The sequence below is a fragment of the Pleurodeles waltl genome, chromosome 9, assembly GCF_031143425.1.
Source record: "Pleurodeles waltl isolate 20211129_DDA chromosome 9, aPleWal1.hap1.20221129, whole genome shotgun sequence".
Lineage (NCBI taxonomy): Eukaryota > Metazoa > Chordata > Amphibia > Caudata > Salamandridae > Pleurodeles > Pleurodeles waltl.
In genome coordinates, this window is record NC_090448.1 from 517076116 (window position 1) to 517148204 (window position 72089).

The following is a 72089-nucleotide window of genomic DNA, read 5'->3' on the forward strand; positions in this document are numbered from 1 at the left end:
TTGAAAATTCTTCATAAAAATATCCTTTCAGAGAAACGTGATGTGAGAGCACGAATCAAATTTCATTTTGACTCTAACATCCCCCACCAAAACCCACTCAGAGGGATGTTCCACCTCACTCTCACTAACTTGAAAACTGACTTCCTTTATTTCTGATCTAGAATCTCTCCTATTCCTCATCCTACAATTTTTTCCAAAATGTCCTCTTTTTCCGCAAACATTACAAGTAATCCTATTAGCAGGACACTCACTTGCATTAGCCATGTGTCCAAATCTTCCACATCTGTAGCAATTTCCTTGAAAAGGTGTTGCAAACCTCCTATTCCCCTGTGTCTTTCCTGCGCTATTTTCTATTACAACACCTTTCTCACGGACACCCTCATACTTTTTTTCCTTCTCATCTTTTTGTATGACTTGACACTCCACTTCTTGTGCTTTTACACTGACCTTGTCTTCTTTATGTGCTTTACTTAGTTCTCCAACACACTTTAACATATGCTCTACCCTTTTTGCAATACTAACAACCTCATCCAACGGTGGCTCGTCCTTTAGCCAGAGTTCTTCCCTCACTTTATCACTGCAACACCTCAGCACAAACTGATCTCTAATCCTTTCTTCTACCAACGCCCCAAATTTACAACTTGAAGCCAACTTCCGTAAAGCCGTAATATATTCTTCAACACTCTCCTCTTTCCCTTGCTACCTCAAACCAAAATGGTACCTTTCCATAATAGTACTAATCTTTGGCAAGTAATGTAAATCTAGTTGTCTTGCACATATTTCATATTCATTCAACCCCCTCTGATCAGCTTGCGACAATGGAGGTAGATTTTCCAACACCTCCTGTCCTTCACCCCCTAAACAATGTAACAAAAGTGCCTGCTTCCTTTCACTACTCAAATTCGTACCACACACCCTGGCATAATTCTCAAAAATCTTTTTCCATTTCTTCCACTTAATAACCGGTTCTCCTGGATCTGACAAGAAAAACGGCGGCGCCGTAACATTCTGCATACTCACAAGAGGTGTAAAACACTTCTTCCCCACAATATATTCCAAACCCTACTAGTTGCTAAAAGTACTTAAAGTCCAAAAGGTGTGCCAGTCACTGTATGTCCCAGCACGATGCCGCTATATCAAACACGGGTCTTCAGGTGTGTTTGTCACCGCAGAGACGACCTTTTCAGTTTAATTCATTTTACAACGCCCAATACTTGTATTCCACAAGTGCAATAAAGTTTCCAAAGAAATGTATATTCCCGTGACCACAAACCAATATAGTGATCCTTATCCAGTCTCCGTCTAAGTTTCAACTTCCAATAGACCGTCGATGTTCTTCTTCGATGTCCTCCAACAATTGCGCTGTAAAAAAAAAAAAATTTTTTAAATAAAAAAATTCCTTCTTCCTCATCTAAGATGGCCTCCACAAAACATTTGGTCCGTTTTCTTCAGGCAGTTGGGCTTGCTTTCTCGTTGAGCAATCTCGGATCGTTTACCTCACGCAAAATGGCCGCAACCAAACATCCAGTCTATTTTCTTCAGTCAATCTGGCTTGTTTTTCTCCTTTCACCACACTCAAGATGGCCGCCAACAATTCCCACAGCTTTCAGTCCTTTTCCAATTGCTCACTGACCTTCTGACGTCGTGAAGCATACAGAGACCACTTTGATCCTCAGTAAATGCTCAAACAGCTTTCCACAAAGCCCCTACAACCGCAATTTCACACTTTTCTCCGCTAGAACATTCTGCAAGACGCTCGATCCTCTCCCAGCACGTCTCTGTAAGTTATCTCAGTTTTTCTCTTAAATAATCCAAGCTCTTCCTTCTTTGTTGTTGTTGAGGCTGTCCCTTCCTCTGTGTTCCTTTCTCCGCCCAAGCGTCGCCAGTGTAATATGGTGAATCCACACCAGATGAAGATATGTGGTAGAAGGTATTTATTACAGCCTCAACCAAGAGCCAGCATATCAACCGTCATGCAGAGAACCCTGCATGACAGAACCTCAGAACAAGCTGGTTCCATGCCCAGTGTTCTGGCATGGAGCCATGTTACATCATTACAGGTATCATATGCATTATTAGTGTAGGGTGGGGGTGGCTGTGGTGTCAGCCTGTTGTTGTCTCTGTTGGCCCTTACCCCTTTGTCCTCTTGTTAAAAGGACGCAATCTGCCTTCCAGTGTCCTTGCTGATTACAGTGGAAACAGGTGGAACCCGGCAGGGCGTAAAAGGTACCCGTTTACCCTGTCCCCTGCCCCTGCCCCTTCTTCTTCCCCTGACTTGGTTATTGCTGTAAAATCGTTCCTGGGCCACCATTAGCTTAACCTTGTCTTTTTTTAATTTTTCTTCGTCTGCCCTTTGGATATTCATTTGATAGTCCATGCAATATCTTGCCGCTGCTAGCACTTTGTCAATGGGTTCTTGTTGCCAGCACACAAATGACGTCTGTAAGTGCGTTTGTATGAGGTGTTGTAATCCATATACAAAGTTCGTCACAAACACAGGCATCGCCTCACCCAGTGGGTTCTTCATCCCGCTACTCTGCTGGAAGACCTGGAGAAGGCGGTCATAATTACTTATTACGCTCTCATTCTTTTCCTGTTTTGTATGTATTATTTTGGACCAATCTACCTTGTCCTCGGGTACCTTCTCCCGTATGTATTTTATCACCTTTTCTCTTGCTATCTCTACCTCGCCTCCTGGTGCTCCCCCTTTCCCCTCTCTAGCTCCTCTGTTGGCCATCCTATTCAACATGTACAAGTAATTTGTCACTCTCTTTGCTAGTTTTTCGCGCAATGTGGGCAGCTTCCTCTTTTATCTCCTGCAGTACTTGGTAATCTTTTATTTTGTTGAGGTCTATTTTTACTAGATCCTCATTTGCCAAACCCAGCGCCAGTCCACGGGTTGCAGCCTTCTGAGTCGTGGATAGCTCCGAAGGGTGTATCCCTGATCTGAGTGCTCACTTCGCTCTTTTCTCTCCGACCCCACTTCTTTCTTTTCCTGTCCTAACCTTCCCATCAGTATATCTTCAATAAGTGGGTCCTCTGTTTCTTCTTCTTGTGTTCCCTGCGTATTGTGTTCCTGTGATGGTGCACCTACCACAGGAAGACATGGGAATGTTCCTACTACTTCCAGTGTTTTATCTCTTCACTCCTCCCTCTTGTCTCTCCTATGTTTCTCCGAATAAAATCCATCCTTCAACTCTACTAATTCCTTGTGCACTTTATTTTTGACATCATTTGTTATTCTGAGCTCCGGTAAACAAAAGTCCCAGGAATAGAAGGCGTCCCATTCTATGTTCCTAATTTTCCGTTCTTTTAGAATCGACATCTGTCTCAAATATGACAATTTATTCATGCCATACGTACCATTTTTTGGAAACTGTAAGTCAGGTCTTTTGGTTGTCAGTCTATGCCATTTGTCAAGGAATAGTAATGCAGGAAGTCCCTGTTTAATAGCTACTTGTTGTGCAGGGCTATCCTTTGGGGGTGTAGGTTGGTGTGCCTCCGAATGGTCCTTGCTAAGGGGGTTCCCCATAGCTAGCTTACCCCTGTCCCTTACAAGTGTTGCACAATTATTCAGTCACACCAGAAAACATGAGGGTGTTGGCAAGTTATCCTTACCGCTCATGCCCAGTGACACATAAGGGAAACAACAGTGGGTGTCTTCACGCACTCAGATCCTCACTGTCAACCGCAATTGATATTAGTGAAGCAGAGAGCTTGTTCTCAGTCATACGACAGTACACTCTGTCATGTTCACCACAAGCATACACAAGTCAGAAAGAAGAGAGTGCCAAAGGTGCTAGTGACGGCGTCCACCGGCGTCCTTTCGGCTGATAAAAGATGACAGAGAAGCCAGGAGAGAAAGTAAAGATCCCACACCCTTGCTTTCCTGCCCTAAGACAGGGTGTGGTTGTATGGGATTAGAACCCGCACCAAATCCATGGTGGGTAACACACAGGTAAGGCAGAGTCGGTGAACAGTGCACGCAATCACATATAAGACAATATGACACAGAACAGGTACTTGCCCTGAGTGATGATAATTCCTCCCCATACTTTGTGCCAGTGCGTGGTGACCAAAGCGTATGGTCTACAGAAGGGCCCTATAGCAGTTGTGGGCGTAAGTCACTGCAATGGTGTTGCCAAGTATTCCCTCGGAGTCCTGGTAGAAAAAGCAGCTTAAATCGGTCAGTTTATACATATGTCAGTATACCCCTTTTTATTTTGTGTCAGTATGTCCACCAGAAGTCCACCCTTCTACTTCAGTTATAATTGCTCCTCCAGTCCTATGTTATTTCTACATACAATTATACATATGTCAATCTATTTGTTCATTCATCCCCAACCCTTTTCCTTTATATTCTCCCTACCTCATACAAACGTTGTGTAACAGACACTAAAACCCCTAATACCTTATAGAACACCTCTTGATCCCCAAACCACACTGTGACAGAAAACATGCAAGAGCCCAGCACTGCCTGCCTGCTCCACAGAAGTGGACAAACTACCACTCGACAAATTCTGGGCACCACCTGCCCTTAATACTGAGGCGGACAACTACCACCCTCTCTGGCCAGAGTATACCTCCCCAGTCCCTCCGGCTGGAGATGCCACTGCCCTGCGCACCAACCCTGTCCTGTTGGAAGCAGTGGCCACACAGCGCCTCCCGCTGTATACCGAGACAACAACACCAGCCGTCTAACACAGGGAACCCTTTTGTGGCAAAATAAACCCCAGCTGCATGTGTAGTAAATACTGAAACATGAACAATTTATGCACTTAGAACAAAAGAGGGAAGGAAGTGGTATAATGATGCAGAAACGATAACATTAACACAAAACTCCAGTATGCGGCGAATATAGGCCACCATCGGAAAGTCCGAACGAGGTACTGTAGCGGGGCCAGGAAGGTGAGGAGAAGAAACATCAGCATGCCACCGCAAACAAAGAACGAACATAACCACAAAGAAGAGCAGGCTAATGGGAGCAGCATGTATTATAATTAGCCACACTTCCATTTAGAAGGGAAGACCGAATCCCCTTCACCACTTCCCCCTGTTATGTAAAACCCCCAAAGACTGAACAAAAGACGAAACAGGGAATAGACCAACCGACCGAGCGGGACCATAGAAGTGACTGATACTCACGACCACACCAGCTCCCCATCCAGGAGGGGCCCCTTCCAGCTCACAGAGAGTGCTGTTGCCCCTCCACACAGAGGCAGGAGCTGGGCCAGCGGAGATCACCAATCAGGATACCGCATTCCTCCAACAAGATGTTGAAGCTCAGTTCTGACCACGGGGAACTAGGATGCAAAACCACAAACCAGCCTGCTCTTTTAGAAGGTTAGATAGGATTTTAATGATACGTGTACACGGAGACTGAACAGCCTAAGCCAAGCATGGACAGTCTGCCAAGAGAAGTAATACACGTTCTTTTCTACAATTAAACCGCAAACACAGTAATACATTTAATTGGTTCTTGATATTGACGTATGATCAATTTTGCAAAACAGCATACGTGATTTATCATTTATTCTTCTTAGCGCTCCATATAAGGGTTAGAATCATAAACCAGGAACTTGCACAATGCATCCTATGAATCTAATAGCGCATAATAAATCTATATTAAGAGAAATAGGAACAATAAGTGCATACGTTAGTACTTTTGAAAGTGAGGATTGCTCACACTAGCATGCAGTGATGTCTCGTGATGACTGTAGCGTTAGCAAGCCTTGCAGTATAATGCCTTCCAGGAGAGATAAACACAACTCAAATGCCTAGATAATCTAGCGTTATATGGTGTTCAACAGAAACATGCCCAATTGTCATTGTGTATCACAGGCCCCCCTAGGCCCAAGTTGGCACCAAGGAGAAATGTGATTCCACAATATAAGGGAAAGTCAAGGGATACTGGAGCCTGGAAAAATGGCTCAAGACCCTAGTAATAAGAGGAAGGACAGGATGAGTGGAAAGACCACTTCCCAGATTTCACAGGCCCAGAAGGAACCTAACCCTAAGGTGCCTGAAGAGACGGCTGATTCTCAGAGAGATTTGTCTAACATGGCAGAACTCCACCGACCCGGACAACCCTCCAGAGAGAAGTTGAGCCAGAGACAAAAGACTTGTCTTACTCTTGGGGGCCTGAGATAGCTGGCTGTCAGACAGGAGGGAGGAGATGTCACTGGAACCCATATAGTGTACTGTGAGGAGGGAATCGTGTACAGTGAGGAAAGGGACCCCAAATCAGGGGCAATCAGAAGAGTGGTGGTCCTACAACAGTACAGAGTATTCCAACTTAACCTAGCCCATGACATCCACTTAGCTGGAAATCTGGGAAAGACGAAAACATAGCAAAGATTAATCACTCACTTCTACTGCCTTTAGATCTCTAAAAAGGTGAAGGAGTTGTGTCACTTGTGAATTGCCTTTCAAGTCAGTGCAATCCATGAAGCAAGTCAAGGACTCCCCTCATAGCCCTTCCTTTGGTGGTAACCCCCTTTAAGAAGTGGGGGGATGAATATTGGTGGTCCCCTAGACCCACCTACTACCTCTGCCAATAGATTCATCTTGGTGGTAGTGGACCATGCCACCAGTTATCTAGAAGCCATACCCCTTTGAATAGTTACTGCCCCTGCAGTTGCCAGTGCCCTGCTTGGCAAATTCACTAAGTTGGGGTTCCCTAAGGAGATCACCTTCGATAGGGGCACAAATTTCATGTCTGCCTATCTGAAAGCTATTTGGATGACTGTGGCGTGACTTGCAAATTCACTATCCCTACTATCCCCAAGGTAATAGTCTTGTGGAGAGATTCACTAAGACCATAAAAGGTATGATTACGCGTTTACCAGAGAAACTCAGAAGGAGATAGGGTATTCTCCTGCCATGCCTACTGTTTGTATTCCGGGAAGTTCCTCAAAAGGAAGTAGGCTTCAGTCCCCTTGAGTTACTTTTGTGATACCATGTAAAATGTCCCTTGAGCTAAGTGAAAGAAGGTTCTGAGCAACCTCTCAAGGAACCCAAACAAGGCGTAGTGGACTATGTACTAGGCTTTAGCTCCAGGATGGATGCATGCCTGAAGAAGGCCAACAGGAGACTGGTCCCCAAAGACCAACACTAGCTCTAACCAAAGGAAACCTGCTATGACCAGAGCCCAGTAGCGTAGTCAACACTGGGCTTATGCTGAACCAAAGAGGACTTCTAGGGACATCGACCCCTGTGCCTAAAGGCATCCGAACTAAACAGTGGACTGAGGAACAACCCAAGGAAGACCCTTGTAGACCATACAGCACCCAGTGCATTTTACAGCATCCTCAGCAGAAGGACCACTCCATTAAAGTCCATAGTGGTCTGTGCATAGAGTGTGGAACAGCACTTGAGACTGCTTTGGTGACAAGGTAACTGTCCTAATACTCCTTATTGGCCCCGTTGGCCGTTCCCTGTTGGACACGCAGTCTGGGCTGGAATGGGTAAATACAACTCTTCACATTTTTTAGAAAATGTTGAAACTTTATGGTTACCATTGCTTGTTTGCGCTTTGGACTAAAATGTTGAGATTTACGTTTTACTTAAAAGTCTATATCTCTGGAACCCTCTGGTGGACGTGCATATCTTCTTAATTCGAAAAAATATAATCTATTTTTATAAATTGGTTTCTCATTTCTTATGTGCTGTGTCTTTTGTCTTGTTCTACTTTTTGTAATTTTTGGTGTTCCTAAATGCTTTACACTAGTCCCTTTGTTTCAAACTCGTTGCTAAAAGCTACAGCTACCCAGGGTGGAGCAAGAGATTTTATAACAAGTCTGATAGGACCCAAGATGTTTTGTAAGTGTGTTACACAGTGAGGCTGCTCAACCACACAATATAATACACTACAATTTTCACAATAAACTGTTGTTGCGCTCATCTCTAAAGAAGTCATATGTGCCAGTGTTGATAATTAAGTGCCTGTGCCAAGCACAGGAAAACACCTGCTCAAATTAACCACTGATGAGAAGGAAAACAATGTATGTTGTGAAAAAAAACAATTCCGGTCTGGTAATCAGATCAGCTACATTTGTATCAAAAGGGAACCGCAGTTTACATATGCCATGCCCCTTAAAAAGCACTTTTGGTAATTTCCTTTGGGCCACACCCCTTTTAAAGACCCTCCCAGCTTTATTTTATCCCACTTGCTGACTCTGAAAGGTGTGTTGTAGGTGCCCCTTCCAAATACTTAGTCAATAGCATATGTATCAATGTTTTGCGACCGAAATCTGGCTGCAAATCATTGCTGTTTTCTTGACCTCCAAGTTGGTGTGGTAACCCATTCACAAAAGGGAAGGGAACCCCCCTAGTACTTTTCCCATTTGTGAATGTGCAAAAAAAAGTTTACTTAAGAGGTGACAGTGGTCCACAAGACCAGTGCCCCCTCTTAAATAAAAAAAAGAGAAAAAAGACCCCACCAGGCCACCATGTCTGTGATGGCTCTGAAGCCCAGTGGATCGCAATTTACAACCTACTCCATTAATATTAATGAGGTAGGTCGAAATGCAACACACTACGATTCAGTGTTATTAGTACATAGGTTGGTTCGCAAAATACTGCACTGTTTGCAAAAATACTGGTCACATTTCGCGATCAGTATTTTACGGAGAGTATTTTGCACATCTGGTCATTAGTTATTAAAAAAGAAGAAATACCTCATGGCTTTATACATTTTTTACCTATGAATTCAGGCTTTTTATTAATATGTAATATATAACTAGTTAAAATATAAAACGTGTTGTCTTAGTTGTCAGGTATTACAAATGTGTTAGATAAATGTGCTCCTAGTTAAATGAGCTTTACAAGTTGATTGCTATTTTTCTACTGAGTGGTGCTGTGTTTGATGCTGGTGGGCAATTTAAATCAACAATTTGCAGGTCAACATCCAGGATAAACACAAAGCTGTCACTGTATAGAAATAAAAGATGTTTAAATGCAACTTCACATGAGGCTTAGAGTGTAAACTGTGATTAAAATGTTGTTCACTGAATTTAGAAATGCTTGCTTTCATTCCCGCAGTGAAAAATAAAATGAGTCCCCCTGTCAACAGCTCTATGTATAGTATAATCCTGAAATGAACGCATCCCTGAAACGTCTCTCTCTCTTTTAGCAAAACAAGTCTACAATCCAGTTTTGCACCTGCTTAAGTCAGTCACCCGTTCTTCCGCCTGCCACTCAGCATCCCTGAAATGTAACGCATCTACTTGGCATCAACAGCCTCCTGGCAGAAGATCAGGTATTCTACTCAGCATACCACTTTTGTCACCCTCTGTGACAATGCCAGAGCTCTTTTCCCTCGCTGTCTGGCCTTTCATTCACTCTCCACCAAGGAGTTGTTTGAGTGAGGCTTCAAAAAGAGTGTACATTTGTTGTTAATCCCTTTGGATTATTAGGCTTCAAGATTTTGAACAACACCAATCCGAACTGAACCTTTTCCAGTCAATGACATTTGTCCATCTTAAATAATTAGTAACATTTTTTTCCTAAATTGAAATTGTTATGAAGTTCACTTGAGAGATGGGGTTCGTTGGCAATCTAAAGTGTGTTTTCCACTCAAATATCAAAAAGCAAAAGCCGTTCAATGGAACATCACTTCAATCTGCATTTAGTAAGAGCTAACTGACATATGTGCGTCTGTTGTGAAATTGTGAAATCCCCAAGAAAATCAAGGGTTCTGATGAAAAGGTGGGGGAAGACGATTTTGATTTTTCAGAAAGATTTTGATGGATTGTGTTACCTCACATGGACATAGCTTCACTTCACTGCATCACTCTTTCATAAGGTTGCCCAACACGGTGTATGCCACAGAAAGGAGGTCTTGGAAAAGTCTCTTCCCAAAGGTGTAAAAGCAGGTCCACAAATATGTGCCCCATCAGAATCCATATTGGTAGGTCCTGTGGTGAGGGAGTCCGATCAGGAGAAAAGAAAGAAAATGTTGTACAGAGCAACCCTCCTGCCCCTGCCGTGTATGTGATACACTATCCCACGGTGGCTGAAGGTAACCCATTGGGTCTCATGAGGAACCAAAGACAGCAATGCAGGGAGGTATGAAACAATGCAGTTATTTTTCACAATTCAGGCTTCATTCTGGGTGCCCCAGACCCAGATTTGTACCTGGTAATTCAACCACCCTCCAAGCCAATACTAGTGGTACCAGTTGATCTACGAGGATTAAAGTAGGAGTGGGTGGAAAACGTCACTCCTTCAGTGGATTTGACTGAGTTTTGTCTACTTCGCACTCCTCTTGGAGCACAGAGTTTGGGAAACACTCTGCCAACCGTCATGTGGTGGAGTTTATTCTCACTTGTGACTCATGAGCGTTAAATTTGTGAGCAAGACAATCGTGTGCTAAACTGTCTCCTGGCAACATTTCTCAGGGTGGCGGTCATGGTAAGTCAGCTCTGCAGTGATAAAACTGTCCCTTGCATTGAGAAAACTGCCAGTTGAGTAGAAAATCTACTGAGTTGCAGAAAGAAGTTGCGCCTTCTGGTGTGCTGCAGTTCGCGCTGATTGTATAGCGCGGTACAAGCTCCTGGTACTAAAAATCAGTACGAGCAGTACAATATACCAAATTCCGTTGCTCGCAATCCATCGAATCTCACAGAGTTTCTACATAGCTCTTTGGAATTTCGTGAAGTGAAACTCCGTGAATTCAGCCCACCCCTAGTTTTAAGTTAATCAAGACCCATCTGATTTACAATGGACTTCGTAATAGAAACCTTAGACAGCTCACTAAACCACCAAAGGAAATATCAAGCTGACTGCAGACTTTATTTGTTAACTGTGAACCTGATGATGCTTTTCACCTTCACAATCCTACACAGTGCAAAGAATCACAAGTTATGAGGGTGGAAAACTAAATTGCTTTGCACTGAAATTACTTTGCCCATCCCAAACGTCTTTATGACTTACAATGTCTCTTTTCAAAGACACTCTAAGGCAAACAAGTAATATTTTTCTCTTTCTATTTACATGTTGACCTTGCCTTCTCCACTGCATTTTCTAGTTACGTAAAACAACTCCTTATATTTTTCTGTGACCTCTCCATTTTAACAATCCTTTGTAATTTAATTTTTGCCATGGCTACATCTCAAAATACCATACATCCATTCCCAGTTGTATAGAAACCTGGCAAACCGGAAATAAAGAGGAAACAATGGCTGGACATTCAAAAAAATTATTTAGCAGCTATGGATGTTCTAGTCTATGAACCACCAAGAAAAATAGCTTAATTATTTAATCACCTGGAAGTAGCTGCAAGAATATGTTTGACAATCTTTCTCAAATACCTATTCCCAGTAGTGATAGTGTGTGGAATATCTACATTGAATCCATAGAAAGACTAAGAAAGCAGTTCCCTGAAGAGACTAGTGTTCTTTTAGAATGACACAGTTTTTTAAACGTAAACAAGCCAGTGATGAATTGGTGGAAGAATATGTTATGCTTTAAGAGTCCTGGCTGCACAGTGCAAATTTTAAAACTCTGTTTACATAAGGGACCAGTTCGTTTTCAACTGTTTCTCAAACAAATGCAAGAAAGATTAATTACTTGCAGGAATCCATCTCTTTCAGAAGTTATAGGCATTGGTAAAAGTATTAAAATATCTATTGTTTCCACACAAGCATTGAGTCATGAAGGGCACTTTCCAGTGTCGTATACTTCAGATGAAAAAAAAACATATTCAGCAATTAGAGTTGGAAAAGAAAGAAAGAAACAAAACTTTTGTTATTGCTGTGGTTCCAGGAATCTCATAGGCAACTGTCTGTCATTTCCTGCCATTGGCAAGAAATGTATGAGATGCAACAAATGGTCACTTCCAAGCTGTTTGCAGGTCTTAAAACTCAGGAACAAATGTTAGAATACACAATGTTGACGTCAAAGGGTACCCTAGTAATACTAATACTTATGATTCTCAAGTTCAGGATTGTTCTATTAGATTCACTAATGTGGTTCTTACAATTAATAATGACCTGAAAGATGTTAAAGTAAAAGGTCCCATTTGTTAAATTGTGGTAAGTGGTAAATCTCTCCAAGTCATGGCGGATTCTAGGGCACCTATCACAGTTTTGGCTGGCAGCACATTCTTCTCCCTATGGCTTACTACCTTCAAACTTGAAAATCCCATGTACTTGGCGAGATACTGGTATTGTCTATTGAAACTGATGCTGCTGTATTGCCTACAATGAATTCTAAATTTCCAAATATTTTCAAATGTGAAATAGGTACTGTTCTAGGATTTGAACCCAAGATCAGGCAGAAATCTAAGGCAAACCAATTATTCACAAGGTAAGATCAGTACCTATCAGTGTCGGAGAAGATTTAAGAAAAAAGTTAGAGAATTTAGAACAAGAAGGAATTATATCTCCCATTGCTAAATAGCCAAGTACATTCAACAGGTACTAAATCGAAACTGCCGGTTGAAGGGAAGAGTGTGGTTTCTAAAAGTGTAGGCAACTTCATTATGGAGGATATTTGCACAAAATTTGTGGCTATTATGGAAAGACACCTACAACTAATAATGGATTGTTTAAGTATTATAGAAAATCATCTATAATCCTTGACCCCACTTCATACTACTTTGGATAGGCCTGTGGGTAATATTGCTGCCTTAGCCGAACCTGTATTCATTCAAAGGCTAGGACTGCACAGCTCAGATCAATCCAGCTTAGATCAATCTAGGGGGAAGCAATCAGCAACCCAGAATTTAAAATCTGCAGAGGCTGGGAATGGTTTAACACACAACGTTGTAATCACTGAGGCTGGAATAAAATGTCAAAATTCGGGAATCCTAGATAGTGGGTGAACCCTTAGCAGAGGTATTTTAGGGACTACAAATGAAACAAATGGAGCCCTAGTAACACAGCCCTGCTTTGTCCCAAACTCCATGGTGCATCACCTCCCGCCGGGTGCATATCCTTATGTCTTGGTGTTAGCAGGGGGTGCCTCCCTCAAAGGGAGACCAAATTGATTCATGGAACCATACTCATAGCACAGTGCTACATTGGTTGTGTAGGTATAAGAATCTCAACATTGTGAGAATAAATGACATTTTTGTGATCAGTCGAGTCAGTTGGGTTGTCTTTGAAGAAAGACACAGGGGAGATTGTCTAGTTGTGAACTTAAACCCCCCCAGTTTATTGGCGAAATTGTTGCACAATGATTGTACCATGAGGGAAAAAGGTTCAGACATAGTTACTTTGCTGTTGGGTTATTTTTACAAGTCTCCTAGAAGGGTGCAATACCCGATTGTGCGACATCCTTCACACCCTCAATTTCCCCAACAGTGTCAAAGCATACCCTGTGATTATAGATTTGCGGTGTTGGCAGACTGTATTAATACTGACTGACTCAGGAATTCCAGCTCCTCACAAAATCCTCCCTCCCCGTATGGTTTTGGGGACAAAAGTGTCCCTTCTAGTGCCCCCCTACAGAATATTATTCAGAGGGACTTTGGGCCAGATGTATGAAACTTTTTTGCACTCGCAAACGGTGCGAATCGCAAAATTGGGCCGTTTGCAAGTGCAAAAAAGTGGTCTGCTATGCATGAAAGGCATTCGCCGACCAAAAATAAGAAATTGCAAAAATTTCGATTTTTTTTGCGTTGCGACCTGGTTTTGCGAGTCGCATTTTGCGATTCAGTATTTCCAGTAGGAATTTGCGAGGTGCAAATTGCGAGTCGCAAAATCCAAGTCGCAAATCGATGCATCAAAAAATCGCAAATTGTGATTTTTCACAGAATGGCATTTTGCACATGCTAAATACCACCAAGTGAAACCAGGTGGTAACCAGGTGCAACCTATATAAAGAGGCCCAGAATGGATCAGACTCTTTTCCACAATGGCTGCACTCTACGTAATGGCAAGGAGGATGAGGATCTTGGCAGGTTTGAGGAGAGGGAGGAGGAGACAGGAGCGCATTTTCAGAGTGCGCATTACACTTTTTAACCTGACAGAGGAGGAAATATATGAGGTATAGGTTGAACACAGCCATGATACTTGATCTGATAGCTAAGCTACAACCCATACTGCAGCACAGAACACTAAGGACCCACAGCATACCTACCCATGTGCAGGTATTATGCTCCCTCCACCTATTCGCCTCAGGGAGCTATCAAGGGGTCATAGCAGCAGCTGGGGGGTCTCACAGAGTACCCTCTCCAGATTTTTCAATGCATTTATCAACGCCATGCTGAGCAAACTAAACCAGTACATCAGATTCCCCCACACCCCACAGGAAATACAGCAGGCAAAATTTGAATGTTACCAGATAGCACAGTTCCCCCACGTCCTAGGTGCCATAGATGAGACACATGTGGCAATCTGTCCACCATCAGCCACAGAGTATGTGTACCGCAACCGGAAATACCAACATTCTATGAATATACAGGTGATATGCAATGCCTCCTACATCATAACTGATCTCGTGGCCAGGTACCCAGGGAGCACACATGATTCGTACATCTTTCGCCACATTGGCATACACACAAGACTGCTAGCTGGGTAGTTTGGTGAGGATATCTACTAGGTATTGTCCCTCTATCCAATGGCGCTTTGATGGCATGCTGATGTCAGATGGCCCACTTCTTCTCATACACTCTGTCCCTTCCAGGAGACAGTGCCTATGCAGTGCGCACCTACATGATGACGTCCTACCTCAATCCTGCAACACCTGCTGAACAGAGATACAATGCAGCACACAGGGCAACCCGCAATGTGGTGGAGCGCACATTTGGACTGCTGAAGAGTCGCTTCCGGTGCCTCCACAAAAGTGCAGGGGCACTACAGTACAGTCCAGAGACGACATGTAGAATAGTGGCTACTTGTGCTATCTTGCACAATATAGCCACCACCAGGGGCATACCTGTAGAAATATGTGATACTGAATCTGATGAGGATGATGATCCCATACCACCCCTACAGCCAGCAGACAGGACCAGTGCAGCAGAGGGAAGGCAAAGGCGTGCTGACATCACACACAACCATTTCGATTTGATGACTAATCACGCTAAATCCTACACTATGTTGTGTAGACATAAGTGCATCAAACCGATGAACATCCGTGTTGTATTGGCACCTTTTCTTATCTTGGTGTGTCTTTTAGTGCAACAAATTTGTGGGGATCGCATGTTTCAATAGGCAGAGCGAAATTGGCTAGAGCTATGGGTTCTCTTCTCAATTTACCTTGTCCAATAGAAGGGCTCTTGCACCAATGGTACATATTTACACAGCGCAGTGTGTCCCTATAGCAACATATGGGGCAGAGGTTTGGGGTATAAAGGAATATGAGACACTACAAAGTGAAGAAACCTGATTTTTTAAGAAAATACTAGCTGCTCTGCCCTCAAGTTTCTATTACACTTGCCATACGGAGTTGGGGGTTAATTATTTAACTTATTATATTTGTAATAAATCCCCCCCTTACTGTGGATTTCCGTTTGGAAAAAAATAGGGAGGCATCTCTTACTAGGGATATTGTAATGGACTGTTTGGAATGTGACAAGGGATCCTTGATTCTGTGGTTGGGGTACGTTAAAAGATCCTTCGCAGTGATTGGTATGACTCATACCTATAGAGACAGGGCATCTTGTACCAAGGTGGGCAGTAAGCTGGTGCGAGCTTTATTATTAGTGCAGCGTCAAAAGGTAAGAGAAAATATAAAATGCAGGAAACCATCTGTTGCTGGTTATTTGGATCTAGACCCCGAAATATCTCTGATTAGCTATTTGTCTTTAAAGGCCAATGGACATGCTCCTTACTATTTAGATTTATGGTGGAATGAGTATGTTTTCGCTCTGCTTTCCCCTTGGATTCCAAAAATACCTAGAAAGCCTATTTTAACATTTTGTTATTTATGTGTATATCCGTCATTATGTGTTTGTGAATGTATGTATATATGTATGTATCTATATCTGTAGGTTCTATCTATCTATCTATCTATCTATCTATCTATCTATCTATCTATCTATCTATCTATCTATCTATCAATCTATCCCTCCCACTAAATCCTCTGAATGGGTTTCACCCATGGTACTTGGTAGAAAAAAACAGGGGAAGTGTGAAGTGTGAAGGCCTTATATTGCTTAATAATAACATATTAGTTGACTGCCATCCCTTCCCTCACATACAGGAAATGCTGGCCAACATAGGAGAGGCCAAATATTTTTCAGCAATTGACTTACACGCTGCATACCATCAGGCAGTCTTGAATACTGAGTCCCAAGAACTCACTACATTTATTACAGCTTTTGGATCTTACAAGTATTTAAGACTACCTTTCGATCTTACTTCTGCAACAAGCATATTTCAGAGGGTCATGGGTATTCAGTTTAAAGATTTAAAAAATGTGCAAGCCTTCCAAGATGATATCCTTGTCTCCATGAAAACTAAGAATGCACATCTTATTGTCTTAGAAAAGTGTTTAATATTTAAACGATAGAGGAATCTCTATCAAACCTGAAAAATGCAAAGTTTTAGTATAACAAATTGATTACATTGATCATACTATTTCTGCAATGTTGAAGCAATACTTAAAGCCCCTGCACCCACTGATAAAGTTGCTTTAAACTTTTTGGGCTTATGTGAGTACTATGCTTGCTTTGTACCTAACTATGCCTGTACAGTTCAACCTTTGAGAACGTTTCTCACAAAAGGTGCTAAATTTACTTGGTCCACAGATGTTGATCTCTAGGGTACTTACTTCAAAGTGAATGTTTAGGTAAGACTTCTGCATGCCTTGTTCGGCTACTTTCTAAGCTACAAGAGTATGTTTTCACCATTCACTACATTCAAGGTGGCAAAAACTTCAAAGCCGATTGTCTTTCACGTTTACCATTACCGGCATGTCATGATATTATTGAAGATTATGAGTGTGTCGTCAAAACCATTGATGCTGTGTCCGAACTCAAAGGATTCATTTCCAAAAAAGAGTAGCTGTAAGCTACAGGCCAAGATGATATCTTCTTAAAGAGTTGTAGAATTTGTCCAAAAAAAAGTTGGCCACCCATTTGGAATTTAGAGAATTACCTTAACCGTTTGCTCAAATTTCTTCAGAACTTTCTTGCGAAAATGGTATTTGTATCAGGGATGGATGTTTTACACCCCCTTGCGGTTAAAGAGAACATTTGATTGCACTAGCACACGAGCACCATCTAGGTATTACTGTCACTTGTAAGAAACTTAAAAAAACTATTGGTGGCCTGCCATGAACAGCCAACTCACTTCATTTATTAATTCATGCTCTCAGTGCATAGTTTCTAACAAGCACTGGAAAACAGTAGAAAAGCTGCTTCATTCTGTTCCATTACCTGATTAACCATGGCACAAGATTGCCTTGGATTTTATGGGTTAGTTTTAGTTACTACCATCTAACAACAGATTTTTTATTGTGCTGATTGATTATTATTCCAAATAGATTTATTATTCATTTGTTGCAACTGCCAACACTCAGTCATTTATTTTCTTGAAGACATTTTTTCTTCAAAGGGAATCCCCAAAGAAAGAGCAATGTCACTCATTTCATTTCCAAAGAAATTAAAACATTCCTCACCAAACATGATGTTAAACATCTTCAAGTAGCCTTGCACAGGCTTTCTGCCAATGGATTGGCAGAGCGAGCGAATAATTTTCTTGAACAAGGCATTCAGTCTGCTCTTTCCTCTGGCATTGATGTAATGACATTTTTTGAAGACAAAATAAAAGCTTATCACTCTACTCCACATTTTATAACAGGCACTTCTCCTTTTGAATTGTTTAGGTGGGGAATTCAGGATCAGAGTTTTGTCAAATTGGCTAGATTCCATGTGCAACTAAAGTCCTGAACAGTTTGATCTGTGATCTTTGGTACAAGAAAGAGTACAAACAAAGCAACTTAAACAAAAACAGTGTTATGATTTTAGTAAACATACTAATGAAAGGCATTTTGATGTGTATTTATAAAAAAATATACATTCAAAGTTAAGAAAGGGGAATCTCAATACACTTCTCCTTTAAAGATTCAACGTGTTTCCAATAATGCTGTTTTTCTTGGTGGAAAAGGTTGGTGGAATAAAGGTAGGCTACTGCCTATATCTGATGCACAGGTAAAAATATACAACAGAATACATGTAGCACTTGATGATGATTCCATTGTTTATGAAGTTGACAGCTCCAAAACTATGAGAATCCTGCTCCTTCAGCTTCTAATATTAATGCTCCTTGTACCAGTGTCCCTAAAGTACTGGATTCTCAAGTATATCAGACATTGGAAATCAATGTTCCAGACAAGGAGGTAAATGGTAATGATCCTACTTCTTTTCCTTCACAGGAACTTATTGTAGCTAAGAGAGTTTCCAAATTTCATGTAAAACTTCTAGTTTATGATCTAAGTTAACTTTGTTTATGGGCGGGAAGTGATGTAGTGTGTTGTCTTATACACATGATCTTTTGTCACTCTTCATTGAGAAGGATTGCATCATGACATTTAGAATGTCATGAAGCAAGCCTTTTCTACCTCACACAGAATGCTCGCCTCTAGTTGCTAGGTGAGAATCAGTTTCATACTGTCTTCTGAAGGTTGTGGGTAATATGAAATAAATAACATTCCATGTGAAGACTTCTTCTTTTTGGTAAACCAACTACTACATAGGGGAGAGTAAGACTGGAAAGCACTAAAAGGTTACAGACTTCCTTTGTCAGTCAAAGCAGCCATACTCGCACCACAGGTGCAGCTGTGGGCATCAGCGGAGCAGTTGTAACTCCCATATTCCTCTGCAGGCTCCTGCAATATCCTTTTTGTAAAGTGTCACCATTTTATGGCATTGCAGCTCAGGGTCAGTGAGGTTTGGGGGTGAATCTCAACTTTCCCATCTAAAACAGCAGTGGGCAAAAGGGTGAATGGATGAGATGACCAAGATTCTGGATGGACCATTCCCTTGTGGAGGAGGGTCTGTACTGATTTGCATTAACTAGACCTCTGTGGTTGGTTGAGAGTTTGTCTGACAGGTTATTCTGTTGCAATGGCAACAGAGTATCCTGTCAGCTAAAATCAAGGTAGGCCCACCCACCTTTGAGTAAAGTGGAGAGCCAATTTTATGCTGATGGCGTAAAACTTAAATAGCCCAACCGAGTTGGGGATATCGGAGGTAAGACATATGACCATCGCTCTGTTTAGAGTGGATGGTCAAATTGTTTTTTACTGTCTCTTACCACCAGGTATACCCTGGAGGTGAAGGAAAGTCAAACATAAAAAAATACATTTCATCATGGCAGAAATTCCATGGGAGTCATTCGTTTTTTATTTTTCAAAACCAAACTTCTGCTTGGAGAGTGTGTCTTAAAAACAAAAACATTTCTGAAAGGTTTGGCGGATGGTCATCATATTTGACAAAGCGACCTGTTAAACTTTTTCTACATGTCAATTTGTAGAGATGTCTGTAGGCTTGCAAACATCTCTAAGTTTGGCAGGAGGAATAAAGGCAAGGTGCCTGACATAAAGACCTCTGCCACACTGTTGTTCTTTACTCCATCCACCAAACCCAAAATCATGCCATTTGTCTAAGCTGGCACAGTGGGTGAAAAACGATGGGCTGAAATGCCACCCTAAGTGATTTCCAGCAGTCATACTATTTGTAAGCTTTCTGCTCACCTTTTGGTTGTTTCATTGACAGTAGAATGCATGGAAATCTAAGACTGGTGCAGCTTTCCAAGTCAACTACTACCAATGCATGTGAATTCCAAAAAGTAGTATATTTGCACCCATTCAAGGAGTATTTGTGTGTGTGCAGATTTACCACTTTTTTGGTAAACCGGTCACTATATATCTTTAAGTTCCTGATCCAAAACCTGATCAAATTAAAACCTCTTCATGAAATCAGGTCAACGAGAGAAACCATAAAGACAATAGACCCTAATCAGGCCTTTCAGACTCAACTACCTAGTTAAGGATGCATTTATTTGGGGAGTGCCACACCCCAAACACTCCTCTAAAGCTACGCCCCTGTGAAGCCCCTCACATTTTAAGGTATAGGGGTTCCAATAGTAGCACTTAGGGAATGGGAGTGGGAGGTCTGCTTCGTCTTGCTGGCCTTTATCTCAGCATTTCCCGGTGGCAGAAAGAATTGTTGTTATGTGTGTTTCTAAAGCGTTCTAACACCCATAGTGGAAGGTTGCCTGAGCGGCACTAGGCACCACACAGTGAGCTAGTGCGGAGAGAGAGCAGAAGTGTGCCACAGATTAGTAAAAAGGGGCATTTCTATTCTTTCACTTCCACACAGCGCAGTAAGGTACATTGCTAAGTTGCTTTGCTTGAAAGAAAAGTAAATCTGGCCCTTAATGTTTGAGCCACATAGGGTAGAGTTCACTGTTCTCTGGAAGTCCTGGAAAAGAAATTATGAAAACAGGATAGCTTATTCAGAGTGACGATGTTTAGCACTAGTCTCAACATGAACATACTTGGACGGTGACAGTAGTTTTTGAGACATATTCAGATTTCAAGCACTTTCTGGCAGCAGCGTTGACAAAGATAAATGTAAAGGCCCTGCAGATCCAATGAAGGTCTGCAAATCTGAACCTAGCAGCTCTAAAATTACAGGTGTGCTAATTGTGTAGCTAAGGGCTTCAGTTGAAGTGTTGTGTACTTGTGTGTGTGAGTTCTGAAATTAGCACTAATAATTACATAGCATTTGTCTTGAATATATAGGATGTTTTAATGTTTAAATGACGAATTACATAAAGAGTGCATTTCTTATTGGTCACCATTGAGTGCAAAAACGTTCACTTGCGCTTTGAAAATAATGTACTAATGTTGCATTAAGCAGTCTGTCTCTTTAAGAGGTAAAATGAATGGCTGAAATAATATGAGCATTTCTTATTTTCTGCTGGGCCTCAAGCAGACGAGGTTACAGCAAGAAGTTGTGTATCTGCCAATGTACTGGTAGAAAGAAACATTTAGATGTTCTTATGTCCGCTTCTTTTGTTTAAAGCACAAACTTGTTCTGTGCATGTATTAATGAAATGTATTTCTGTCGAGCGAATGGTGCAACACAAGAATGTTTCCACATCTTTGCAACTACTGTCCAGCAACCTCGTAGTTGGAATGTGCAGAACAAAAGGGCCTACTGACAGTCGTTGGAAGCAAGTCGGAAACGCTACAATTAGTATAGTTTGGAGTTACGTTAAGGGAAAAGGGACCCAATTGACTTTTTGCCAATTCGTATTGTTTCTTTTCTAATGCATTACCAATATCTAATGTCTTTGTAATTGGATGTTCTTTCTTCGCCTGATGTTTTATGTTTAGCAAATATGTGTGTACTTTAATTTAATGATCTGCTCACTGAGAGTTCTAGGGAGTTTGTCTTTTATTATCCATAGTGATCTGTCACTCTGACATTTCATGCTTTACCAGTTAGTCTACTGACGTCCTGGTACTTTATTATTTTCGGAGTTTATCATGCTTGTTCAATACTGAACTAATGCGCTGATGGTTTAGTGATTTTATAGTCCAAACCCTAAACCATCCCCCTTGCCCTGCTCCTAGCCTGATGGTGAGTCTGCTGTCTCCATGATGTAGCTGTAGCTGTACTGCTGACATACCATAGGGATAGGTAATGATGAATGATATGTGCATTATTTGTCCATTGTTTTTTAGGTACCAGCTGCTATTGTTTTAATAATGCTGATATTTTGATAACGTCATAGTTAGATGTTTTCCAAATTAATGTTACTAAAGCCTTTGCATGAAGCCCAACATGCTAATGCTAATCTAAGGCTAGTGAGGTGTTTCGTTATGCCTAGGAACTGATGTTAATTTGTTTGCTGAACAAATGTATCTCTTTCTCAAATATTGCTGCTATTAATGAGTTTTTTCACTGTAGAGATTATCGTTCTTGTTGCTCTGTTCAAGTTAAGATTATTTTGGCATTTTGGTCAGCCTGTGATGTTTCTTTATCTTTACCATTTGGTGTTGAGACTAATTTTTGTGACTTGAGCATTGTTAATATAGGGAAATAAGCATTCTAATTGATAGCAATGCTGTGGTTATTCGTGGTCAAATTGATCATTGTGCGTTCTTTACTGACTTTCCACTGTTTCTGAATTGTTTATCATTGATGTGTGTTATTATACCCTACAATAATAATTTAAAGGAGTCAGAAGTTTAATCGATCTTAAGCAAGGTCGACTGCTTACTATTTTAACACAAAATAGATAAGCCAAGGCTGTGCTAACATGAGTGATAGACTGATGCACTGCCTGTATCAGAAATATGATTCTAGACTTCTCTGCTATAGATTTTGTATTTTATGTATCAGGCAGTGACACAATACCATGGCCACATACAAAAATGTTTAGATGTATACTCTTCATCAAGTGCAGATGTACAAAGCATAGCCAACTGCTGTGTGACACCAATATTAGAAAATAATGCTCAGCCACCACATACTTGCTGTGTTTAGCACTCAGCTAACAGTTACTATGTATATGTAATTGATCTGAATGATACATGTTACATGTCCATACAACCTGGACCATGCATCATATGATAATACATGAAAGACTTTACCCAATGTGTAGCAGCATAGTACCATTTTACCACAAAGTTGATTAAACTACTGAACACTGAAACCCAGAAAATCATGGCACAGGAATACTGACAACAAAAAATGAATGGACAAAATATTGAAAGGTAAGTGCACATAGGAAAGTATAGGTTCAATTTTTTTTTTAACTCCACATCTACATACCTCAAAAACATATATTGCCAAGGCACTTATACGTAGAGTTAGGTATAGAAAATCTGGATTTCCTTAGCTGTCAATATTTTATTTTCGATATTTTTCATCAATATTGTGTCCCATCGATGTTCTGATGTTGATATTCAAGGTGCACACGCACAAAGACGAATTAAACGATCTGCACCCGATTACTGCAGCCTGTATTTTATGCATCTGTGTTCTGAAAGAAAGCATAAAAAGTGCACTGCAAGAAGCATAAAGATTCACCAACATTGCATAGACATGGGCTCCACAACTGTGTACTAGACTACGGCATGATATACCTTCTGCATCCAAAGAATTGGTGTCCATCTTTAAGGAGTCTCTGGGTCATATATTTATGCACGGCAGAGAAAGGATGCAGACTGCATCATATATAGAATATAGAAGCAACGCCACACAACGTGGAGGCTATATGCCAAACAGATGTAGGAAACATATGTTAGAATACAAGTTGTTCGGCCCTCTATAAGAGTGGGAGACAGTGTGTGAGGTGGCCCTATAAAAGCCACATGTGCTTTTTTCTATGAGATGTAATATGCCTGATCCCTATAGGGTTTTCGAGTAATTTGTTTGCATGCTTGCCCAAATGGTACAATAAATCCATTTGAGATTGCTCAGCAACAGAAACGTTAGCTTGGAAACTGGTGCAAACAATACGAAAATCACTTGCAGACTACAAGCAGGATCTGTGTCAGGTTGAGAAAATGATTGGTGCATTTATTGTCACAGTGCATTGTGTAATCAGCATTTGGCATCCGTACAAGTCATTCAGATACCAGAGTTTGCTACTCTTAGTTTGATCACTTTAGGAAGAGTTTTCAAACAGAATTAGCATACTGCAGTATTGCAAAACCAAGGGGTGATACCCCTAGTCGACCATGGCTTGACGGAAGCCTTAGCGCGGGGTTGCTGCCACACAGCTCCAGAGATCATAGGAGAAACACATGACAGACCACAAACTGTGTATATCCGATGGGAGAGTGGTCCATGCGTTACTCAGGCACATGCAGGATCTATTGCTTTAGGGCACAGAAAACAACGTTCTGTAAGACAAGCATGACCTAAAAACTGACCCTATTGCTCCAAGCAGAGCCATGGGCTTTAGCACTCCATAGCCATGAGCCGACCACACATCACATTCACAGTGTGATAGGTGGTGCGGGTCCAGTTAAGCCCTGTATGGTCAATCACAGTGTACATGTGAGGCAGGGTGTGCCCCGTCACAGAAAAAGCAATTAGGAGCAATTGGAACCTAGAAAGAGACAAGAAGATGATATAATGTAGCGAGAGCCTGCTGCCAGCAGAAGGCAAGACCTAGCCATAACATAATGGTGGTTTTCCCTGACATATTGTGGGCATGCATCAACCGATGGTGACTATCTCTGGCATAATGCTGATACTGCCAGATTGGTGGTTATTCTTGACATAATGTGCACAACCATGGCCACCCTTGGAATAATGGCAGTGGCAGCAAAATGATGGTAATCTTGGAATATTGTAGCAACCTTTGCACAGTGGCCCTCAACAGAGGCATGATATTCATCCTTAAACAGTGGTGGTAATTTCTGGAATACTGTGGGAATCCCTGGAATAGTGGAGCTCCTGGCAGTATGGTAGTGGTTCATGTCATATTATGGGCACCCATAGCACCCGTGATGTGGAGAATGGCGCAAGTACAGTTGGCTAGTGGCCAGTGTGCTTTCACTGGCAGCAGATATTTTTTTCAAATTTTAGACCAGCACTCATCGAGAGTGTATGTGCCTCCAATCTATCTCATTGACCACCGCCCTTCGCCATTGTTTTCAACATACCCCACCGTTGTTTTTAAACCTCCCCACCCACCTCCTGCTCTCTGTTGTTTCTAATCATGTGCATACAGTCTCTCTCATTGACCCCCACCGCCACCATTGTTACATACAGCGTGCTATTGCACATGCAAAGAGTATCAGTTATTAGTGCAGAATATTTTCCCTCCCAAGGCCACAGCTTTTGGCTCTTGTTGCTGTACATGTAATATTTCTTCAATATGTTTACGTGTGCCACTGCCACCCTGCCTGAGACGCATGGTCTTACCTCCTGCTTCCCGAGCTCATAAGTCCGGCTGCCTCTGCTCTATTCTACCTCTCAACTAGACTTCAACATAAGAAAGCATGGAGACACAATTGAAAAGCTGGAAATGCCAAACTGTACAAGGGTTCAGGATGCTCGGCCCACACAAATACTTCCAAAGGCCTGTAAAAACATAGAACTAGTTTCAACATCCATTGCAAGAGCCAATAGGTTTCGCCTCTGTGGAATCTATTGGTTTTGTCTTTTTTTGTTTAGACATGTTACCCAGCAGCACAAGCTGTGCAGCATGTCTTAAAGTTTGAAAAAAAAAACTGGTATCATCATAGCCCTTTGTTTTAACTTTAAGATATGCTGGACAGCAGCTCGTGCTTCCGTGTAACATATCTAAAAAACCATTGACAAACCAATACATTTTGCAGAGCAAAATTTATTTCCTTTGCCAATGCTTGTTTATTTTTCCATGCGCAGCAATATTTGCTTCGTAGTTCTCTATTCTTTGCACGTTTTTGGTCAACAACTAATGATTTCCAAATTCTAATTCCTAAAATCCAGTGTACTATTTACTCCCTGACTGCAAGTTGAGCAGTAGTATCTCAGCTAAAATTCCTCATACAGCAAGCGTATGATAGTACTGAGGTGCAGTATTACCACAATATTCAAAGTTTCAACCTACGCAGTGGGGAATGACGTCTGCAATATGTGTTTGTGCACCATTCCTAAGGTTGTTTCTCCTTATTCCAAGTATGGATCTCCTTGCACATCTCACCAGATTTTCGTGGTGAAATCTCCATGGAAAGTGAAACTCTAAAGAATGCTGTTCCCACCAAAGTGATATTCCCAATTTAGGTGGAAACTCCTATTCCCGCTCAATGAGGATCTACTACATTTCACTTGTACTGATGCCCTTCGTGGAGCAGAAAATGTATGAGAGGCCACTGAAAAAATGTTGGAGTGAAAGTGGAAACTTTAAAGATACTACAACATTTAATGTACATTGAAAAACATGTTTGTTGGTAGATCCCTTGGGTCAGATGATTGAAGATTGTTTCAACAGAGTACTATGGGGTGACAGGATGTTTAAGGAGTTGCTTTAAATGGGCCAGTACTCAACAGTACTGAGTACTGGCACATCTTCATGTTTTTCCTCAGGGTAGCTATATTTCTCATTGGTCAGGGAGAGCACCGGTTTTCACAGACTTTTAGAAAGAGCAGCTGAAAACACAGGTTTTGCTGAGAAGACTGCCACCACTCTGAGATCCGAGCGCCCCCGTTGCTCTCTGCCGAGATTGCATCAGAGGTCCTCGGATTGGAGGCCTCGCGTTACACTGTGTTTGACAGTACAGAGCCATTCCCATTGATGTTTACCCTGTCTTGTCATGCACAAACTAATAATCCAGGCTGAGGTGAGGCAGCCAGAAGTTTAGTCGACATGCCAAGTATAAGATAAAAAAAAGTCTCAAATTCTGTGTGTATACGGCTGTCCTTGTGTGACATTGTCAGTGTGTTTGTGTATATGTCAGTGTGTCAATGTATTTGTTGTGCCTACCATTTCCCACCCTTGTAAAATTCTCTTCTTCAAATAATGGTAGTTATGAGCTGAAAAGCTACAGAAAGGAAATGTCGGCATTCTGAAGTTAGGACTCCAGATATCTCATTTCAGGCTCATTTGTGTAAAATAAAAAAATAAAAGTTTACAATGTGTTTTGCTTGTATATTTATCTCAAGAATGCATAACAAGACTTGAATTATGTGTCGAAGAAAAATCAAAATATGGGGCATAATGCAGCACATTTTGTGACAGTGTTAATTTGGCATTTTTTAATATGTAAACACAAACCGAAAGCCCCCTGGCTTGTGATCTGACTTTATGTATGTTGTGTTGGTGGTTAGTGACAACACTTTGGAGTGGCTGCTTGCTATTCCCTTTTGATCTCCCAGAAACTTCTAAGTGAAACAGCCAGGGTTTGGTACTTTGCATCCAGTGTCACAAAACTGACAGGCTTCCAGCATGGTCAGAATGTTTTTCATGTCTCTACAACTATGGCCTCAGTGGAGACCCACCCTGCTAGGCTATGGCTAGGTCTAGAGCATTGTCAAGTTAAATTAGGTCACCCTCCGGTCCTGGCAGGCAAGGACTGTCTCTCAGCACCCTGTAGAAGGCGTCTTTATTAAACATGATGTCCCTTTTCTCCAATGAGCCAAGGTTTACAGGGAAATGAGAAAGTGTGCAAGCAGCAGCACCCAAGCTCTCAATGAATTTCTTTCTGTTGTAATGCTGAGCCTTGCAGGTAAATGTATCAATAGGAGAGAGAAAGCACAATGGTGCTAGTATCGTTGCAGAAGGTGTTTGTGGAATACACCAACAGTGCCTCCGTAGAAATCCTGACACTGACAGAGTACACATGCCTCATTCAATAAATCAAGAAGACACTAACAAGCACTTCATAACTGAAATCAAGTCCCAATTATCACACACAAACAGGTTTTTAGATGGCCCAAGTATCACCACGCTGCAGATTCCCCTTCATTGGGATCAACTACATCCTGGGGACAAGTGAGAGCACAGAGAAATCCCACAACAAAAACAGGGCATGGAAATGAGCTATACAAAACCCATGCAAATTACAAAAGCAGAACAAATCAAATGTTTCACTTTGTTTCTTCAAGGGTAAGTCCACTCACTGCCTCTTATTGCCGCTGGCGTGATTCATAACACAACGCTGTCAGGCTCAACGAAACGGCTTGTGGGTGGAATAGTATGAAAGGTTTTACAAAGTTCACCTCTTTCTGGTCCTTTTTTCACATATCAGGCAAAGCTCTCTAAGTGGTGCTTGCAGAGACTTTTACCCATTGGTTTCAATATCACTGTTAACCTTTTAATCATGTCTAGTGACAGTTGAAATAATCCCCAATCAATGTGGTCAGGCATGTTGGTCAATGGTAGCCAGTCTCCTCTTGCCTTTATGGATTTGAGTTACAAATACACTTCTCAAGTCCTTCGTACCAAGTTTTTTCTTCAGTATGAAAATAAACAGGGCTGAAATGCAACTACTCCTGAAAACTTCTATAAAATACAGGTCAATTTTCTTGGAAATATAGGCAGTCATGTGAAAACAGACATATAAAGTGAGGCAGATTAAGCATTGTTAATCCTTGTAGTCATACCTAATGGTACATGCATGGAGGTGTTGGAGTGTTACTTTTATAATCAGTAATAATAGGAAAAGCTTGCAAAATAATGTATAATGAAGCCGCATAGAAAAATGTGTTAACGTAATACTAATATACGCGTTTGAAATGTGCCCACGGGGAGTGGCCACCAATATATACGATGATTAATGAAACTGACTAATAATGAGTTAATAATGTACTAATGTATGATTTTTTATTAGCATTAAGAGTTATGTGTTAAGGTTTTGCTAAATTAATCACTAGGCCTTAGTTAGAAAGGGTCTGGGCCTAGCTGCCTGGTGTCATTTTAAATGTGTTTTCCTACAAGCAATGTGCCGTCTTCCTGAAGGACGTGAAGCTGTACTTTTCCAGAAGCTAGAGATATGTGTGTAGCTGTAGTAAATTCTTTCTCATGGGACCTGACTTGCTCAAGGAGACATTCTTGCTGAATGCAACAGTGTAATTTGCAACATGTGCAAGGTCGCCTAGCCTAAGCGAGGACAATGGAACTACTGACTGGAGCGACAAGTATAACTTTTCTTACCTGACATTCTACCCGTTGAAGACGTCAATCACAGGAACCAATAAACTATGTGAGAAGTGTCTTAGGTGAAAATTCTAGTAAGGTGTGTGATGGATCATTGGCCAGAGATAACGATGCACCAAATATTGCCCAATGGGAAATTAGAGACTTGTTCGCCAAGTTTGATATAACGACGTGACACAAAGAGAAATCAGCCACTCTTAGTCATTCTTCTGAAGCCATTATTTGCCATTATTACTAGCCATTCTACACATTTTACCCTGCCACTCTTAAATTTATTATTCTTCCTTGCCATCTATACCTACTCCAAGAAGACTTTGGCCTGATTACAACTTTGGAGGAGGGTGTTAATCCGTCCCAAATGTGACGGATTTACCACCCGCCGTGTTCCGAGTCCATTATATCCTATGGAACTCGTAATACGGTGGGTAGGATATCCGTCACATTTGGGACGGAATAACACCCTCCTCCAAAGTTGTAATCAGGCCCTTTGTCTTTAGCTGACTGATAACCTAAACAATCCTCACCTTCCTGCCTTACCCGATACTTACCTCTCCTCCTTAGGAGGGAAGAGTTCTTCTGGCTATGCCTTGCTGAGACTTTGCTGTTCTATCCTGGCTGATGACGAAATCGACTGATGTCCTGAGGACGAAGACTGATGCTGTATGCTGCCCTATTTGGAGGGGTAACTATATGATGATACACTGTAATTGTCTGTTTGCCTTTTCTTTCTAGGTACCAACTGCTCTTTTGATAGAGTCCATAGTTAGATGTTTTTCTAAATTAATGTTGCTAAATTGTTTTGTATGAAGCCTAACATGCTGATGCTAATTCGAGGTTAGTTAAGGAGTTCACTAAAATCGGATGCAAATAGACAAATGACTGATTTCTTGCTTTGTTGAATAACGTGTTAATGTTACTCTGCTAAAAGTTGATACATGTTAACGTCGTGTTTTGTTCTAATGTTCCTGATCTATGCATTGATAAAGGCTTATTCAAGTTGCCATATTGTAGTGCTTTTGATGTTCCTAATGATATTGAGATTAATAAATATGCTATTAGATTGTAACTAATAGGGAATAAATATCCTAACTCTTACTAGATGTGTGTGGGTATTTATGGCTGAATGGTCATGGTGTGGTTGACTCTTATTAAATGTTATTGATTAGTTTCATTGATTATTTATTGTGAATATTGATGAGGCTAATGATCTATTAATTGAAATGTTAATTAGATATCTCGTCCTAAGGAGTCTCCAATCAGTGTCAAAAGGTTCATTGGCCTAAAACGAGTCCCAGTGTAAGTTAAATTATCAAAGTTGGGACACGTTATCAGAGGCACGGGGGACTAATAGATATTTAGGCCAGGATGGTGAATGTAAATGTGGCAAAATAATACATATTATTTGGAACTAGTGTGCTAATATGTTAGCTTCCTCTTTAATCAGTGACAATTACTCAGTTTGTTCACACTCCCTACTGTTCAGTCAATTTCCTGATTCTTAGAAAGAGGCAGTGATCACCCCCCCTTTTAAAAAAAAGCATCACTGGATCCTCCTATACCTTCAAACTACAGACCTATCTCCTTCCTGTTCGTTTAGACTAAACTCACAGAAAGGTGTGCAAATCAGCAACATAACTCTTTTTTAGAAACACACAATCTCCTGAAATCCCAATAATCTAGTACAGAGACCGTGTTGATAGCAGCTACAAGTGACATAGTGGTGACTTTGGATAATGGAGGCAGTGCCATCTTCGTCCTGCTTGACCTCTCTTCTGCTTTGACATTGTCTCTCACAACATCCTGCTCACCAGGATGAAGGAGATGGGTAAGGGTGGCACTGTGCTGAGCTGAGCTGGTTTGGGTCATCATTCCTATGTGTACATATAAACAGCCCTTTGCTTAACCCTGACTGGTCGCCGTAGCCACCTGGATGAAGCAGAATTATCTCTGCTTGAACGCTCAAAAAAAGAGATTCTCACTTTTGGAAGACAGTACTATGGCCCAGTTTCTTTGAAACCCCGCCACATCCAGTAGAATCAGTCTGCAATCTGGGAATCATATTGATTCAAACCTATCTTTCTTTCCTCAAATTTCTAAGCGAACATCCATGTGTTATGTTATATTGAAAGTTCTTAGGAAGATCATCCCACTTGACTCCCAAAAGACCCTGGTCTAGTTCTTAATATTAAGTAGACTGTACTATTGCAACTCGGTCTACACAGGTCTTTCAGCATTCCTGTTTCACAAATTACAAGTAGTACAAAACGCAGTAGCATGCCTCATCTTCAACATGCTCAAATCTGCCCTGGTTCTCCATTGCTCGAGTCTTCATACTGTTTATCATTCCACAAACATATCATTTTAAAGAGCTCTATCTAAGTGACAATGCCATCGTCCCCAGACGCCCTTTTTTCTACATGTCTATCTTGTTGGCCTTATAGGAACCCAGGCGTAACATAAGGTTTGCTTTTAGCGTTCCCCCACCCCATTTAAAACAATGACACACCATTTGACATGCATTTTCTAGTCACTGCCGCTCTGTGGAATAGTCTCCCTTCAAATTTGTGTGGCTTAGTGGAATTACTCTAATTCCACAAATCCTTGAAGACTTATCTTCTTAAACAGTAATTCCTCTTACTGTACCCATGAGCCAGGTACTCCAAGAGCCAGGATACCTTAGGGTATTAGCACGCTATGCAAACCCATTAATATGAAATAACATAATTAAAAGAGATTCACACATCTATTTCTCCAGTGCAAATTATTGTATTACCACAGTACAGGTAACTAAGTTGACAACTGGGTAATGCCACACTGAGTCAATTAGAAAATCATTGTACAGAAGAAATCTAATGGGACCATACTCACAAGTCCTGATTATAGTAATTTTATCTCATTGCACGTGTTTAACCCACTGTGTTCTGGTTATGGTTAAACAACTTTCTTTACAGTTGGCACAGTAGAAATCATACATGCATGTCCGCTGACTACAGTATGCTATTTCATACCATTGTTGAGAGAGGTTAGTGAAGGACCATTATTACCAATGGAGGCTTCTGGTCTTTGGAATCATGAAGTATCTTTCTACTTTCAAGAATGGTTAAAAATAGCTTATTATAATCTGTGCACCTGCATATATTCTACTTACTAAACAAATTGAGTAGTAATTTAACAATGTCCTTGGATATTGGCTGAAATAAGTTGCAGAAGTAGTAACTTTCTATTAATAAACATCTGTTAATGTTCTTGTAGATCTTAAAGCATGGTCCCCACCAGGAATCACTTTTTCAAAGAACAGATAACAATGGACACTGATTTGAATTAGAATGTTAGACTTGGTTACCTTTCTTGAATAAACTGTTAAGAAAACAATGGTAAGGGTCGGGTGGACTAATGCAATTCTGTGGCTGTAGTGTGATAGTGTGAGACTAGCTGCCGGGCCAGGACTGTGGCTTGGGTCTACACCCACCCTCAGCAAATGGCCAGGCTCCAGCCTTGTCATTAGTTGAGCTCGGCAATTCTGTACTAAATACTTTTTTGGGACAGAATTCACTAATCCTATGGTGGATTTGCACATTCTGAGTCCCATGAAAGTCAGGAGATCCCGGGAGGGTCTAAGATTCACAAATCCAGACTAGGATTCACCAAGGCCATGAAACAAATCACTTTTTTAATCATCAATTGATGGCCAGAGGGGGTGCTTTTGGGGGCCCCATGTGGAGTTGGGGGTTAGGGTAAGTCCCCTCTGCCCCCGTAGGCCTTTTTCTATTTTCCCCAATAGTGTTCAGTGGAACAGGTAGGGTAATGACGCCCACAACAGAAATTGCTCTGTGAGTACTAGCCAATCAGAGCGGAGTGGATTCGTAAATCTGCTACAGGATTCACAAATTTGCAATAGACTGGAGAAAAAGCTTTCTAGTGCAATTGTGTGCCTTTATGTTGTTTTAACGGGATTTGCAAATCATCTATGTATTCATAAATCTGTGGAGGATTTACAGATCTACAGTCCAGATATATCTAAAATGTAACCTCTTCATCCCTGGGACATAACACAGTTTAAACGTTCAATTCTCAAAAAACACGCAATGGATTTACAACAAACCAAGTAAAGGTGAAAGGGTTGAAGTAATTCCATCAGCCTTTTTCCAGTAATGAGGAGCAAAGAACCGTCTGAGAGTTAAAATGGCAAATGTCACTTTTCAACTTTTCACACAGCCTTTATTTTTAGGCCCCTCTTTAGCAGATCTACATATAATGTGCAACAAAGAACCTGAGTGAATCTACTTCTTTGGAAGTTTTTATTCAGGTTCGTCAAACACCACCGACGTTATTAAGAAAACAATAATACAAAATTTTCTAGCAGTCGCGCTAAGAATTTTTCAATTCTATTAAGGACACGGAGACGAGGATTATGCTTCTCTTTCCATGCTTTATTTTTTAACAGCAGCCAATGAAAACTATGGAAAGTAAAAAACTACATAACCCAACACAAGTAATATCACTTGATGAACCATAGAGGAGGAAGACTATAAAGTGTTACATCACACCCAGCCACTCCTCTTTCTTTGTCCAAGATTCGCAACAGAAAAAGTCAAAGTCTTAACATGAACTTGAAAACGCAAATCCAGAAAACGGAAGAACTGGCATTCAACTTGACTGGAAGAAGAACGATATCGGGACAGTCCAAACTACTTTTCCTCATTTCCTAGGAAAAAGGAAAAAATTCAGGCCATAAAAACTGAATATCATAAGAGATACTTATATCAACTAAGCAAAAGGGTGGGATAGCACTGAATACAGTAACTTGTACAAAATTCAATAAGATATTAAACATAAATAATCACAAATATACAGTGCGGGAGGGATAATCCTCGCCTCCATGTCCTTAATAGAATTGAAAAATTCTTAGCGCGACTGCTAGAATTTCTTTTATTCTATGTCAGGACCGGAGGCTCAGATTATGCTTGTTCAAAGCTGATTCACAACCACAGATGCAATATCGACAATAGGTTTATAGTAAAACATTTTAAATGTTGAAGGGGAAGACCAATCCGTTGCCTTTAAAATGTCCTCTAAACGAGAACCCAAAGCCAAAGACTTAGAAGCCATAGCTCCTCTGGCAGAATGTGCTCCAAACTTAGAAATATCAATGCCTGCTTCACTCAGCAACCAACGCATCCATCTAGCGAGAGTGGCTGAGGAAACAGGATGATAAGGTTTAACCAATGAAATGAGTAAATGTCCCCCCATATCAGAACGAAATTCTTCTGTACTCACCTCGTAAGCTCTAAGACACTGCACCACACAAAGTTTGGGGTTATCCACAAAACAGGGATAAGACACAGTCTTCAGATTGCATTTAGTTCTACGCGAAATGGAAAAAGATACTCCCTCAGGAGAAAAAACTCTCCCGGCCAAATCCAGAGCTCTAACATCTGAAACTCTCTTACACGAAATTAGACATAACAGCATGGTGAGTTTAGCTGACAACTGTTTCCTAGACAAAAATCTATTAGAAGGCCAGGATTCTAAAAAACGAAGGTTAATATTCACATCCCAAAGGGACGAATAACGGGGACGAGGGGTGTTAGCCAATCTAATACCCCTCATTAACTTACACACAATAGGTGACTCTCCAATGAGTTTACCTTCCACTGGTAAATGTCCTGCTGAAATAGCAGACCTATAATTATTGATGGAACGATATGCTAGACCTGACGCTGCCAGGGAAGAAAGGAAATTTAGGACCAGACAGCAACCTGCTGAAGAAGGATCTGCACTCCTAGAACTACACCAAGTATTCCATCGCTTCCAAGCCGAAGCGTATCTTTTGTGAGCATTGGAAGACCAGGAACCCGCAATGAACTCGGAAGATTCTTGCGAAAGACCTGGGATGCTCCATCTTTCCCTGAAAGATGCCAAGCCATCAATGATAATTGACCTGACAGGATTAAAGGGTATAACAACCCCTGAGGGTCCTGGAGAAGATTCTCCCGAAAGGGAATGAGAATCGGATGATCGCAACTCAGCTCCATTGCCACTGGGAACCATGCCTGGGATCTCCAAAGGGGGGTTACCAGACCCAACTCCGCTTGTTGACGCCTGATCTGGGCCAAGACCCTGGGAATCATCAAGAATGGAGGGAACGCGTAACCCTGTTCTTGAGACCAGTCCTGAAGAAACACATCCGTCTTCAATGCTTCCGGATCCGGTCTCCGACTGAAAAAACGTTTCATCTGCCGGTTGAGGCGAGACGCAAACAGATCGATAGAAAAGGGACCCCACTTCACAGAAAGAGTTCTGAAAACTCTGAGATGTAACCTCCAATCGCTGAAGTCTCTCAGGTGACGAGAGTTCCAGTCGGCCACTAAGTTGTTGGCTCCAGGCAGATATTCCGCCACCACTGAAATTCTGTGCTGAAGGCAGAAGTGCCAGAACTCCTTGGCTATCTCCGCCAGAATGCGGGAGCGAGTTCCCCCCAGCTTGTTGACGTATCTCACAGCCGAGATATTGTCCATGCGAAGGAGAATACAACAATTCACTCTGATGGGAGAGAGACTCTTGATTGCAAATGATCCGGCAAGGAGTTCCAAGCAATTGATGTGGAGGCTCAACTCCGTGCTGGACCATCTGCCTCCCATGGACACTGAGCCGCATCGGGCTCCCCAGCCCCAACGACTGGCGTCGGACTCTATCACTACGTCCGGGTAAGAGCTGAATATGGCCCTGCCGTTCCAGGCTTCCATATGCTCCAGCCACCAATGCATCTCCGCACGAGACTCCTCTGACAGGGGAACCTGATCTGCATAACCTAGGCCTTTCTGAAGATGGGATATCTTCAAGCGTTGAAGGGCTCGGTAATGCAAAGGACCCGGAAATATTGCTTGAATCGAAGAAGAAAGCAGGCCCACCATGCGAGCAATCGCTCTCAATGAGACAGTCTGTCTGGATAACAGAGATCTCAATTGTCCCTTGATCGAGTGAATCTTCCCGGGGGGAAGAATAAGTAGAGACTGCATCGAGTCTATCCGGAAGCCTAAGAAATCTATACGCCGAGCGAGAACCAGAATGGACTTCTGGGCATTGATTATGAACCCCAGCCTCTGAAGTAGAGACACCGAGCATTCCAGATGAGACAACAGAAGGTCTCGCTCCTGAGCCATGATCAGGATGTGGTCCAGGTAAATTATTAATCTGACCCCTTGGGAGCGAAGGAACTCTACGACTGGTCGCATTACCTTCGTGAAACACCAAAGGGCAGAGGACAGGCCAAAGGGGAGAACTTTGTACTCGTAATACTCGGTCTCCCAAGAGAACTGAAGGAACATCCGATGTGGAGGAAAAATAGGAATGGCCAGATAGGCGTCCTTTAGATCTAGACGGACTAACCAGTCTCCCTCCTGGAGAACATCTCTCAACAAATGGATACCCTCCATTTTGAAATGGCGATATATCAAAAACCAGTTGAAGTCTTTTAAGTTTAGCACTAGGAGGGAGCCGCCACCCTTCTTGTTTACTAGAAATACTGGTCTGACAAAACCTGAAGGGTGATTGGGAGCCTTGACCACGGCGCCCTTCTTGACCAGAGCTGAAATTTCTGCGGAAATGAGATTGTGATCTTGACGGGAAAAATACACTTGCCTGGGAAGGCATTGCTGATACGGGGACTCGTAAAATTCTAGCTTGAACCCTTGTACGGTCTCTAAGACCCAAGCATCTGAGGAAATCAGGCGCCAAGCCTCCAAAAAGTCCTTAGTTCTGCCCCCCAGCATTACATCTGAACACACAATCAAGCTCACCTGTGGCTCCCGACTCCTGGGAGAAAGATTGTTGACCTTTGGATCTCCCCCTGTGGAATCTGCCCCGACCGTACCTCGGTCTTGACGGGTAGAAGGTAGAGGAGGAGGAGTCGTAATCTTGAAAACCTCCTCGTCCTTGCTGGTAGGAGCCACGATGGGGGCCTTGCTGATTGAGGGGCCGAATGCACGCCCTCTATAGCGTCCGGCCCCACGAAAAAGTGGACGTAGTACTCTCCGGATGGAACCTTGTGCCTTGTCCAGACTGGCGTAAGTGGACACGAACTTGGAAAGTTCCTTCATAAATGGAGATCCAAAAAGTAGACCTTGGACCACGGGGCCTGATTTAGAGGCAGCGAGGTCCACCAGCTTGGGGTCTAGCTTCATCAAACCAGATCTGCGTCGTTCGGAAGAAATGGCGCAATTGGCATTGCCCAGAAAACAAAGAGCTCTATGAGCCCAGCCTACCAGAATGTCCGGGTTAATAGGCTCACCCGACTCCTTGGCCTGAAAAGCCAATTTCAGAATCTTAGTAAGAGGTCCGAAAATGTCTAATAGCTTGTCCTGGCATCCGCGCCAGGCACGATCAATACCCTTCTTAGGATCCTTCGCAGATTTTTTGAGGAAAGTTACTAGAGTCGGATCCAACTCTGGAGTCTCGGTAACTTTGGAAGGAAAATCAGGTCTGGGACACTCGGATCTCAGTCTAGAATGAATATCTTTATCGAAGCCGTGTCTAATATGGACTTCTACATAATCTGCCACCTCAGGGGGTGGTAACCATAGAGAGGATCTGGGGTGTACGATGTCCTCTGGCTCGAAAGTCAGCACCTTAGGGGTAGGAATCTCCTTGTGATGAGCTTTCTTCTTGCGCTTACGAGGGGGAGCATCACCCTGATCGGAGAAGTGCTCCGAAGAAGAAGAAGAAGAAGCTGGGTCACTAACAGTCTCCTTTTGTGATCCCACATTGTAGTCATGTTCCCTTGCCATGTTCCTTAGAAGGGATTCAAAGTCCGCAGCATGCGGGTTAGAAGTTTGCTTGGGAGCCTGAGTGCTCGCTGCAAAGGAAGGTTCCCCACTGGGCTGAGTGCCCCCCGGGATCACCCAGCTCTGTTGATCCACCAAGCCCAATAGGTGGTGCTTGATGGGTTGAATGGCCTGCGCTAAGGCCTGATTGACTGAATGACGCACTCCTGCGTCAAGAGCATAGACTAGGTCCTGGTCAAAAGTACCAGCAGTATCATCCAGGTAGTATAAATCGTCGGCTTGGTCATCATAGCCAGCCATACTGAAAAAAATCAGCAGAAATGAGGCTCCAAAGGAGCAGTATAATCAATAAAGTAGTAAATCAGGGCAGAGCAAACAGTCAAATTAGGAAGTGGAGGGAGCTGCTCTGCAGGGGTTAACCCCTTCGCTGCCAGGCCTTTTCCCCCTCCTGTGCCGAGCCTTTTTTTGGCTATTTGGAGCAGTTCGCGCTTAGGCCCTCATAACTTTTTGTTCACATAAGCTACCCATGCCAAATTTGCGTCCTTTTTTTCCAACATCCTAGGGATTCTAGAGGTACCCAGACTTTGTGGGTTCCCCAGAAGGAGGCCAAGAAATTAGCCAAAAAACAGTGAAAATTTCATTTTTTTTTTAAAAATTGGAAAAATGGGCTGCAGAAGAAGGCTTGTGGTTTTTTCCCTGAAAAGGGCATCAACAAAGGGTTTGTGGTGATAAAATCACCAGCTTCCCAGCTTTCAGGAACAGGCAGACTTGAATCAGAAAACCCAATTTTTCAACCCAATTTTGGCATTTTACTGGGACATACCCCATTTTTACGGTTTTTTGTGCTTTCAGCCTCCTTCCAGTCAGTGACAGAAATGGGCATGAAACCAACGCTGGATCCCATAAACCGCAACATTTCTGAAAAGTAGACAAAATTCTGAATTCAGCAAGGGGTAATTTGTGTAGATCCTACAAGGGTTTCCTACAGAAAATAGCAACTGAAAAAGAAAAATATTGAAATTGAGGTGAAAAAAACATCAATTTTTCTCTAAGTTTTACTCTGTAACTTTTTCCTGCAATGTCAGATTTTCGAAAGCAATATACCGTTACGTCTGCTGGACTCTTCTGGTTGCGGGGATATATAGGGCTTGTAGGTTCATCAAGAACTCTAGGTACCCAGAGCCAATAAATGACCTGCACCCTGCAGTGGGTTTTCATTCTATGCCGGGTATACAGCAATTTATTTGCTGAAATATAAAGAGTAAAAAATAGCTATCAAGAAAACCTTTGTATTTCCAAAATGGGCACAAGATAAGGTGTTGAGAAGCAGTGGTTATTTGCACATCTCTGAATTCCGGGGTGCCCATACTAGCATGTGAATTACAGGGCATTTCTCAAATAGACGTCTTTTTTACACACTGTCTTACATTTGGAAGGGAAAAATGTAGAGAAAGACAAGGGGCAATAACACTTGTTTTGCTATTCTATGTTCCCCCAAGTCTCCCGATAAAAATGATACCTCACTTGTGTGGGTAGGCCGAGCGCCCGCGACAGGAAACGCCCCAAAGCGCAACGTGGACACATCACAGAAAACAGACCTGTTTTTAGCAAAGTGCCTACCTGTAGATTTTGGCCTCTAGCTCAGCCGCCACCTAGGGAAACCTACCAAACCTGTGCATTTCTGAAAACTAGAGACCTAGGGGAATCCAAGATGGGGTGATTTGTGTGGCTCGGACCAGGTTCTGTTACCCAGAATCCTTTGCAAACCTCAAAATTTGGCTAAAAAAACACATGTTCCTCACATTTCTGTGGCAGAAAGTTCAGGAATCTGAGAGGAGCCACAAATTTCCTTCCACCCAGCGTTCCCCCACGTCTCCCGATAAAAATGATACCTCACTTGTGTGGGTAGGCCTAGCGCCCGCGACAGGAAACACCCCAAAGCGCAATGTGGACACATCACAGAAAACAGACCTGTTTTTAGCAAAGTGCCTACCTGTAGATTTTGGCCTCTAGCTCAGCCGCCACCTAGGGAAACCTACCAAACCTGTGCATTTCTGAAAACTAGAGACCTAGGGGAATCCAAGATGGGGTGATTTGTGTGGCTCGGACCAGGTTCTATTACCCAGAATCCTTTGCAAAGCTCAAAAATTGGCTAAAAAAACACATGTTCCTCACATTTCTGTGGCAGAAAGTGCTGGAATCTGAGAGGAGCCACAAATGTCCTTCCACCCAGCGTTCCCCCACGTCTCCCGATAAAAATGATACCTCACTTGTGTGGGTAGGCCTAGCGCCCGCGACAGGAAACGCCCCAAAGCGCAACGTGGACACATCACAGAAAACAGACCTGTTTTTAGCAAAGTGCCTACCTGTAGATTTTGGCCTCTAGCTCAGCCGCCACCTAGGGAAACCTACCAAACCTGTGCATTTCTGAAAACTAGAGACCTAGGGGAATCCAAGATGGGGTGATTTGTGTGGCTCGGACCAGGTTCTGTTACCCAGAATCCTTTGCAAACCTCAAAATTTGGCTAAAAAAACACATGTTCCTCACATTTCTGCGGCAGAAAGTTCTGGAATCTGAGAGGAGCCACAAATTTCCTTCCACCCAGCGTTCCCCCACGTCTCCAGATAAAAATGATACCTCACTTGTGTGGGTAGGCCTAGCGCCCGCCACAGGAAACACCCCAAAGCGCAATGTGGACACATCACAGAAAACAGACCTGTTTTTAGCAAAGTGCCTACCTGTAGATTTTGGCCTCTAGCTCAGCCGCCACCTAGGGAAACCTACCAAACCTGTGCATTTCTGAAAACTAGAGACCTAGGGGAATCCAAGATGGGGTGATTTGTGTGGCTCGGACCAGGTTCTGTTACCCAGAATCCTTTGCAAAGCTCAAAAATTGGCTAAAAAAACACATGTTCCTCACATTTCTGTGGCAGAAAGTTCTGGAATCTGAGAGGAGCCACAAATTTCCTTCCACCCAGCGTTCCCCCACGTCTCCCGATAAAAATGATACCTCACTTGTGTGGGTAGGCCTAGCGCCCGCGACAGGAAACGCCCCAAAGCGCAACGTGGACACCACCAAAATTTTGGAAGAAAACAGAGGTGTTTTTTGCGAAGTGACTACCTGTAGATTTTGGCCTCTAGCTCAGCCGGCACCTAGGGAAACCTACCAAACCTGTACATTTCTGAAAACTAGAGACCTAGGGGAATCCAAGGAGGGGTGACTGACGGGGCTCGGACCAGGTTCTGTTACCCAGAATCCTTTGCAAATCTCAAAAATTGGCTAAAAAAACACATGTTCCTCACATTTCTGTGGCAGAAAGTGCTGGAATCTGAGAGGAGCCACAAATGTCCTTCCACCCAGCGTTCCCCCACGTCTCCCGATAAAAATGATACCTCACTTGTGTGGGTAGGCCTAGCGCCCGCGACAGGAAACGCCCCAAAGCGCAACGTGGACACATCACAGAAAACAGACCTGTTTTTAGCAAAGTGCCTACCTGTAGATTTTGGCCTCTAGCTCAGCCGCCACCTAGGGAAACCTACCAAACCTGTGCATTTCTGAAAACTAGAGACCTAGGGGAATCCAAGGAGGGGTGACTGGCGGGGCTCGGACCAGGTTCTGTTACCCAGAATCCTTTGCAAATCTCAAAAATTGGCTAAAAAAACACATGTTCCTCACATTTCTGTGGCAGAAAGTTCTGGAATCTGGGAGGAGCCACAAATTTCCTTCCACCTAGCGTTCCCCCAAGTCTCCCGATAAAAATGATACCTCACTTGCGTGGGTAGGCCTAGCGCCCGCGACAGGAAACGCCCCAAAGCGCAACGTGGACACCACCAAAATTTTGGAAGAAAACAGAGGTGTTTTTTGCGAAGTGACTACCTGTAGATTTTGGCCTCTAGCTCAGCCGGCACCTAGGGAAACCTACCAAACCTGTACATTTCTGAAAACTAGAGACCTAGGGGAATCCAAGGAGGGGTGACTGGCGGGGCTCGGACCAGGTTCTGTTACCCAGAATCCTTTGCAAAGCTCAAAAATTGGCTAAAAAAACACATGTTCCTCACATTTCTGTGGCAGAAAGTTCTGGAATCCGAGAGGAGCCACAAATTTCCTTCTACCCAGCGTTCCCCCACGTCTCCCGATAAAAATGATACCTCACTTGTGTGGGTAGGCCTAGCGCCCGCGACAGGAAACGCCCCAAAGCGCAACGTGGACACATCACAGAAAACAGACCTGTTTTTAGCAAAGTGCCTACCTGTAGATTTTGGCCTCTAGCTCAGCCGCCACCTAGGGAAACCTACCAAACCTGTGCATTTCTGAAAACTAGAGACCTAGGGGAATCCAAGGAGGGGTGACTGGCGGGGCTCGGACCAGGTTCTGTTACCCAGAATCCTTTGCAAAGCTCAAAAATTGGCTAAAAAAACACATGTTCCTCACATTTCTGTGGCAGAAAGTTCTGGAATCCGAGAGGAGCCACAAATTTCCTTCCACCCAGCGTTCCCCCACGTCTCCCGATAAAAATTATACCTCACTTGTGTGGGTAGGCCTAGCGCCCGCGACAGGAAACGCCCCAAAGCGCAACGTGGACACATCACAGAAAACAGACCTGTTTTTAGCAAAGTGCCTACCTGTAGATTTTGGCCTCTAGCTCAGCCGCCACCTAGGGAAACCTACCAAACCTGTGCATTTCTGAAAACTAGAGACCTAGGGGAATCCAAGGAGGGGTGACTGGCGGGGCTCGGACCAGGTTCTGTTACCCAGAATCCTTTGCAAAGCTCAAAAATTGGCTAAAAAAACACATGTTCCTCACATTTCTGTGGCAGAAAGTTCTGGAATCTGGGAGGAGCCACAAATTTCCTTCCACCCAGCGTTCCCCCAAGTCTCCCGATAAAAATGATACCTCACTTGCGTGGGTAGGCCTAGCGCCCGCGACAGGAAACGCCCCAAAGCGCAACGTGGACACCACCAAAATTTTGGAAGAAAACAGAGGTGTTTTTTGCGAAGTGACTACCTGTAGATTTTGGCCTCTAGCTCAGCCGGCACCTAGGGAAAACTACCAAACCTGTACATTTCTGAAAACTAGAGACCTAGGGGAATCCAAGGAGGGGTGACTGGCGGGGCTCGGACCAGGTTCTGTTACCCAGAATCCTTTGCAAAGCTCAAAAATTGGCTAAAAAAACACATGTTCCTCACATTTCTGTGGCAGAAAGTTCTGGAATCTGAGAGGAGCCACAAATTTCCTTCCACCCAGCGTTCCCCCACGTCTCCCGATAAAAATGATACCTCACTTGTGTGGGTAGGCCTAGCGCCCGCCACAGGAAACACCCCAAAGCGCAATGTGGACACATCACAGAAAACAGACCTGTTTTTAGCAAAGTGCCTACCTGTAGATTTTGGCCTCTAGCTCAGCCGCCACCTAGGGAAACCTACCAAACCTGTGCATTTCTGAAAACTAGAGACCTAGGGGAATCCAAGATGGGGTGATTTGTGTGGCTCGGACCAGGTTCTGTTACCCAGAATCCTTTGCAAAGCTCAAAAATTGGCTAAAAAAACACATGTTCCTCACATTTCTGTGGCAGAAAGTTCTGGAATCTGAGAGGAGCCACAAATTTCCTTCCACCCAGCGTTCCCCCACGTCTCCCGATAAAAATGATACCTCACTTGTGTGGGTAGGCCTAGCGCCCGCGACAGGAAACGCCCCAAAGCGCAACGTGGACACCACCAAAATTTTGGAAGAAAACAGAGGTGTTTTTTGCGAAGTGACTACCTGTAGATTTTGGCCTCTAGCTCAGCCGGCACCTAGGGAAACCTACCAAACCTGTACATTTCTGAACACTAGAGACCTAGGGGAATCCAAGGAGGGGTGACTGACGGGGCTCGGACCAGGTTCTGTTACCCAGAATCCTTTGCAAAGCTCAAAAATTGGCTAAAAAAACACATGTTCCTCACATTTCTGTGGCAGAAAGTGCTGGAATCTGAGAGGAGCCACAAATGTCCTTCCACCCAGCGTTCCCCCACGTCTCCCGATAAAAATGATACCTCACTTGTGTGGGTAGGCCTAGCGCCCGCGACAGGAAACGCCCCAAAGCGCAACGTGGACACATCACAGAAAACAGACCTGTTTTTAGCAAAGTGCCTACCTGTAGATTTTGGCCTCTAGCTCAGCCGCCACCTAGGGAAACCTACCAAACCTGTGCATTTCTGAAAACTAGAGACCTAGGGGAATCCAAGGAGGGGTGACTGGCGGGGCTCGGACCAGGTTCTGTTACCCAGAATCCTTTGCAAATCTCAAAAATTGGCTAAAAAAACACATGTTCCTCACATTTCTGTGGCAGAAAGTTCTGGAATCTGGGAGGAGCCACAAATTTCCTTCCACCCAGCGTTCCCCCAAGTCTCCCGATAAAAATGATACCTCACTTGCGTGGGTAGGCCTAGCGCCCGCGACAGGAAACGCCCCAAAGCGCAACGTGGACACCACCAAAATTTTGGAAGAAAACAGAGGTGTTTTTTGCGAAGTGACTACCTGTAGATTTTGGCCTCTAGCTCAGCCGGCACCTAGGGAAACCTACCAAACCTGTACATTTCTGAAAACTAGAGACCTAGGGGAATCCAAGGAGGGGTGACTGGCGGGGCTCGGACCAGGTTCTGTTACCCAGAATCCTTTGCAAAGCTCAAAAATTGGCTAAAAAAACACATGTTCCTCACATTTCTGTGGCAGAAAGTTCTGGAATCCGAGAGGAGCCACAAATTTCCTTCTACCCAGCGTTCCCCCATGTCTCCCGATAAAAATGATACCTCACTTGTGTGGGTAGGCCTAGCGCCCGCGACAGGAAACGCCCCAAAGCGCAACGTGGACACATCACAGAAAACAGACCTGTTTTTAGCAAAGTGCCTACCTGTAGATTTTGGCCTCTAGCTCAGCCGCCACCTAGGGAAACCTACCAAACCTGTGCATTTCTGAAAACTAGAGACCTAGGGGAATCCAAGGAGGGGTGACTGGCGGGGCTCGGACCAGGTTCTGTTACCCAGAATCCTTTGCAAAGCTCAAAAATTGGCTAAAAAAACACATGTTCCTCACATTTCTGTGGCAGAAAGTTCTGGAATCCGAGAGGAGCCACAAATTTCCTTCCACCCAGCGTTCCCCCACGTCTCCTGATAAAAATGATACCTCACTTGTGTGGGTAGGCCTAGCGCCCGCGACAGGAAACGCCCCAAAGCGCAACGTGGACACATCACAGAAAACAGACCTGTTTTTAGCAAAGTGCCTACCTGTAGATTTTGGCCTCTAGCTCAGCCGCCACCTAGGGAAACCTACCAAACCTGTGCATTTCTGAAAACTAGAGACCTAGGGGAATCCAAGGAGGGGTGACTGGCGGGGCTCGGACCAGGTTCTGTTACCCAGAATCCTTTGCAAAGCTCAAAAATTGGCTAAAAAAACACATGTTCCTCACATTTCTGTGGCAGAAAGTTCTGGAATCTGGGAGGAGCCACAAATTTCCTTCCACCCAGCGTTCCCCCAAGTCTCCCGATAAAAATGATACCTCACTTGCGTGGGTAGGCCTAGCGCCCGCGACAGGAAACGCCCCAAAGCGCAACGTGGACACCACCAAAATTTTGGAAGAAAACAGAGGTGTTTTTTGCGAAGTGACTACCTGTAGATTTTGGCCTCTAGCTCAGCCGGCACCTAGGGAAACCTACCAAACCTGTACATTTCTGAAAACTAGAGACCTAGGGGAATCCAAGGAGGGGTGACTGGCGGGGCTCGGACCAGGTTCTGTTACCCAGAATCCTTTGCAAAGCTCAAAAATTGGCTAAAAAAACACATGTTCCTCACATTTCTGTGGCAGAAAGTTCTGGAATCCGAGAGGAGCCACAAATTTCCTTCCACCCAGCGTTCCCCCACGTCTCCCGATAAAAATGATACCTCACTTGTGTGGGTAGGCCTAGCGCCCGCGACAGGAAACGCCCCAAAGCGCAACGTGGACACATCACAGAAAACAGACCTGTTTTTAGCAAAGTGCCTACCTGTAGATTTTGGCCTCTAGCTCAGCCGCCACCTAGGGAAACCTACCAAACCTGTGCATTTCTGAAAACTAGAGACCTAGGGGAATCCAAGGAGGGGTGACTGGCGGGGCTCGGACCAGGTTCTATTACCCAGAATCCTTTGCAAAGCTCAAAAATTGGCTAAAAAAACACATGTTCCTCACATTTCTGTGGCAGAAAGTTCTGGAATCTGAGAGGAGCCACAAATGTCCTTCCACCCAGCGTTCCCCCAAGTCTCCCGATAAAAATGATACCTCACTTGCGTGGGTAGGCCTAGCGCCCGCGACAGGAAACGCCCCAAAGCGCAACGTGGACACCACCAAAATTTTGGAAGAAAACAGAGGTGTTTTTTGCGAAGTGACTACCTGTAGATTTTGGCCTCTAGCTCAGCCGGCACCTAGGGAAACCTACCAAACCTGTACATTTCTGAAAACTAGAGACCTAGGGGAATCCAAGGAGGGGTGACTGGCGGGGCTCGGACCAGGTTCTGTTACCCAGAATCCTTTGCAAAGCTCAAAAATTGGCTAAAAAAACACATGTTCCTCACATTTCTGTGGCAGAAAGTTCTGGAATCTGGGAGGAGCCACAAATTTCCTCCCACCCAGCGTTCCCCCAAGTCTCCCGATAAAAATGATACCTCACTTGCGTGGGTAGGCCTAGCGCCCGCGACAGGAAACGCCCCAAAGCGCAACGTGGACACCACCAAAATTTTGGAAGAAAACAGAGGTGTTTTTTGCGAAGTGACTACCTGTAGATTTTGGCCTCTAGCTCAGCCGGCACCTAGGGAAACCTACCAAACCTGAACATTTCTGAAAACTAGAGAACTAGGGGAATCCAAGGAGGGGTGACTGGCGGGGCTCGGACCAGGTTCTGTTACCCAGAATCCTTTGCAAATCTCAAAAATTGGCTAAAAAAACACATGTTCCTCACATTTCTGTGGCAGAAAGTTCTGGAATCTGAGAGGAGCCACAAATTTCCTTCCACCCAGCGTTCCCCCACGTCTCCCGATAAAAATGATACCTCACTTGTGTGGGTAGGCCTAGCGCCCGCGACAGGAAACGCCCCAAAGCGCAACGTGGACACATCACAGAAAACAGACCTGTTTTTAGCAAAGTGCCTACCTGTAGATTTTGGCCTGTAGCTCAGCCGCCACCTAGGGAAACCTACCAAACCTGTGCATTTCTGAAAACTAGAGACCTAGGGGAATCCAAGATGGGGTGATTTGTGTGGCTCGGACCAGGTTCTGTTACCCAGAATCCTTTGCAAACCTCAAAATTTGGCTAAAAAAACACATGTTCCTCACATTTCTGTGGCAGAAAGTTCTGGAATCTGAGAGGGGCCACAAATTTCCTTCCACCCAGCGTTCTCCCACGTCTCCCGATAAAAATGATACCTCACTTGTGTGGGTAGGCCTAGCGCCCGCGACAGGAAACGCCCCAAAGCGCAGCGTGGACACATCACATTTTTTCATTGAAAACAGTGCCTACCTGTAGTTTTTGGCCTGTAGCTCAGCCAGCACCTAGGGAAACCTACCAAACCTGTGCATTTCTGAAAACTAGAGACCTAGGGGAATCCAAGATGGGGTGACTTGAGGGGCTCTGACCAGGTTCTGTTACCCAGAATCCTTTCCAAATCTCAAATATTGGCTAAAAAAACGCATTTTTCACACATTTCGGTGACAGAAAGTTCTGGAATCTGAGTGGGGCCACAAATTTCCTTCCACCCAGCGTTCCCCCACGTCTCCCGATAAAAATGATACCTCACTTGTGTGGGTAGGCCTAGCGCCCGCGACAGGAAACGCCCCAAAGCGCAGCGTGGACACATCACATTTTTTCATTGAAAACAGTGCCTACCTGTAGTTTTTGGCCTGTAGCTCAGCCAGCACCTAGGGAAACCTACCAAACCTGTGCATTTCTGAAAACTAGAGACCTAGGGGAATCCAAGATGGGGTGACTTGAGGGGCTCTGACCAGGTTCTGTTACCCAGAATCCTTTCCAAACCTCAAATATTGGCTAAAAAAACACATTTTTCACACATTTCGGTGACAGAAAGTTCTGGAATCTGAGTGGAGCCACAAATTTCCTTCCACCCAGCGTTCCCCCAAGTCTCCCGATAAAAATGATACCTCAGTTGTGTGGGTGGGCCAGGTGCCTCCAACAGAATAAGGCCCAAAACGTGTAGAGATACAGGGGATAGTACTGCGAGTTTATAAGGACATATTCTTTTATACATCTTTAGACTGACTCTGCTTTGGGGACCCACATACGTGAGGTGTCATTTTATTTGGGAGACTGAGGGGAACACTGGGGAGTAGGAATTTTGTGCTGGAGTGGTGATCGTACGAAGAAAAGTCAGGAAAATATGCTTTTTTTAAGCACATTTTGAGGTTTACAGAGGAGTCTGGGTAAGAAAATGTTGGGGGATCCACGCAAGCCACTCCTCCCTAGACTCCTTGGGGTGTCTAGTTTTAAAAAATGTCTGGGTTTGGTAGGTTTCCCTAGATGAAGGCCGCACACAGGACCAAAAACATAGGTGCCCTCTCCCCCCTCAAACACAGGTAGTTTTGTAATATATCGTTTTGATGTGCCCACATACGTCCGTGATGTGCCAAACACTAAAATTTTGAAAAGAAACACACTTAGGTTATGTGAAAAAGACCCCTCACCCACCAACCAAGTTGGTGGCATGCTTCATCATCGGGGTCCCACCTGAGGCACCTAGCGTGTCATAGGTGTGCTGCGACGCCTGATTACAGCGGAGCAGGTTTGGTCATTTTTACCACACATACTGGTTGGATTTGGCACGAGGGTGAGTGATGGTTCAGTGGATCAAATTTTACTAACAAGAGCTTTCACAAAAATGAAAAGCACTGTTAGTAACTGAAAGGCAAAAAACTGAACCAATGACTCACAGCTCGTGAGCTGTAAAGCCGCGACAAGGCACCAACCGCTTTACAGTCCATTCACACAACTTTCATACATGACACACACAAGGCCATTCACACCGCCAGCCACGGGCCCAGCACATTACAACACTCACATCGACAGACAGCGCCACTCAAGGGCCCATCACTTACATACGCCCACATGCCTGATACAACAATCACACCAGCTGATGGGAGTGTGTGGACTGGTGTTTGGCTGGCAGTGTGTTGCAGTAGCCAACATCAAGTCAATATGTACAGTCTCAGCCAAGCCCCACTCCACACACAATGGCATCATATTTTTTTTTTTTTTTTTAAACAGAGGAACCCCTAACTAAGTAGAAAGAATTACAAAACAACAAACACAAAAGCTCTAACTAACAACATGACAGAAATGCTAACCATGAAACTAAACACATGAAAATACAAAACAGACATGAGTTTACACTCATGGTTGTTCCCAGAAATTCTTCTGGGTGTGGTAATTCTTAAAACAAGCACCGACACACAGCCCAGGCTTTGAAGGACAATCTGGGCAGTACATTCGAGACTCCCTCCGGATACCTCTTCGAAAACACACTCTACATTTCTTAGCTGGAAAGTCTTTTTTGGGTGTGGGAGGAATGTGCTCAGCAAAGTGGCGATCTTTCAATCTAGCCACATCCTCCACCACTGCTTCTCTAGGAACTCTGGCCTGTTCCACCACAATAAGGCTCTCTATCACTGACTCCTGAAATTTCACAAATGTCATCTTTGAGTCTGGAGACCTATCCCTAAACACAATAAAAGCATTGAAGGTTGCTAAGTGGAAGAGGTGAAGTGCTAACTTCTTATACCAAACATAAGACTTACGAATAGCAGTATAAGGTTCCAACCTCTGGTCAACTCTATCTACACCTCCCATGTGCTTATTATAATCTAAAATGCACACAGGTTTGCGCACTTCAGCAACCTGGCCCCAAACAGTCACAGGGGAAGTACTCTCATCATGGATGGTACTTAGCATGTAGACATCCCTCTTGTCTGAAAATTTCAAAGCTAGCAGCTCCTCGTTCCGCAAGGCACAGCACTGTCCCCTCTCAAGTTTTTTACAGACAAGCTCCCTTGGATAGCCTTTCCGGTTAGAACGGATTGTGCCACAAGCAACTGTGTCCACTCTAAACAATTCCTTGAACAACTGCACACCAGTGTAGAAGTTATCTACATACAAATGGTGACCTTTGTTGAACAGTCGTCTACCAAGATCCCACACTATTTTCTCAGTAACTCCAAAAGTGGGAGGACAACCAGGGGGCTCAATATTGGAATCCCTACCAGTGTACACACGGAAACTATACACATATCCTGTCCTACTTTCAGACAGCATATACAATTTAATTCCATATCGTGCCCTTTTGCTAGGAATGTACTGCCTAAAAACCAAACGACCCTTGAAGAGGACCAAAGACTCGTCCACACTTATCTCTTTGCCTGGAACATAGACCTCCGAAAACCGATCTACAAAATGATCAAGGACAGGCCTAATCTTAAAAAGACGGTCAGAATCTGGGTGATCTCGTGGCAAGGCTAATGCATTGTCAACAAAATGCAGCATCCTAAGAAGAAGCAAATACCGATTACGACTCATGGTAGCTGGAAATATAGCTGTTGCCATCAAGGGACTAGTAGACCAATAAGAAGCCAGTGACGGCTTCCTTATCAACCCCATCAAAAAAGTCAAACCCAAAAACTTTTTTAGCTCCTCCAAATTTGTGGGAATCCACTGGGCAGCTCTAGAGTGTGGCCTAAGTCTAGCAGCGTTGTCCCTCAAATGCTGCTCCGCATACAAATTAGTCTGCTCAACAATCTCTTCCAAAAACACATCATCCATGAATAACTCAAAGAAATTGATAGGCATAAAGTTCTCTGTATTGGCGTTACACCCCGGGAGACCAGTAAAGGCAGGCAACTCTGGCTGCTCCATGTTTGGGGCAACCCAGACATCAGGTCTTCTAACGGGAAACCTTTCAGCCCCAGGTTGCTGCACTATTGGCACATCAATGTCCTCCTCTAAAACAGAACCTTCATCTGCACTGAGTGTGGCTTCATCATCAGAAGATTCCCCTCCAACAGAAACATCACTGCCAGAATCTCTGACTTCCTCCTCTGCCTCAGATGCAGAGTCCGTCTCATAGTCATGATCAGACTGTGACTCAAAAAGCATACCAACCACCTGCTGAGCGGTCATCCTGCGGCTAGCCATGATCTCTCCTGCTAAAATTAACTGGACAAATTCACCACCAACAACCAGCACTGTGTAAGACAAGTAAGAAAGTGTAGCTTTGTTAGTAAGAGTTACAAACTCAAAAACTATACCGCTCACTTGCCTGAAAAAGCTTGATTCACCAGCAACTACACAGCAATCACCAATGATATCCCACTAAAAAGAAAGAAAGAAAGGCAAATTAGAAATAAGACAAAACAAATATCATTGTGCACAAACCTAAGGACAATTTCACACACAATCCTGCATTTAGTACACCCCCTACAAACATGTCATTCATGCATGGCAACAATACTCCTTTGGAGTAAATTGTTTTTACTTACCTAAAACATGCAACTGTGCAAACTGCAGGTCAACCACCGCCAAAACCGCAAGGAGCCACAGCAAATAAAGCAAAAGCTTTGAACTAGAACAAAAAGGAGAAAAACATTTTTTATCACAAATGCAAAGACTTCTTCAGTTGACAAACACCCCACCATCAAACATTTTAGAAATTGGTGCCTAAGTGGATTCTGCCATAGGGGCAGATGGGCCTACTAAAAAAATAGGCCTGTCTGCCCCAAGGAAGCCAAAAAATACCTTTAGTACTGTGTCCCCATGGAGAGCGACCCTTGCCAAAGGGGACAGCCCTCAAACAAAAAAAACACACACACACTATCCCTGGTGTCTACGTGGCTTCTGCCCCCCTTGGGGGCAGGGGGGTCTAGAAAAATAGGCCCATCTGCCCCCAGGGGGGGCAGAAATGGCCAACAGGTCAATGCCCCCCTTGGGGGGGCGCCCGTGCACAAGGGGACGCCCCCACACAAAAATAAACACATAAAAAAAAATCCCTGGCGTTCTAGTGGTTTCTGCCCCCCTTGGGGGCAGATCAGCCTAAAAATAATAGGCTGATCTGTCTCCAAGGGGTGCAGAAATGGCCTGGGTACATGTGCCCCCAAAGTGGGGGGCGACCCTTGCCCAAGCCCCCCCCCCCATCCACTAACACACACACACACACACACTATCCCTGGTGTCTACGTGGCTTCTGCCCCCTTTGGGGGCAGGTGGGTCTAGAAAAATAGGCCCATCTGCCCCCAGGGGGGGCAGAAATGGCCAACAGGTCAATGCCCCCCTTGGGGGGACGCCCCGTGCCCAAGGGGACGCCCCCCCACAAAAATAAACACATAAAAAAACATCCCTGGCGTTCTAGTGGTTTCTGCCCCCCTTGGGGGCAGATCAGCCTAAAAATAATAGGCTGATCTGTCTCCAAGGGGTGCAGAAATGGCCTGGGTACATGTACCCCCAAAGTGGGGGGCGACCCTTGCCCAAGCCCCCCCCCCCATCCACTAACACACACACACACACACACTATCCCTGGTGTCTACGTGGCTTCTGCCCCCCTTGGGGGCAGGTGGGTCTAGAAAAATAGGCCCATCTGCCCCCAGGGGGGGCAGAAATGGCCAACAGGTCAATGCCCCCCTTGGGGGGGTGCCCCGTGCCCAAGGGGACGCCCCCCCACAAAAATAAACACATAAAAAAACATCCCTGGCGTTCTAGTGGTTTCTGCCCCCCTTGGGGGCAGATCAGCCTAAAAATAATAGGCTGATCTGCCCTCAAGGGGGGCAGAAATGGCCCTAAAAGACATGCCCCCCAAAGGGGAGCGACCCTTGCCCAAGGGGGCGCCCCCCCATCCACTACACACACAATCCCTGGTGCCTAAGTGGCTTCTGCCCCCCTTGGGGGCAGATGGACCTAAAAAAAATAGGCCGATTTGCCCCCAAGGGGGGTAGAAAAGGCCAACAGTTCTCTGCCACCTTGGGGGGGGCGCCCCTTGCCCAAGGGGGCACCCCCCCACATAAATACACATAAAAATTAAAAACCCTGGTGATCTAGTGTTTTCTGCCCCCCTTGGGGGCAGATCTGGCTAAAAAGTAGCCAATCTGCCCTCAAGGGGGGCAGAAATGGCCCTAAAGGACATGCCCCCACAGGGGAGCGACCCTTGCCCAAGGGGGCGCCCCCCCATTCACTACACACACAATCCCTGGTGCCTAAGTGGCTTCTGCCCCCCTTGGGGGCAGATGGACCTAAAAAAAATAGGCCGATCTGCCCCCAAGGGGGGCAGAAAAGGCCAACAGTTCTCTGCCCCCTTGGGGGGGGGCGCCCCTTGCCCAAGGGGGCACCCCCCCCAACATAAATGCACAGAAAATAAAAATCCCTGGTGATCCAGTGGTTTCTGCCCCCCTTGGGGGCAGATCCGCCTAAAAAGTAGGCCAATCTGCCCCCAAGGGGGGCAGAAATGGCCGTAACAAATTGCCCCCACAAGGGGAGCGACCCTTGCCCAAGGGGCCGCTCCCCGCCAACAAGAAACAGGAAAGAACAACAAAAAAAAAAATCCCTGGTGTCTAGTGGGCATTCCTGCTGCCCGATCGCAATGCGATCGGGCAGCAGGAATGCTCAAAGAGACACCGGGGGAAAGGAAAAGCCTTTCCTTTCCCCCGGTGCCTCTTTAGCCCAAACCCCCCACCCACCGGGAAGAGGAACTCACCTCTTCTCCGTTCGCCGCACAGGAAGCAAATGGCTTCCTGTGCGGCGAAATCCCCATAATGAAGTCAGCGCGCGATCGCGCGCTGACGTCATTATGAGGGGGTGGGGGGGGTCGGGGGTGGAAGGGGAAGGGCTTCCCCTTCCATCCCTGACTTTGGGGGGGTGGGGGGAAGCACACAGAGGGAGCGAGAGCGCTCCCTCTGGGCTGTGTGCCGAGGACGTAGTGGTTACGTCCTCGGCACAGCAGCACTGTGCCGCGGGACGTAACCACTACGTCCGCGGCACAGAAGGGGTTAAAACCCTTGAAATCAGGCCCAGCCTGAGTAGGAATTATTCCAACCCCAGTGTCCAGGCACTGGGGCGTAGATGGGAGCTTAGCCGGTGAGGAACAAAGTCAGAATATATATAGCGTAGCAATGCTAAAGTCAACAAGAGGCAGAGCCCCTAATAAAAAGCTTGTGGTCTGAAAATCCAATTTAAACGCTCCGGACAAACGTGAGCCCAAGGCCAATAAAACGCTCTCGACGAGCGTTGAATAAACACAGTGTAGAAAGCGCTCTGATCCGAGCGCTGGAGGCAAGCCCCCTGGGGAAAAACAAATAACTTCCTCGGCCCGGCAAAACACACCGGGCTGGAGATAATTGCAGGCTACAAAGACGGGGACACACGCGGTGCGCGCTGAAGGGCAGACAGACTCTAATGAGGAGCGCAGGGACAGCGCTACCTCGCATAACGCGCTCACGCCGAGCGCGAGCAATAAAACAATAAATCAAGTCGATAAGACATTTCCTCCGGCATAAATATAGGACTGCGCTGGAAGCGCGAGTCCTAGCTCCCTTGCTCCCGCTCCACACTATTAGAAAAAGCAGTCTAAAAAGAACGCTTTACAAGAAGGGGAAAAAACCCGCTCCAAACACGTTATTACCAGAAACAAGAAAGAAAATAGCACTTATCTGGCTGCGAAGCAGCAAAGAAAGAGGAGTGGCTGGGTGTGATGTAACACTTTATAGGCTTCCTCCTCTATGGTTCATCACGTGATATTACTTGTGTTGGGTTATGTAGTTTTTTACTTTCCATAGTTTTCATTGGTTGCTGTTAAAAAATAAAGCATGGAAAGAGAAGCATAATCTGAGCCTCAGGTCCTGACATAGAATTGCTTTTGCAATGAAAGGCCTAACTTAAACATCCCTACTGAGGCCAATCATCGCCTATCTCTAATATATGCAGGAAAATCAGAGGAAGGTTGTAGGAAGTTGGCTCTGTATGCACTATTTCAAAGTAAGGAATAGTATGCACAGAGTCCAAGGGTTCCCCTTAGAGGTAAGATAGTGGCAAAAAGAGATAATACTAATGCTCTATTTTGTGGTAGTGTGGTCGAGCAGTAGGCTTATCAAAGGAGTAGTGTTAAGCATTTGTTGTACATACACACAGGCAATAAATGAGGAACACACACTCAGAGACAAATCCAGGCCAATAGGTTTTGTTATAGAAAAATATCTTTTCTTAGTTTATTTTAAGAACCACAGGTTCAATTTCTGCATGTAATATCTCATTTGAAAGGTATTGCAGGTAAGTACTTTAGGAACTTTGAATCATTACATTAGCATGTATACTTTTTACATAAAACACAATAAGCTGTTTTAAAAGTGGACACACTGCAATTTTCACAGTTCCTGGGGGAGGTAAGTTTTTGTTAGTTTTGTCAGGTAAGTAAATCACTTACAAGTCTCAGGTTTGGGTCCAAGGTAGCCCACCGTGGGGGTTCAGAGCAACCCAAAAGTTACCACACCAGCAGCTCAGGGCCGGTCAGGTGCAGAGGTCAAAGAGGTGCCCAAAACACATAGGCTTCAATGGAGAGAAGGGGGTGCCCCGGTTCCGGTCTGCCAGCAGGTAAGTACCCGCGTCTTCGGAGGGCAGACCAGGGGGGTTTTGTAGGGCACCGGGGGGGACACAAGTCAGCACAAAAAGTACACCCTCAGCAGCGCGGGGGCGGCCGGATGCAGTGTGCAAACACGCATCGGGTTTTCAATGGTTTTGAATGAGAGACCAAGGGATCTCTTCAGCGGTGCAGGCAGGCAAGGGGGGGGGGGGGCTCCTCAGGGTAGCCACCACCTGGGCAAGGGAGAGGGCCTCCTGGGGGTCACTCCTGCACAGGAGTTCCGTTCCTTCAGGTGCCGGGGGCTGCGGGTGCAGGGTCTTTTCCAGCCGTCGGGACTTTAGGTTCAGGCAGTCGCGGTCAGGGGGAGCCTCGGGATTCCCTCTGCAGGCGTCGCTGTGGGGGCTCAGGGGGGACAACTTTGGTTACTCACGGTCTCGGAGTCGCCGGAGGGTCCTCCCTGAGGTGTTGGTTCTCCACCAGTCGAGTCGGGGTCGCCGGGTGCAGTGTTGCAAGTCTCACGCTTCTTGCGGGGATTTGCAGGGGTCTTTAAATCTGCTCCTCTGTAACAAAGTTGCAGTTCTTTTGGAGCAGTGCCGCTGTCCTCAGGAGTTTCTGGTCTTTTCTTGAAGCAGGGCAGTCCTCTGAGGATTCAGAGGTCGCTGGTCCTTGGGAAAGCGTCGCTGGAGCAGGTTTCTTTGGAAGGCAGGAGACAGGCCGGTAGGTCTGGGGCCAAAGCTGTTGGTGTCTTCTTTTCTTCCTCTGCAGGGGTCTTTCAGCTCAGCAGTCCTCTTCTTCTTGTAAGTTGCAGGAATCTAAATTCTTAGGTTCAGGGAAGCCCTTAAATACTAAATTTAAGGGCGTGTTTAGGTCTGGGGGGTTAGTAGCCAATGGCTACGAGCCCTGAGGGTGGGTACACCCTCTTTGTGCCTCCTCCCAAGGGGAGGGGGTCACATTCCTATCCCTATTGGGGGAATCCTCCTTCTACAAGATGGAGGATTTCTAAAAGTCAGAGTCACCTCAGCTCAGGACACCTTAGGGGCTGTCCTGACTGGCCAGTGACTCCTCCTTGTTATTCTCATTATTTCTCCTGGACTTGCCGCCAAAAGTGGGGGCTGTGTCCAGGGGGCGGGCATCTCCACTAGCTGGAGTGCCCTGGGGCATTGTAACACGAAGCTTGAGCCTTTGAAGCTCACTGCTAGGTGTTACAGTTCCTGCAGGGGGGAGGTGTGAAGCACCTCCACCCAGTACAGGCTTTGTTCTTGGCCACAGAGTGACAAAGGCACTCTCCCCATGTGGCCAGCAACATGTCTGGTGTGTGGCAGGCTGGTAAAACTAGTCAGCCCACACTGGAAGTCGGGTATGTTTTCAGGGGGCATCTCTAAGATGCCCTCTAGGTGTATTTCACAATACAATGTACACTGGCATCAGTGTGCATTTATTGTGCTGAGAAGTTTGATACCAAACTTCACCGTTTTCAGTGTAGCCATTATGGTGCTGTGGAGTTTTTTTGATAGACTCCCAGACCATATACTCCTATGGCTATCCTGCACTTACAATGTCTAAGGTTTTGCTTAGACACTGTAGGGGCATAGTGCTCATGCACATATGCCCTCACCTGTGGTATAGTGCACCCTTCCTTAGGGCTGTAAGGCCTACTAGAGGGTTGACTTACCTATGCCACAGGCAGTGGGAGGTTGGCATGGCACCCTGAGGGGAGTGCCATGTCGACTTAGTCATTTTCTCCCCACTAGCACACACAAGCTGGCAAGCAGTGTGTCTGTGCTGAGTGAGGGGTCCCTAGGGTGGCATAAGACATGCTGCAGCCCTTAGAGACCTTCCCTGGCATCAGGGCCCTTGGTACCAGGGGTACCAGTTACAAGGGACTTATCTGGATGCCAGGGTGTGCCAATTGTGGAAACAATGGTACATTTTAGGTGAAAGAACACTGGTGCTGGGGCCTGGTTAGCAGGGTCCCAGCACACTTCTCAGTCAAGTCAGCATCAGTATCAGGCAAAAAGTGGGGGGTAACTGCAACAGGGAGCCATTTCTTTACAAAGGTCATCCAGACTATGCAGATCAGTTCTCAAGTATAAGAGAGATGGTTTGTTTACTTTTCACTTACTCTCTATGATGTCAGAACATTACAGCTCTTCCTGCCAATGCATCGAAGACAGTAGCCAAATATATGGAAAACAACTGCTAGTTATATTTGAAAACATGATTGTCTAGTTTCAAAGCAGTCTCTGGGCACTAGCACATATTTTGGGAACGAGGAGTCCTGACAGGCAGGGCCACGCTAACAACGTGTTTCCGGAAGACAGTATGGTAAGTATGAACACCAGAGGAAACCAGACAGTGAAAATGCCTTTCAAAATATCAAGGGAAGTCGCATGAAAATGCAGACTGGTATGGAACTCAACAGGATGCATGGACACTTAAATCGCTTGATCGCTGTCTGTTCCTAAATGATATGCATTGCCAGCTTCACCTTGTGTTTCCGCTACATAGAACAAGTGATACTGGATTCGGTCAATAGGGGGAGGTACAGAACCCACTGGGGGAACTAAGGAGACTTGTGATTTATTCAACATTACTCACGCGGTACAGACTTTGCACACAATTTTCGATATCTGTTCTTCCTATAGGGACCTGATTACAAAATCATCACCCGTCAAATGCTCATGGCATTATATTTTCTTTCCTGATGTTGACCTACGGACTCCAGGGTAGAAACGTCAATAATGCGGATTAATGGGAAATATGTAATTTCCATTCACTACTGAGAAAAGAATAACCATTCAGGCCTCTTTTATATCTTTTCTAAAAAAAAAAAAGTTTAATTCCTGTACATATTGGGATATTTATTTCAATTTATTCCAGAAATCACTAAAAAGTGTATTTTACCTACTACTATCGCTTGGCCCACTAACATAATCGCCTTCATTTGCATCTTCCATTGCTTTTTTCAGATTTCCAGTTAAAATGTTTGCAAATTCTTTTCTGCTATAAGCAATGTTTCTATTTTATATACAGTTTACAAGCCATAGGAGCCAACGGTCTGATCTATTCCATGTGTACCCAGATTCTGTTTCTGTAGATAGGGTAGCCTCACCAACTCCAGTCATTAAAGACATGGTACACCTGTCTTGACTGCGTTGTCTTTCAGTTAATAAAATATGTAAATTTCACTTCATATGCTTTAGTCCTTTTATGGCCCAAGCCTTTCTTTCCTACTTAGTAAGTTTTGCCATTACACCCTGGGGTGCCGTCTGCATTCATCAGTCTCTTCCTCACTAATGGCTCCTTGAATTTACAATCCAAGAACAATAAAGGATTCCCTGTTGTCTTAGGTTCTCCTACTGGAATACGATCCAGACTGAACATTACTATAATGTCAGGAGATCTCATAAGACAGCTGTTCACTCAATAACTCTCCAGGCACACGTGGAGTCATCTTTAGAGGACAACTCTAAACGTATGCAAGACTAAGAGCAACACACACGACCAACACCTACTCACAATGTGCCCACTTGAACACTTAGTACACAAAGCAGTATGCAAATTAGATGTGTGATTCTATCCTTCATAACCACTGCATGTGTATGGATGAACGTCACACATAACCCTTCCAAAAATAGTTCTGGGCAAACCTTTCAAGAGCTGTTACAAGACTTTCATTGTCACCTGAGTTAATGGCAACCCTCCTGGCCATCTAGAATCGAATGTGTGGCAAAGTGGCAATCCACCAGTGGAGCACTTAATAACTGCTGGAAGTATTTGCATTAAACAGCATCACATAATTCCCTTCTCTCTTCCTATCTACCTTAATTTTACTACACAAGCCTTCAAACTCAGTCTCGAATTTTTAATTTGATGTTGTATTTCCTGAGTCCTTCCCTTTAGATTGTTTTTACCCCTTCCACCTCAGCAACATCTGCCTGGTATCAGGCATACATTTCACAGAGAAGGTGTTTGAAAGTTGTGCTGTCTCTTAACTTCCTCTCCACATTCAAGCTAATGATCACTTCCCCAAATTGCAATGAGTATTTAGGCAGGGTTGTAGTAGTCAGACTGCACTTCTACTCTGCTTCTCTGACTTAGTATACTATGCTTACTAGTGCACCTGAACTTATCACCTGCTTTTGAAACAGTCTACAGAACCTCACAGATAAAAACATCATCAAAAACCGAATGCACATTGATTGTATTGTACTAAACTGGTTCTCCTCCTATGTATCGAACCAAACCCAAGCGGTTAAAACTGGTAATGATTTATCTAGAAAGTAAAACCGGCACAAAGGGGACCCTCAAAGCTTCATTTCATCACAGAAAATTTTTAATAGTTATGTGGAACCACTTGGGGCTATCCTAAGGCCTTCTTGGATTCCATATTACAAATGTACTAATAATACTCAGATTTACAGGAAGAAATTATCCCCCAAATGACATTGTACTGCTCTCCAAATCTCTTGCTAACACTCAAAGCTGCATATCAAGTCACCACCTTAAATTGAACACCTGAAAACGGAGTTTCTGTTGATTTCACGTTCTCTACACTCTTGCATTGATCTTGTGTTCTTCCTGACAGTAAACATGCCATTGTGGATGATGATAAATCTCTGGGTAGCACCCTAGAGAGTTAACTTAACCTACAAAAATATATTTCTTCTATGGACAAATGTGCACAATACCAACTCAAATTACACTGGGGCATTAGCCACTTAATTCCCAACCAAGTTCTAATGTCTCTAATGCAGGCACTTGTAATTTCCCAACTTGACTATGGGAAATCTCTATTCACAAGCCTCCCTAAAGTTCATCTTACCCTTCAGATTAGAACTACATGCTTCTTGGGTTGCAAGAGATTTGACTACATTACCCCAGTCCTCACATGACATCATTAACTTCTGTTAGAAGCAACGTCTTTTGTCTCTTACTTAATAGAGAACCTGAAAGTCACTGGTGGACAATGAGGGTCTTCTTAAAATTAAGTTTCTTTTGTTCTTATACATGCAAACTAGGCTCTTTATAAAGCTGTCATCCTCAAAAAGTGCAACAAAAATTTGGAATTCTTTTTCTCCAGAATTCTGTAACTCGCTGTGCTTTGCAATTGTAAAAAAGGAATTCAAACTTCTTCTGTTCCATAAGTATTTAGTGTAGGGAAATAATGCCAGCAAATCCTCACTAGATGCTGTTAAAGAACACCTCAGTCTCCTGTCTAACGAAACAGATTTGCAGGATTTTCTGTTTCCTGCTAGGCCCCAGAAGACAACGTATAAGGCACCTCTTATGTGCAGTATATAATGAAATTTGGAAACTTTCCCAACAAGAAGCTGCTGCCCGGTTAAGGCAAATAGATCAGGAAAACTTACAGAAAGCATTAGCCATTGTAGCTAATGGGATTACCACCTTGTCCGACCGTGTATACACTTTAAACAACATTGTTCCTTCAGCAATAGACATAGTGCAAAGCGACATGTCATCTTTACAACATGGACAGAGACAACTCAGGTCCATTATGCAGTTAGGTTGGACACTACAAACACTTAAAGCAGGTTGTGTTCCCTGGCAAGACATTAGCACACAGGACATATTTAAAAAAAATAATAGCTAAGAAGGAAGCGACTTATGTCATGCTAATCATTGAGGAATTCAAAGAGTTGCCTTTTACTATGGCTGAAATACCATCTGCTGAATGGTTAATACACAGGGTTATTATTATTCTGCCTATTTTAACACTTCAGTTCAATCCTGCTTGAAACATATTCCAGCAGGCAGATGTGAAAGGATAGGAGATAGTTACATACATGAAGGGTGGGAGCTTCCTTTTTGATATAAATGTGTCAGTGGCATAAAAGAAGCCTTTCTTACCAGCAGTGAATGCAAGACTTCTGTGAGCTATTCAATGGTTTATAAGCAGCTGTCTTTAGACGGGGCGTGTAACGCTTCAGCAGCAAACTTAGCTTGCGATCTAAAAGGAGTTCCAGTCCCCTTGTTTAGACCTGCGGTCCAGGTGCTCTCAAAGAGAAGCTATGTGCTCCTTAACAGTTAGAGCTGTTGTGGAATGCGAGTGGCAATAGCTTATGTCATTTCGGTCTCCTAAATGGTCACCCGTTGCAGGAATGTCCTTTTTCCTCCTCTACAACAGATGAAAGTAGCAGATATTTAGCCTCATATTGCTACTTCAAATGTGAATTTTGACAAGTTGAGCAGACTAAAGGCTTTATTGTTTCAAAAGCATGTGGCACTTACATCTGCGTGTGAGACCAATGCGCTTCAAGTTGCGAGGTCATCTGCAGAAATACAGTCCCTTTTAAGTACAAACTTTCTGAGACACTTTGGTGAACTCATGGGAAGAATATTTAATGCATCCAGTACTACTGGGATTGCACATTTTCTAAGGTTGTTGGTTCTGGTTTCATTCACTCCTTTTTCTCTATATTTGGCTTAATACCTTCAGCCATACACTCAATATTTTTAAGTATTTTGGGGGGCTTTCCGACTACATTGGCTATAATAGGTGGCATCCTGCAGTTGCTATTTTTTTTTATTCGCAATGGCTGTCCCTTCACAACAAGGAGGACTGAAAGCGCTTCCACCAGCACAGCTGTGTTGTGAACGTATGATGCAGTATTTCGGAGCACCACTCCAGGAAGAATTGGAGTGCGACTGGTTCCTATCATTCAGACTAATTTTGGATTGTGCGCAGCCTTTGTAAGTGTGTGTGTGAATATATATATATATATATATATATATATATATATATATACATATATATATGCATATATATGTGTGTGTGTGTATACATATATAAATATATATATATAATAATTATATATATATATATATATATATATATATATATATATATATATATATATATATATATATATATATTACTGGCGGTTGCCTGTAGGTAGTTATAGTTAGGACCTAGTTTCTATAGAAAAAGTGTTTTTTGACTTGGCTATATCTTTGGCGTTGTTTGACGAATTGTCATGAAATAAAAAAAAAGTGTCAAGGTGAATCTTGTTGTGCATAGAAATTATTGGGGTGATCCGTCAAGTGGGGGCCGAGAAAAAGGGGGGTCACAAAAAGTCAATTTCCTATGTTAATTTTAAGCACAACTGCAGCCCGAACTGCTAGACAGAATTACACCAAATTGGGCAAAAGGTTAGCGCTTGGTCCAGAAAATGCCCTTTTTTAATTTAGTGTAAATCCATTCAGTAGATTTTCAGATATTAAAGGAAAACTAAATGTGTATATCTAGGCGCGAATCCTTTGTGACTTGGTATTCAACTTCAGCCAAATCCCAAAAATCAACATAAAAAAAGAAAAGTGGCAGGGTACAAATATCCTAACCCCCTAGCCTTGGTGTAGGGCCCCCCTGGACTCCCTCCAGGGCAAAAAAAAATTTTGTACAAGAAAAAAAAAGAAAAAAATTCAGAAAAATGCACAGATTGATCTGTGGATCCTCTGAAAATTTAAAAAAATGAGTGTGGTCCACAGTGCTTGTTGTTTTAATAGTCCCTGGATGGGCCAGGTACGGGGAAGCACAGCCCCCCCCCCCAAGGGCTTATTAAAGCCCCAGGCACCACCACCTCCCTGGTGCTGAACATCAGATTATGCCCTTCATACCTCCACCTCCCTGGGGCTACGGAAATATTAAAATAATAGTGGAGTCCTAGCGGACCCCCTGTGAACCGGCAATCACCACCTCCCCAGGGTGAATGCAACAATCAGTGTGGGAGGCCGCACACACCCCCACGCCATCACCTCCCTCGGGCTGAACATACTATTGTGCGGGGGCATGTAGACCTCTGGGGCCCTGGGGACCAACACCTCCCCAGGACTATACATATATAAAAATAATAGGGGGGCTGCACAGACTCTCCCGGGCCCTGGGGACCACTACCACACCAGGGCAAATAATACATCACTGTGGGCGGCTGTGCAGACCCCCATCCATGCCATAGGGACCACCACCTCCCTGGGGCCATTCAACTTTTTAAACAAGGAAGGGAGGCTGCACGGCCCCGCACCAGGGCCACATATCACCCTGGGGACCACCACCTCCCCGGGGCCGGCCTGTGCATAATATAGAAGGGGGGCAGCATGGCCCTCCTCCTGGAGGCATTTATGGCCCTGGGTACCGTCACACCCCAGAGCCAGGTCATGCAACCTCCCAAGGTGCCCACCTTCAGGAATTAGCTGTTCCATGGATGGATCTGCAAATCTGCTGAAAATCTTTTTTAAACATCCCGGGGGCCACCACCTCCCTGGGGCAAATACAACAATTAGTGTGGGAGGCCACAAGGACTCCCATGCCCCGGGGAGCACCATCTCCCCAGGGCTGAACATACGATAATGCGGGGGGCAGTGCTGACTGCCCACCCTAGGGACCACCACCTCCCTAGGGCTATACATAGATAAAAATCATAGGAGGCTTCACAGACAAACCCCCCGGGCCACGGGGACTACCACCAACCCAGGGTAATTTGAACATCACTGTGGGGGGCCGCATGGACCCCTCACATCCTGTGGACCACAACCTCCCTGGGGCCTTTCAACTTTTTAAAGAAGGGAGGAGGTGTGCCATATACGACCCCGGTGACCTCCACTCCTCCGAGCCGGCCCGTGCATAACATAGTAGGAGGTCTGCGCAGCACCCCTCCTTGAGCCATATATGGTCCTGGAGACTGCCACCCCCAGGGCCAGCTCATGCTACCTCTCGAGGTGCCCACCCTCTGGAGATAGCTGTTTGCTTGGTGGGAGCTATGACAGCTTCCACCAACCAAAAGCAAATACTCCACTTCCAGCAAGCAGGAGCTGTGAAAATGTAACTGCAATGTATAAATAAGTCTAGACATATTTAAACATTGCCAATTTAATAGAATAATTGTGAGCTTTTCTGTCAGAGTCACCAATTCCTCGGGGTCTGTGCACGTTCCCAACACGTCCACCACTGAACAGCTCCAAGACTCTGATAGATAAATCACAGAGACTGAGAGAGTTCAAGAGGGGAAGAGGGGATTAGGAAGGGAACAGCTGGGAAGGAGACCTGTAGTAAGGCAAAGGTTAGAACACACAATATGAAAATTATATCTCCTGAAATCAATACTAAACTATGATTCTAAGCCTAGTCACTCTGAAAACATGAACAATCTAAGAGTTAAGTTTAAAATGACTAAGTTTCAAGATGGCCGGATACCTGTAGGGGAATCAAGATGAATTAAATGAAAACTTTCTTATTCAAGTACTTTCCTTTACATGAGAATCAGAAAAAACATTCTGACTACATTTTAAATCAGTCATATAAACCCTGTTTTGAGAATGTATACTAGGACCATACAATATTGCATCCAGAAACTCTGGCCTTCTGTGTACTCTTAAAATGTTTCAACACAAATTGCGAATATTGCAGATATGTCTATATATAGTAAACACCATAAAAGGATTGTGCACCATGAATAACACAATATGGATTCAGGAAACAAATCACATAACTTGTCAACTCGAATATTACATAATAAATATCTTAGAATAGTGGCATACAATAAACAACATGAATTAAACTCGAGAAGAGAATTGTGCGTCTTGCCAATTCGAGTGTTACCATGTAAAATACCAAGAAATGGTAACATGCAATGAATATCAAATTCAAATCCTCATTAATCGAATCGCGCGTCTTGCCGATTCGTAAAACACGATATAAATGTCAAGGAATAACAGCTCACAATAAATAACAAGATCAAAGTACAATGAAACAAATCACACTTCTTTTGCCGATTCTTAAGCCACCATGTAAATGTCAACAAATGGTAGCGCGCAATGAACAACAAAGTTAAATGCTCATGAAATGAGTTGCGCGTCTTGCCAACTCAGAAAACATCATGTAAATGTCAAGTAATAGCAGCACGCAATGGACAACAATGTCCAAACACCATAAAACGAATCGCGCGTCTTGCCGATTCTTAAGCCACCACGTAAATGTCAAGAAATGGCAGCGCATAATGAATAACAAAGTCAAACCTTTATGGAATAAATCGCGCGTCCTGCCTATTTGCAAACCAGCATATAAATGTCAAAAAATGGCAGCGCGCAAGTAATCTGTTATTCATTTAAGAATTAAACCAAGAATATGAAAATTCTCAATAACGGTGTCGAAAAATGTCCAACCACCGTCTTACCGCCTGGAACAATGATCACCAATGAAGGATGAGGGCAGAAGACTGGAAGATCCAAATAGGCCGCCGGGACAGGAGCTCAGGAAGAAGCTGCTGCTCTGCACCAGGACCTCAGAATAGTGAGCACTGGGAGTTGGGCTGGCTCTCTTTTATAGAGTCTTGGCCCAGCCCATAACCACGCCCAGGCATGTTGCAGGGAAAGTCTCTGGAAGGCCCTGGAAAGGGGCCACACCCTAACACACTCTGAAAACATGCAGCAATACATTGCAAAGGAACAGTATTTGTAAACATATTAAAAATACGTTTTCAGGATTGAACTCTGCAATGCAAAAGGTTAAACCACAACATATCAGCACAATGCATAAATTACGTTGTTTTGAGAGTGCTGGGTTTTTGCATTTTACTGTACTGCTCTGGTGTTGAAATTTTTCTTCTCTTGGTACAGAAGAGTGAGAACAGTTGTACATTGTTGCTTGTCAGTCTGTACATTAGACTAAACCGTATTTGCACTGTCCTTATGAAAACTTGTTACAAAATATTATTACAAAATCAAATTCGCTTTTTTTCTGGTTAGTTTCATTGGGGGGGCAATTAATCTTTTTCCCAATGGGGTCACTGCATTAAGAAGTTTGAAGATCACTGCATTAGACTTGATGAGTCAAGTGTTTTTTTAGCAAATTAATACAAGGCATAGCTATGTTCCCATTTAAAACCAACTCAAAGCGCTTTTCTTGTGGCATTCCATAAGGCCCTTCAACGAACTCCTTACTGGTCAATCATTTTGTTCATTCCCCTGCTGTCTCGATTAGCGCCTACCTGAAGACATGTAGATCATGGCCAACAGGAGTTTGCATGACTGGTTTCCAGCTGTGAGCCCGTGAATACAAACCAAGTTCCTTAAACACTGATAAAACAGAGTCCCTACCACAATATCACTCTGTGCGAACCCTGCCTTTGGCCTCTGACATATGGCCTGGATGTATGGGCAGTAATGCCCGGCACAGTGGGTTAGGAATTAGAGTGTGTTGACCAATCTGGCTCTTAACTTCCAACAACAGACAAAGAATGTTGTAAAGTTCCACCACCTCCACATCAGAGTTCTAAGTCTCTATGCTTCTCAACTGTTTTCAAATGATTCATGAGCATGGTCACCTCCTCTAGTTCCTTCAAAGTTGGTTTATCGTGAGATCTCACAGGAGAACAGCTGATCCAATTGCATTACATCCAATATGGTAGTATGACCAGTTACAGGTATAAATTAGCGAGAGTGTTATTCTTTGATTATGGCCCAGATGTAGGCTCTGTACATTGCACACTAGGGCCCGTATTTATACTTTTTGACGCTAAACTGCGCTAACGCTGGGGGCATGGGAGGGCACCTGTGGGCTCATTTTGAGCCCACCGGCCCCTTAACGCCTACCCTGACCCAGGCGTTAAAAAGTGGCGCAAATGCGGGGTTTTTTGACCCGACCACTCCCGGGCGTGATTTTTGCCCGGGAGTATAAATACGACGCATTTGCGTCGCCGTCATTTTTTTAGACGGGAATGCCTTCCTTGCATCTCATTAACGCAAGGAAGGCGTTCACGCAAAAAAATTACGCTCTTTACTCATACTTTGGCGCTAGACGCGTCTAACGCCAAAGTATAAATATGGCGCTAGTTTTGCGCCGAATTTGCGTCTAAAAAAACGACGCTAATTCGGCGCAAACAGAGTATAAATATGCGCCTAGATCCTCTGTGATACTGATTCTACTCCTCTTAAGCAGGTTTATAAACTTTTTGTCAAATTGAAAGGTGAACAAATGCCAGAAAATGGGCTTTGCACCATGTTTCAAAGGAAACACAAGACAATTAGTAAAGAAAGTGCCAGCACATACTAAAATGATTCATGTGTATAATTAAAACATATTCTAGGGTCTGGCATTTGTGTAAGCAGGGAAAAAAGTGGCAGTGATCAAACCCAAATATTAACAAGTATTCACAGGCTCTTGTGGAGTTACCTCGGAAACCCACTGAGCAGCTGTATGAACCATCGCTGTTAAAATCTGCTCTAATCCAAGAAGTATAAGAGCAGATCCTCTGGCTCTCAAGCCTCCCTGTGCATGCTTGAATCCTTCATAACAGTTTCCCCTCTGTTCCTGACTAGTTACTGTGCAGCTATGGTTACCTTGTTGAATTTCTGGTTTTGACTCGCATTGGTTTAACTAGCCATCATTTGTCCCCATTTGATTTATTCTTCTTGAATAAATTCCAAATTATAATTTGTAGTTGAAACTGGGCTTCTGTACTGTGCACCTTTGGAGAGCCACATATGAGCCACCAGGGATCAAGGTGACAACATTTTCCAGCTGCCTTGAAACATACGTACCTTTACTATACCACCCTTGGTATTCCGTTTTCCCTGTCAGACACAGGGGGCTTGAGACCAGGGCAGCCATGGCACATAACCTATCCCAATGCTTCTAAGATCTCATTCACTTGCCACCTGTGTTGCATGAGAAACAAATGTAACAACAGGTGCGAGAAAGAAATGACCAACAATTTGCCATCTTAGGACATGCTGGAACAGTACCATATTCCAATATCTATCCAATGGGTGATATGAAAATAAAGTAAGAGTGAATTTGTAGAGATGTGAATGAACAAGTGCAAGATGCAGCAGTCACTGTGAAACCTGCTATATTCCTCAGGCATGCTGCATGCAAACTGCCAAACTATCTCACCATTGCACATGGGTACTTAGTCAGTAGTAATACCACACAAACCATCTCGATAATCCAAACCTCAGTTTCACTTCATCATATGCAGCCTAAAAGGAGCACTTGAAACATCAGGAAAAAAATAACCTTGAAAGGCACCCTGATGGACCCAGGTGTAACAATACTTTCTCCAAATTACTTGTAGTGGATGAGATGAAGATACATTAGATAGTAGTAAGTGGGGGGGAGAGTATGTGGTGTGTTATGAGCACTGTCATGGGGTAAATAGAATATTGTAGCTGCTATAAATGGGAAATCCGTGGACCTTTGAGGCTACGTGCTGCAACCTTATTGTCACTTGAAATATTAGAAGTAAGACTTTTTACAAAAATAGAGTGACTCTCTCTTTCTAATCTGGTAATAACAAATTCACGTTGAGCTTTTGAGTTGTACATGACCAACAGCTGACCACAGTATTTCAAACAAGTGCATGTAGGACTCAGAACATGGACTGCATATGTACACTATGGGTCCCATTAAGAGTGTGGCGGTCAGTAGACCGCCAGACATGCGGATGGGAGTTGGACCACCACCAATGCAGCAGTCCGAGTGCCATATTTTGACCAAGGTGGTCATGCTGCGGTGGGACTGTCAGGATCAGAGATCCCGACGGTCTAGCGGTTGCGGCGGTCCTAATCTGCCAGGGTAGCGCTGCCCTGGGGATTATGAACTTGTTCTCTGCCAGCCTTTTTTTGGTGGCAGCAACGCCATGAACAGTCTGGCAGAAAACAGGTGCCGGGCGACCCTGGGGGACGCCTGCACTGCCTATGCACTTGGCATGGGCAGTGCAGGGGCCCCCCTGGCCAGCACCCTCACAATGTAGACTGTCTACTTTGCAGACAGTGAACATTGTGAGGGTGCTGGCGCACCCTGCATCCTATAGCATTGCCACTAGCTCAATTACGAGGCAGAGACAATGCTGTAGGCTGTTTCCTGCTAGGCCAGCAGGTGGAAACTGAGGTTTCCACCCACTGACCTAGCAGCAAACTAGGTCAAAATGTGCCCGACAGGGAGGTAGCCACTATGATGGCAACCTCCCTGTCGGATGTTCAGCAGACGTTATAACCGTCCGCCGAACTCCTAATGAGATCCTATATGTCCTAGTTGGAAACAACAAAATTGTGGTTGTGCAGAGCACACATTTCATAGCCTGCAACTAAGAACTGTGATAACTCGCTAGTTGAAGCAAGGATAGTGAAAGGTTCTAGACACCTGATGAAAGTTAGGTATTGGGTGTCTTGATACGTAGATGAGCGCACTAAAGGCATGATGAAGGTAGAGGGGCACAATGTACCTGATGTCAGATGGAGGCTTTAGAAAGAAGTGTTTCAGGATCCGAAGGTACAAAAGGATCAATTAAACAAAGGTAGGTACCGAAGACCTGGTGGGTCTTGGGGGCACTGAAAATTGCTGAGAAATAAAACAGTTGAAACATCCCCTGGGCTTTGCAGTGAAAACTGCAGTGTCAAGTGTTTTCAGGATGACATAGTGATGTCAACAATTATTATTTGTCTAGTTAAAGGAAGAGGAGCTAAAATGTGTCCCAATGTGTAAAGGGCAATGGGCACAGTGCCAAAACCGACCCAATCTGGGAGAGCTACAAAAAGGATTTTATCAAATTTAAATGTATGAGTGCAGACTAAACGGACCAGAATAGAACAAAAAACAAAAACTCAAAGATGTAGGCCAAATAAAGCAGAACCCCAACTTGGATCTATGAAGATCAAATCCTTGTTTTTTTTCAAGAAATAGGTTTCCGTGCAATGTACAACTGCCACCCTTGAGATGGTCCTTAGAATGATTTTTTGTTGGATAGAAACACCAAAACAGAAGGATTAAATGTGAGATGCAAAAAAAAACATACATGTACTGAAAACCACCAGACTTAAAAGGAGTCCTGTGGGATGGGCCAAGTAAAAGAACAAAATGATTGAGATAAAGGGTCATAGGGAGAGTATATGATGTCTGTCCAATAGAAAGACAGAATTTGAACTCAGTTTCATGACTAGATTCCCATCCTCCACAACAATGTTATGAACAAAACAGTCACCTGTTAACTACCATTAAGATAAAATAACTAATTTGTCACTAACTTCCAAAATGTAAATTTGATTGTTCTTATTGTTCACATTTCCTATATTGAAACAAAAGCATATCTTTCTGTCCTATGTTAAAACATGTAATAAAACCATTATATATTGGTGCTTGTGAATTACAGATTAGTGTAATAGCATCTTTGGGTTGTGGTGCGTTCAGAAACCATCCCACCTCAAGTCCTGTGGCTTGAGATGTCTTCAGAATCCTTCAGCGGCACTGAAAGTTCATTAGTCACAGAACCCGTCATTCATTCTTAAACTGCCATTAAATATTACTCACTTCTAGCCATGTACATGCGCATGCCACTGTCGCGTAGGCTCTCATTATTCTAGTGAGACTACTGGATTTTGAGCAGCAAGATCATCCACGGTGTGGACACTTGTGTGGACACCTGCCGCATTAAATCCAGGTTTTGCTCTGGCTAACTAGCAGTGCTTCATCTCTACCAGGGGATAGGGGTGATTGGGCAGCCGAGCGCGTGACATTTTAGGCTTCTCAGGGAAGTCGTGATCAATCAGGTCTCATCCGGTTCTCTCATTCCCAATTCAGTCTCATATATAAATGACAAACAGAAGCAGTATATGTTTCAATGATTGGTTTAATAAAACAACTGCATCTTAAATAGCAAAGCGTGAGCTGCAATAACCAGCACGACACAACATGACAGTATTAAAATGGTGACGAGGAGAGTGAAGCATAAGAATGTCGCTATCATATTGTCACTGTGATCGATGGACTATTTCCTGTCTAAGTCATAATCTGAGCACAGCATGTTAAGCTCTAGTTCTGCCTTTCAGGTTCCCCGGGGAAGACATCAACCCTCATACCTGAGCATAGGCCTGTGGTCTGCGTTAGCATATGTACCAAAGCATTCAGCAATCAGCATACAGTCGTTGTTCCCTGGCTGGAATCTCCCTCTTAACCTATAATGGGACTTGGAAGTGTTTTTATAATAACACAGCTGATGTTCTGAGAAAATGTCCCTACGTAAGGATATGTATTTTCTACAAATGTTGGAGACTAAACTTCTACCATGGTCACTGGCAATGTACCAAACTGTAGCCTTGAATGAAGCACAGAGTGATCAAGAATGTCTTGTTTGAGAACACAGTGCTGGGCTAAGCAAAAAAAGTTAGATAGCTGAAAAATAAAACAAGACTGTACAAATGGTTATTGTAAAAATAACAATGCGAAGTCGAATAAAACACATCTAGCTTAAAGTGCACAGCGGCCTAGTGTGTTAAAATAATGTGCATGGAGCTATAACTTAAATGGCTACACAACACCCTCTCCTTGTCGGTTGAAAGTGGTTCAAAGCCAAAACTAAAATTTCATTGCTAAAAGCTCAACCTAAGATATATATAAAAACCAGGTAAATTTGGACACGTTAAAAGGGCACACAAGCATACTACGTGTCAATTTAAAACATGAGCATGTGACTTATAACCAAATTAAAAAGACAAGTCAATTTAGAAAAGTTCCAAACTAGGTACGAGTCTTGGAGAACAGAAGAACTTCCACTTCAGCAGATGTCAAAGCCAGAAAGTCCTCGCCAAAAAGGATCAAGGAGCAAGTGTGTTCCATAGCCCCAGTGTCAACCAAGGCGGCATCCCGTGGAGTGCCCATTGATGAGTTGTCGACAACTTCCTCCAGGAAGGGTAACTCCTAATTAGCTTCACGCAGCAAACGCAACCTCAATGCGCATGTCTGGTAATGAACCCTCAGCGAGAACATCAACAGATCAGCATCTACTGTACGCAAGCGCTGCTGTGAAAGACAGACTTCCAGTGCATGTTCGAAAGAGCACCAGAGGCACCCGAACACGGGCTGCACACAATACAAAACCAGTCTGAATGACAAAGACCAGTCACACTCCAATTGCTCCAGGAGTGTTGCTCCAAAGTACTGTATCGTTCGCTCACGACACAGCAGCACTGATGGGAGCGCCGCAATTTCTCCTCTTTGCGGCAGGACAGCCATTGCGCATAAACAACAGCAACAGCTGGATGCCAGCTAATAAAGACAAAGTTATCGGAAATCCCCCAAAAATACTACCGAAAATTGAACCGAATATGGA